This window comes from Lycium barbarum, chromosome 11, assembly GCF_019175385.1.
Source record: "Lycium barbarum isolate Lr01 chromosome 11, ASM1917538v2, whole genome shotgun sequence".
Taxonomy (NCBI): Eukaryota; Viridiplantae; Streptophyta; class Magnoliopsida; order Solanales; family Solanaceae; genus Lycium; species Lycium barbarum.
In genome coordinates, this window is record NC_083347.1 from 21344519 (window position 1) to 21416607 (window position 72089).

Below are 72089 nucleotides of genomic sequence, written 5' to 3' on the forward strand. Positions count from 1 at the left end.
AGATATCCACACTTTAATTAATGTGTCCACACCTACCTAATATAATGTCATCCTAAAACATCAAGTAATGCAATTATATTGCTTGGACAGCATCTGAACCAAAAAAAAAAAAAAAAAACTGAAAAAAATATTTGTAAAGTCATTGTAATGCGTAAATATGATATTTGTAAACTCATCTAGTGTGACACTGAGACGTGTAGTTGCAGAGCCTATACGCTATTTTATCCCATTGGATGTATTGATTATGATTTAAGCAGCTCATTTGAATAAAGCATAGATTGTTCTATGCTGATTTACAAATCATAACTTAGTACTAGTTCTTTTACTGAATCAGTAGGTAAAGAGCTTATTGACTTCAAAATCTCAACTTTTTATTTCTTTTTTAACAAAAAAAAATATCGACTTATATTGTCAAGAGACCAGAAGTTCTATAGAAGTGTGGCAAGACAAACCCCTCGCACATCATCAATAAGAATAAATATCTAATCTTATTTCTCAAACCGAACGAAAGAAGGTTAAATTAAACATTTTACACTTTTTGTGAGTATTATATAGAACCACACCAGTAGATATTAAGTTGTGTTAAGTCGTATGTGAAATCGCTTGTACGAAAGATAAAATAGCTGCTTCTTATATAAGCACAACTTTTTCTCTTTTTTGTTTATTGACTAAACATGGGGGTAATTGCACTTTTAGACCCTCAATTATTAATAAAATCTAATTTTTGTCATTGTAATATGTCACTTAACACATTTAACTTTGAAATAGACGTGCGTTTTTTGGTCTAAGTTTCAATTAATTGACACTACGCACTTTTAATCTTTTTACTCGTGAACTTTCACAAGTATATCAAATTGCCAACTATTGACCCATCGAATTACTCGTGTAGTGTTAAACAGTTAAAGGGACCAAAAAGAGAATTTGTCGATATTTCAACAACTAAAAGTGCAAAACCTTTGGTGCTTAACCCCCCGTTTGGATGGTGGTTTCCCATTAATGTATGGTTTTGTATGAAATCATGTTTGTTTCCATTATTCTTAAAATTATGTGGTATGGTGTTGTTGACCCGTGGTTCATCCCATGGTTATATAACCATGAAAAGTCCCAATTTTTGTAACCACAGATTTGGTGGTTTTTCCGTGATTACATATTTTATTTCCCCATTATACCCCACCCTCCACCATCCACCCCACCCCACCCCCACCCTACCACTCACCCCCACTCCCACTCTCCATCATCCAAGCCACCCCCACCCTACCACTCACAACCACCCATGTCACCCCACTCACCCTTCCGCCACCCACTACCCCTCACCATCACTACCCCCACCCACCCCTCCATCACCCCCACTCACTACCTACTTATTTTTTAAAGTTTCTATTTTATTCTCTACCTGAGTTTTATTAATATATATAAACTAATTTCTAATTAAGAGTTAAGGGTATTTCAGTAAACTTACAAGTTATTATACAGTACTATACAGTCAAATCAAACAATACAAATGTTATTAAACCACAACAAACGATACAGTCTGTTCAAACATCGTGTTCATTAATACAGTATAATATAATACAACACCATACTGGTACATTAATGAACACGGGAAACAACCATCCAACCAGAGGTAAAGGAACTCTGTATCCAAATAAATAAATTACAAACGTAGTTCCGGGAAACAGACTGCATTTTATAAAACAAAAGGGTCCCACTTTTATTTTCTGTGCTGCATTCATGCAAGGCATTATTATCAATATCTACACTTAGATTAGATCTCACGCGTTAATAGCAAAAGGAAGTTTGACAAATAGAGCTCTTTTGACACCATAGTGCCAGACTGCTGGCCACATCATTGCATAAAATAAAATAAGGCAAAAGCCAGAACCTATTGTTTGATCATGGATGTGTGCTAATAAAATTCCACATTCGTAAATGAAAAGAAAAAAAAAACTACATAAAAAGTGTGATGATACTTTTAATGATGTGACCATGCGGGATTGGTCCAAAACAACAATATCACACCATAATATCTTTGGACTGTTTTAGCCAACACCTACATTTCTATAATGCGATGCCTAGCAATGTGGTTTACGAGACACGAACAAGAGTAACAATTACACCACAGTCCCGATATAGTTGTAATCAATTATAAGAATCCCCTATTATTTGAAAGAAAGAAAAAAAAGGTTCTCGTTGTTTACATTTTCTTCTTGGTTCTCAAGACACATCGCCTGAAAAAACACTAGCACTACAATAATGATAATAATTTTTTTTAAAACGAAACTGAAGCTTCAAGGCAAGAAAAAGTTGGCTAAACGTTTAATTTAAGCAAGCTATAGCCCCTCAAACCTCCACTCTTCCTTCAACTTATTCTCTGTTCTTGTATTTGATTTTGGAGACGGGGCGGGAGGGCTTTCGTTTGCCTCACCTGGTTAACCATAGTTTCTAACGCCTGACAAAACTCTTGTTCCAGCTGGGGTTTTGGTCAACTGGATCCGTATTCAGTTGGTTGAAGTGAAAAGCAAGCAAGAATTTGTTCCTCCAAACCCAAATGAGTTTGATAAACCAGCTTTAATGGTCATCTCCTTTGAAGTAGTCAAAGGCATGAAACCACCATTGAATACTGGATCTGGTTCAAAAAGGTTCAGTGTCAAAGGCGCGATACCCTGCAAATAAACATCAAAATGGTGAGTAGCTCATTCATGAAAAAGAAATTTTACAGTTGCCTCATCAAGTCAAGAAAGAAGCACGAGTGGCAATAGTTAATGTATGTATCTACTGCCTTGACCTTTATCCCAAATTAACCAACACTTTTGTCATCTAAAATAAATCTTAGAGCTAAAAATCCACTAAGAAAATCACGTCCTGGCCCTCTGTGTTCTCTGACAATAAAACCTCCGAAGTCTCAAAAGTAATTCTCATGTTTGACATCCATAAAATACACCTGTTTTCTCTATTTTCCTTTTTGTATAATACTTTCATTAATTGTCTATTGGTGTCATTTTTCTTGTTAAACACTTAAAGGATGCTGAAGATGAAGCCAATAAAGAAACAGGGTAAAACTAGGAAGGAGTCAGCATATGCACAGATTTCTCCTGCCCAGCACAATAATTTCAACTCATTCCACAAATTGTTACCTTATCCACTTTGCTAAAGCTCTCTGGGTAAGGTGATCATTCAGCCTATGGCAGTAGCTCTTCTAATAAGATGCTCATGGTAATGCCTTAGCAGACTATTCACTTTATGACAACTCCTTATTACAACCTCTGATAGACAACACCAGTAAGTTGACCTTTATCCCCCCAGGAAAAACAATAGAATTGACGTAAGACACATGACCCCATTTGAATCCCGACCTTCGCATTGAAGTACTTAAATGTAGTTTGAAGTCAAATGAAGATCATAAGTCCATCAGTTTCATATTCTGTATAACACCAAAAGCAACATAATTGTCTCAATTTATCCAGCAGAAGTATAGATTTTGCACAGGCTACTAATGTAAGGTCAGATACAAAATGATCTTAATGGAATCTCAGAAACAAAATAAAATTCACCATGTAGCACGGAAGGAGATACGATTGAGTATGAAGAATTCAGAATCATCAAATGTTAAGAGACGTTTGGAAAGTCTTCTCTAATATAAATGAGACATTCTTACGTGGTGTATTGCCAAGACAGTAAAAATTGATTCAACAGCTCCAGCGGCTCCAAGGAGATGACCAATGGCACCCTGATGTGTTGGGGTGAAAAATTCAGCAAAGATCATTAAGAAAGGGAGAAAAATTATATTTCATCATGTCAATATTGCAGATAACGTGCTATAAATTGAGAAAAATAGGGTAATGCAGATAACATGCTAAGCATCCACTAATAATCAGTTAATCACAGTAATATAGAAATAATTCAACAAGGTGATAGTTCGCTGAAAGCACATGAAGAGGTTCTTTTTTTGAGACCGACACATAATAGTTCTAAACCTTTTATAATCTGATGCAGAAAAGACATGACAAGAGGTCTCCAACAGAGCAAAACTCTTCTTCAATTTTGGTTCTTAGGATACTCGGAACTTTATTGATTCTACTGTAAATTAATTAGTGATTAAACCTGGTTAGAAACCCCGATTCTGATTACCTTTGTAGAGGATATGGACAAAGCCCCCGATGTAGCATGATCAGAGAACACAGATTTTATTGCATTTGCTTCTGCTGCATCACCTGAGCAGGTATTTCAGTAACACATACAAAAATGTCAACTTTCTGTTTGCCATTGAGGGCATAAATTGAAATCATTACAGAGCACCTTCACAATTGCAAAATGATTACCAAGGGGTGTAGATGTAGCATGAGCATTAATATAATCCACTTGACTAGGATGAAGACCAGACTGCCAATGACAAGAGGGGGAAAATTAGCTTTAGGTAAAAACATCTACATATCAAAACAATATCACAATCTTAACTCTCTGCTTAGAAGGCTAGAAAGGTCTCTGCTCTAAGTTGCATAAATAATAGACGTCTCTTGCTCTACTTTCTTGAACTGTATACGAGACTCTAAGTTTCTATGTTTCAATCAGATCCAAAGTAGAGGTTTCAGGAATTGATAGGTCAAGAATGTTCGTCACAAACGATGTTAAGTTTTGTAACTCCATTACAGCTTATATCCAGGATACTGTAGCAGCTAATGGATTCATGGAGAACCATTGTAATGTAAAATTCAATTGCAAATGACTTCACCAAAAAAAAAAAAATCTTCACCAAAAATTCAATTGCAAATGAATTTGAATTCTTAAAACAAGTGAAAGATTTGTACAATATCTCAGTCCATTGGCTATTTTAACATCCTTTTTTGGCTACACAACGCTTTGCTTATGTACATATTGATGCAGGACAGAAAAGAGCATTGTTTATTCCACGCAATAGAATTTCACTAACTGTATCTTGCTTTATCATCTTTGGCTTTGTTTGGAAACTTCTAAACTCCATATACACTGGGAACAACCCTGCTCCTGTACAAAAATAAATCGACAGCTAGGAAATTATGGTAGTGGCAAGATGAATGGTTATAGTACGAAAGAGCTAAGATAGAAGAGAAAGAAAGGAAGCTATTATTCAACTTCTTGATGTAATAGTCTTCGATCATAGTAGGCAGGAAAGGTGGTTAAAACATTGTCTACCAGTACCGAGATATTGGTGGTTCATCCAAAGTTGCAAGCTTGAGGGCAGTTCAATGTAATTTATCCTGATTTTAAACACAAATTTACCTATAATTTATTTGGACCTAAAACCACAACAAAGGCAATGACAGAGGTCACAAATCACAATAAACATTACCTGTTTCAAAGCACGTGTCATAGCCAAAACTGCACCTCTTCCACCAATATGCGGTTGTGTAATGTGATTTGCATCACCTAACCAAAATGAATAGGTGATATAAAATTGCAAGCACAAGCATAATGAAGGGATGAATGAAAAGGAGATCAGCTTTACAGGTGAAAATTACCAAAACTTTACCTGATGTTCCATAGCCGCGTAGCTCTGCATATATCTTAGCTCCTCGTTTTCTTGCATGCTCCAGTTCCTTGGGACATTATACCACGTGTAAGATGAAAGAATAGTCCAAGTGATGCTAACTAGCAAAAATAGTAAGCAGAAAGACCAAAGGGGAAAATTAACTTCATAATATCTCGATTAAAGGGTCAAATTGAACAATCAAGGAGGTTTTTACATGGCTACAACATTAGGACGAGGCACCCCAATCTCGGTATGTTAAGGGGATAAGCCCCGTCCCCCTATTTACTATCTGAACGAAATACAATTTAAAAAAAAAAAAAAAACAATCTCACCTCTAATACCATGACTCCAGAACCTTCACCTATCCTGCACTCCAAGATGAGGATGAAATATGAAGGTGAATCATAATCAGTTCAGATATAAGAATATGCAACCTTCTTCAAAGTATGTAAATTACTTACACAAATCCATCACGACCACAATCAAATGGCCTGGAGGCTTCATGGGGTTTTGAATTATACTTGGTAGTCAATGCCCTTAACCTAAATCGGAAATGGCAATTGTCAAAAAGATAAATAACAGAGAGAGAGAAGGTGCTAAGGGTTCATTATCCAAGTAGGTCTAAATAGGGACAAGTGATGCCATAGACCAATTCAATATCTTAGGTGTACCTACAGAATCCAGCAATAGATAAAGCATCAATGCTGGCTTCAGTCCCACCTGCAACCATCACATCTGTATCTCCAAGCTGAATCATCCTGGCAGCATCACCAATTGAATGAGCTCCAGTGGCACAAGCTGTCACAGCAGAATGGTTTGGTCCCTAGTCATATTCACAAATAAGATAGGCATTACTCTTTAGTAGATTGTATACGTTTTAACCAAAAAAAAAAAAATTGTATACGTTGATCTAGTACCAACAAAAAGGCAAGAAAAGTAAGGAGGTTAAGTTAGTCACATAACCTCTTCCTTTAAGTTTATGCATAAGCAACAAAAGTACCTTTAATGCAGAATGTTAAAATACTAGTCAAGATGAAGTATGCATATTTCCTACGTAGTGAAATTCTTAAAAATATGTCAGACCATTTCCAATACTTTTTTCAAGTACATGCAAAAGTTTTAGAAATTGCTATATGGTGCATGCAATATAGTAAGGTCAGATGAAATAATCACACTTATTGTGATATTTTATATATCAGTCTTATTTATCATCGATTTCCTTAGTATTGTTTTAAATCTTTTAACCTTATCTGACCCCCTTTTTATGCTTCTATTGAGCCGAGGGTCTCTCGGAAACAGCCATCCTACCTTGGTAGGAGTAAGGTCTGCGTACATTATACCCTCCCCAGACCCCAAGATGTGGGATTTCACTGGGCTGTTGTTGTTGTTGTTGTTCCTTAGTATTGTTTTTACCATTGTTTTTACCACTATGAACACAATTTAGAAGTCGGATTAATTTCTTAAACTCCGTGCCAGTCTGACAGGATGTCTGTTTTTTTTTTTTCTGCTTTCTCAATTATATGGTCGGACAAAATAATCACATAACTGATGATCAACGTTTAAAGCAATAAAATGAACAACAAAGAACTAGACCAGATCCTAATAATCAAGCTTCTTTCTTTTTATTTTTCCTTTTCCTTTGTTTAATAAGTTCTGGGTTCCAAGCTCTGTGAACTTCCATTACTTCAGATTTATACAATTTTCATACATTTCTACAATGCTATTACATACCTGAAATCCATACCTCATGCTTACGTGACCAGAAGCCATGTTGATCAATATCCGTGGGATGAAAAATGGACTAAGCCTGCGTATATTCTGGCATCAGAAAGTATATTTGTCAGTAGTAATTGCACAATCTATATATTCATGGGTAATTCACAGCAATTTAGTAGCAAAGACCACTAGAAAATGACGACATCGGGAACCTTTTTTTTTCCCCCTTTTTTTGATAGGTATGGTCTCACTATGTCATTAGCACTCAGCTAGATAAAGCTATTAACCAACCTTTTCACAGATCATTCTGGACGCTTCCAATATGTCACTGATACTTCCAGTTCCAGCACCTAAGGAGACACCCTGATGTACTTTCCTCTTAGATACCCATGAAAAGCAAGAAAAATGATATTCTAACATCAGGTTAAAATAGGTAATACCGTCTGTTCCTTCTCATCCTGCTCAGTGGGAATCCAATTAGCATCTTTAAGAGCTTCATCAGCAGCACATAATGCATATCCTATAAATCTTGCAATTGATCTATGCTCCTGCCAAAGGTAGATATCACAAGGCAATTATGGGACCAACATGAGCTATCATGCAAAAGCAGCATTACTGGAAAATTTGTCACTCACAATAAAATCCAGAATCTTTTTCCCTTTCTCCCCATGAAGAGAGAAAAGGGGTAGAGAGATAACGAGATTAAAGCACCAACAATTTCATTTTAACACAACCACCTCAGCAAGACAGCAACCCCTTTTAACCTGTATATCATTATCTAGTTTTAAAGGAAAACTACTGATTGACAACATGAAGTAATATATCATTAATCTTAGTATTCTGCACTTTATTTTTATGTTCCCCACAACAGAAAATTTTAAACTCAAAGGATTTATTTTCCATCAACAACCATTGGTATTTGCTAATCTGCCAATTAACAAACAAAAACTAATGACCATTCTTGATTCTTTATGTAAACCATGCATCATCAAACTATATAACGTACCACATATTGCATCCATTTCTACTAATGGTACTAAAATGTTCTATCCTATGATTTAAGTGAATGTAGCCTTTTCCTAAGTCTTTTATATCATGACATAAAAGTAAATTCAAAATCACTTGTAATATGTTCCATTGAAAATCTTAAGAGACCATTTAAAGGACACATAACATAGAAAGAATGGCTGCCACATATTTTAATTTTGTTTCATGTGCTTGTCTTCTGAGCTGAAGATGCTCCAAAAAAGACAATATTTTATTTGCTTTTCTGAAAAGGTCTTTCCTTTTTCCTTTTATCTGAAAAAAGGTGGATCTAAAACATGTCCTGCATCACATTTAGTTGTAAAAAAGTTGCAAAATTAAATGTTAAACAATTTTAGTACCACTGCAGTGTTTTCTTGGGTAAAGGCAGTGGATTAGCAATCTAACGCAGCCATGCTAATGATATTGATAGCAGAGATTGCTAGGAGTAAGGGCGGGCCGGTGGAGGGGTTAGAAAAAGCGGCATTTTACATTTTCAGTTGAAGACGTCATTCCAGAACATTTCTACACATACAACAAAGATTAATATAGTGATTGAAAGTTGGGTGGTACCTTAGAGTTTAGCCACAACTGCTCATCGAATTCTCCTGAATTAGAACCACAGGGCACGATTGCAGCAACTTTGGATGTCAATTGATTAAATGTATACAACTTAACTTCTGGGTCAAAATTATCCATTTTCAAATCATCAGGAGATATAGCTCTTACACCACATTCCCCTTCTATTAGCCTCTTCCATGTGGTTTTCACTCCACATCCAAGGGGAGTCACCATCCCTAAACCTGAAACAAATTTACCAACCAAAACACTCATGATCTATAACACCAGTTATCCTAAATTTCTAGTACAGCATGCACCTGTTGAACCATAAGTCTGCGCAGAATCATCACACTTGTTTCAGGATTCACAAATTTTGCACAATCAGACTAAAAATGTAAAATGGCAATCTAAAATCTAAACCATGTGAACTAGAGATGATATTACTATGAGGATATCCAAGGTTAATAGGTTATGCTATCTAAACACAGCATGCTTATTCTTCCACTCGGCCGTTCTAATCTTAGTACTTAACACGTTTCACACCCATGTATAAATCCAATTAATAGTAACAAAAAACATTTTTTCCTAAACCACATAGCAATTCTAAGGTTACAAAGTTTTTAACTTAATTATATGCACTGACTGCATAAAGGATTTTTACTTGATCAATGTAATTTAACTGCTTATAATAGGTTTTTACTTTGTTTTCTAGGTTACTAAACTAGACTTACTAAAAACAGTTACTTGCAGGTCAGCTTAGCATGAAGGTCTTAAAAAAAACCACACACTCCATTGTAAAAGACAGCCAAAGATTCAAAAAAACCAATTTTGTTCATTTGGATTCACTGAAAATTAAGCCCGTTTCACAGTTAAAACGGAACGAAAAGGAGAACAAAAAAAAAAAAAAAAAAAAAACAGCTTTCTTTTTTTCCTTCAGGACCAGAATACATTAACCCAAGTACTAGACATAACAATTCAAACCATATAGTCCCTCCATTTCAATTTGTTTGTCTTTCTTTCCTTGTTTGGCAACTCTTTAATACCAACTTTCCAAACGGCAACAAGATTAAAGAGCATTCTGGTACATTCTTAATTAACATGTACTACAAGATTCAAAAGTCTTGGGTAATTTCTTAAACTCCGTGCCAGCCAATTCTTAACGAGACAAACAAATTGAAAGTGAATGACTAGGGAGTACATGTCTATCAATTCCCAGAATTCAAGCAGATGATATCATGGGCACTATCTTGTCAATCTCAACTTAGGTTAAGCTTAATTGACAAAATAGATAAAGTTTTGCTTTAATTGAATTACCAGTAACAACAACCCTTCGAAGAGGGCGAGTAGGTGGAGGGTCAAAGGAAGTGCATGAGCTGAAGTGAAGGCGGGTACAAATGAATCCTACCCATTTTCTTCCCCTCATTGCTTGCTGATACACAATATACTCCCTTCAAATTTTTTAATTTGTCAAGGTGATTAAAAGGAGTGTCTTTGGCTTCTGTACCCCAAAAGTTTCATTATACCCATTAAACTGTTTCCACATTATTTGATTGTGCACAAAATTAAGAAAAAAATAAGATTTTTGAATCTTATGATCTAGAATAGGTGAAAGAAATTTTTGTAGTTAGAAATTTTGTAGTTAGAAATTATTTTGTTAAGGATAAAATAAAAATTTTAGAGTTAAATTGTTGATAAATATAAATAGCTGTTATTTTTTTTTTAACTTACTAAAAAGGAAAAAAGTGTGGTATAAATAAAGACGCAGGGAATAGTAGTTAGGCAGCCCCAACAATGAAAGTTAGGGCCTTAGGGGTGGCTAACTTACATTTGCCACTCTGGCTCAGTGATTAATGGAGTGAGTTGAGAATCACCAAATTTTGGGTTCAAATTTCACCAAAGACGAGAATACTAGGTCTGACCAGGATATCAAAGTTATCAAGAAAAATAATATAAGGCAAAAATAGGAGTTTTGTGTTTAAAATGTATAGACGGTGAGTAAATGACAAAAATGGTTCCTTATGTTTGAGGAAATAAGTTCTTTTAAGTATGCATTAAATAGTTTTGGTCCTTTGAATTTGCCATATAAGTATGTCATATGTATATCATTGTATGTCAAGTGCATATCTTATAGACTCTAAAACACAGACAACCCCGCAAACTTGCGACCATTTAGAAGCTGGAACTACGACTTGTTCCAAGTGAGCACCTGAACATATAATAAAGTGTTTCTATTAGACACTTTCGATTCAAATTAAAAACTTTTGTGCGTAATCTCAAATATAATGCTCATTTCATAGCTAAGTTAACCATTTAAAATATGTCATCTCCTTCACTATACACATTATCCTCAATTTGAACATGCTTGAAGTTTTACAGCTTATTGCCACTGATTCGTACAATTAAAGGAGTTGACTTATTTTAAGTGCTTAACTTATCTACATAATGGGCATTTGAGAACACGCACAGAATAAAATTCAAAATTCGAACCGAAAATGTCTAATATGAACAATTTATCGTGTGTTCTCCGCTCAATTGGAACAAGCAATAGTTCGAGTGTCTAAATGAAATTTATTTCAAGTTTGAAAGGTTGTTGATGTATTAACGTTATCCTTTATATATGCATACGTGACATGCCCATGATATACATATTATATACAAGTGACATACATGCATGAAACTATTTTTCTTCAACCTTGAAATTCAAAATGAAATTTGATCCAAAATCGCCAAATCATTCAAAACTTGAGATATAAGCTTCTCACATATTCACAAGATTTTGGAGCAACATCCTTTCAAAAATGATTCCGATTTTGCAATTCAAGTTTCAACTTTGAAAGTTCATCAATGACGGTTAGCTCTGATTTTTCACATTCTGTACTTGAAAAATCTAAGAGAAGATAAGAACAAATGGGAAGATTTTTAAAATCCTAATATTGTGGGGTTGGTGGATGTTGAATATATTACGTGAAGATTTTGTTACTATGTTTTGAAAGTGGAATAGTATCATACTATTTTTAATTAGGAATCTAATTACATACATCTATGTAAATCTGGTAACGAGAAATTTACTAACAGGCCACCTATAATAGGCCTAAACCAAATATTGGGCCACTTGTAATAGGCCCAACCCAGCAATCCAACACGTCAATTACACTGAAGTTACGCACAAAAACAAAGTTACACTGAAGTTCTGGAGTCAAGAAAACGTAAATATTCTCTCTTTTTCAGTTGGGCTAATAAGGAAAACGATAGTTCGACTTTGAGACTCGCTGATTGGTTTATTGTTTGACAAAATGGATAATGATTAATTTCATTGATAACTTACACGTAAAGATTGTGAAACTATATAGGAGGCTTGTGCTTTTTGCAATAGCCGCATATCCTATTCAAAACCGTGGGGAAAAAAATTTAAAGAATTTGCATGCAGCCGTGTATAATTGAACTATTTGGATCATATATGACAAAGCTAATTAATCCTTACGCTTATTAACGAAAAGGAAATTGCTTTTCCTATAGGAAAAATAACCTAATAATACTACTTAAGACTCTATATTACAAAACATAAGAATATTTTTCCTTATTTACAGAACATAATAACTTAATTACAAAACATACCAGATCTGAAAAAAATTAAAACCCACCCTTCCCTTCCCCTTCTCATTGTTCTCTTCTTCCTCCGGAACAGAGCTGTCCCACCCTCCCTTCCCCTTCTCCCGATCTCTTTCCTCTAACAACATAGCCGCCCCACCATTCCCTTCCCCAATCTGACTCATTTATCACTTCTCTTCCTCCTTCCATCACACTAATTGAGCATTGCAACACCCACTTGCAGGAGTCAGATCCGGCTTTTGGAAGTGGGTTTAATGGGTGAATTCAGGAACGACGAGAGGGATAATGAATTCTATGGCCACCACCATCCATTAGATTTTCTGGCATGTGTGTTGTTAATAATTGATGCTACGATTTGGTTATGTCTCTTAGCATCAAAATACTGATTTGGAAAAAATACTTTCTTGCTACTTTCGTACCTTCCCAGCTATGGGGAAGGCATCCATCTTTTTGTAAAATTATGGTAATTCGAGAATGTGCGTAGATCTGAAGACGGTAATGGTTGATTATGACGAATTCTCTTACCAAACATCGATTGACTCCACCTTGCTTGTTGCCGTATTATATGAAAGTTGTATAGAATGTTGTTTCAATTGTATTAATTTCATTCGAATTTCAAAGTGAGATTCTAATTTGTATGAAAGTTGTATACCATGTTGTTATAGTTGTATTAAATTTCCAAAAACTTATCCTAAACTTTTACATATTTCATACTGTTTTTATACAGTTTTCATACACGTAAAATGTGAGAAACCTAAGCCTTGAGCGAGATAAACACATGTCATACATAAAATTTTGAGCGGATTTTTTAAGCCTTGAGCGAGATATACATATTTCATACAACTTTCATACACAAAATTTTGAGCGAAATTTTTAAGCTTGAGAAACTTTTCGTATATATTTTGTAAGAAATCTATTGTTATGTTTTGTAAACTGTAAAGTATCGTCATATTTTGTAAATATACCCTATTCTTATGTATATATATATATATATATATATATATATATATATATATATATATATATATATATATATATATATATATGTTATTCCCCCTTTCCTATATTGTTTGGTCTTGAAAGACACAAAATATAATTAAGTAAAAACATTTCATAACCATTTAAAATTTTAAATATGACAATTACACGATTTCATATCGCGTCACTTATGGATAAGTTTCTTCGGTTCGACTGTCAAAGTCGTATATACTATAAAAGGAAAAAAAGAAAAAAAAAACATTGCACGTGCATGCTTGCGCACGGAAAAAGAATCCAAATTGTGTGAGATAAATGAAAAACATAATTTAAACAAATAAAAGAGTAACAATTTAAACATTAAAATTTTGTGTCCGTATAGGATTGGGTGTGGATTTGACATTTTCATTTGTTTTTTACGAGATCCTCTGAAACTTTTAAAAAGTCTTCTTCTTGTTACATAATTTGACAAACCACTCTCCAGTTCACATAGTAATTTCAACAATGTAAGCAACGATGAATCAAAGAACTTTTAGTTTTTTTGTGCATAATTATGTTCTTGGTACAATATTATAGAGTCTGACTTTATTGCTCGTGGTTTCTTGTACGCTTTCTTCTTGTTTACTTCAATTATTGGATCCATGCCGAATATGAATCATGCATCTCATTACTTTCATGGATTTTGCATTTTATTTTCCATAGTCTAGCACATTAGTTTACTATGATCCACGTTTAGGATTTTTCATAAATAAACGCTATGTATTTTTATTTAAACTGTACAAACAAAACAAAACCAACGTAATTTCATAAGTGAGTTTTGAAAAGGGTGGTATGTACGCAGTGCTTTCCTAAGCAACATCTAGAACTTCTATGAAGAGAAAGTAAAACTAACCTCCTGCCATGTATAAAATATTAAATTATGTATCCTACTCATATGGGTAGAACTAGATAAATGTATGTTGATTGTTGAGCCCTACATGGTGTGGAAGGTATAATCTGGTCTTTTCTAACCATTTGGATAACTTTTACTCCATGAGTTAACTTTTAGGTTAAATTTAAGGTCCATTTTCAGTTCTTATTATTAGAGTTAGACTTATTTCAATTCTTGATTTATCCGATATTGGATCCACCCATATTATATTGTCCAAGCTTTAGATATCCAGTCCTGAGTGTGAGGGGAGTATCAAGTCTCACATTGGTGTGGTGTGAGGTGGGGGGGGGGGGGGGGGTTGTAATTTGATCTTTTTATATGGTCTCGACAATCCTCACCATATGAGCTAACTTTTGGCGTTGGTTTATGCCAAAAGTCAATCATCTTATCAAAGCTAAACTTATCTCAATTCTAGATTTATGCAATGTTGGACCCTCATATTATATTGTCCATGCTCAGATATCCACTCACGTGAGAGGGGTGTTGTGGGAGGTGTAATTTGGTCTTTTCATATGTTTTTTTGAAAGTTCATCAATGACAGTTAGCTCTAATTTTTCACATTCTGTACTTGAAAAATCTAAGAGAAGATAAGAACAAATGGGAAGATTTTTAAGATCCTAATATTGTGGGGTTGGTGGATGTTGAATATATTACGTGAAGATTTTGTTACTATGTTTTGAAAGTGGAATAGTATCATACTAACAGGCCACCTATAATAGGCCTAAACCAAATATTGGGCCACTTGTAATAGGCCCAACCCAGCAATCCAACACGTCAATTACACTGAAGTTCTGGAGTCAAGAAAACGTAAATATTCTCTCTTTTTCAGTTGGGCTAATAAGGAAAACGATAGTTCGACTTTGAGACTCGCTGATTGGTTTATTGTTTGACAAAATGGATAATGATTAATTTCATTGATAACTTACACGTAAAGATTGTGAAACTATATAGGAGGCTTGTGCTTTTTGCAATAGCCGCATATCCTATTCAAAACCGTGGGGAAAAAAATTTAAAGAAGAATCTGCATGCAGCCGTGTATAATTGAACTATTTGGATCAGATATGACAAAGCTAATTAATCCTTACGCTTATTAACGAAAAGGAAATTGTCTTTCCTATGTTGATTGGTCTTGAAAGACACAAAATATAATTAAGTAAAAACATTCCATAACCATTTAAAATTTTAAATATGACAATTACACGATTTCATATCGCGTCACTTATGGATAAGTTTCTTTGGTTCTACTCTCAAAGTCGTATATACTATAAAAGGAAAAAAGAAAACAAAACATTGCACGTGCATGCTTGCGTACGGAAAAAGAATCCAAATTGTGTGAGATAAATGAAAAACTTAATTTAAACAAATAACAGAGTAACAATTTAAACATTAAAATTGTGTGTTCGTATAGGATTGGGTGTGGATTTGACCTTTTCATTTGTTTTTTACGAGATCCTCTGAAACTCTTAAAAAGTCTTCTTCTTGTTACATAATTTGACAAACCACTCTCCAGTTCACATAGTAATTTCAACAATGTAAGCAACGACGAATCAAAGAACTTTTAGTTTTATTGTGCATAATTATGTTCTTGGTACAATATTATAGAGTCTATGACTTTATTGCTCGTGGTTTCTTGTACGCTTTCTTCTTGTTTACTTCAATTATTGGATCCATGCTGGATGAATCATGCATCTCATTACTTTCATGGATTTTGCATTTTATTTTCCATAGTCTAGCACATTAGTTTACTATGATCCAAAAGTCAATCATCTTATCAAAGCCAAACTTATCTCAATTCTAGATTTATGCAATGTTGGACCCTCATATTATATTGGTCATGCTCAGATATCCAGTCGCGTGAGAGGGGTGTTGTGGGAGGTGTAATTTGGTCTTTTCATATGTTTTTTTTGGCAATGTCCATCATATGAACTAGCTTTTGGGGTTGAGTTAAATTCAAAGTTCATTTCTTAACGTAGAATACTAATTCAGATAAATTAGACGCCAATAAAAGGATAAAAAATATTGTATCAAAAGTAGGATCAAGATTTTAGCCTGCCCATTTCCGATAAATTAGACATATAAATTTGGATGAAGCTACATTCTTGAGGGAGGAGACGTTGTAAGAGCAAAATTTCAGAAATTATTATGCCAAAACAACATGTGCATCATAAGATCACAACTACGGCAATTGTGTTCTAATATATCCAACAGTACACTAATAAATGCGTGAATTGATTTTGGAGAAATATGTGTATTATATATCGCTTCAGTATTTTCAATTTTGATTCTATGATGGATATGCATGAATTAATATTGTTGATGATAATTGTATTGGGCATCTTTTGGAATCCAATTATTTAAGAAATTTGTGGAACAGGATTCAAATTCCATTCAGCTGTCAACATTAAGTTTCTTCTGCTACCTTTTTTTTTTTTTTTGGCAATGAGAATCACATAGAGAGAGGGGGACCACTGTCAATGCAATAGGCAATTGGGATTTTGGAGAATAAGTCACTCAAACAAATAACAATAAAACAACGTAATGTATTATTTTCATGTGTGTATATATACTTTAATAAGGCATTTGGGAAACGGCAATGTGCTAATAGCATCGCTATCAAATTCTTTTTTCAGAGAAGTTAGGAGATAAAGCCATCCTTAGTATATACTATGCATCATTGATCGATTAAATAGCTCTATAATTGACCAATTATTGGTGTCTTATTATGTTCATGACAACACTTCTGAGTTGAAAGGAATTAACAACTACTATATGTAGTTGCATGCCTTGTTTGAGATACAGAGTTGGCTAAAATATCATCCAACTACAAAGGTAAAATTCAATTACGAGAGTCATACAATTTGAAATAGTAGGATTACGTGTTTGAATCTCAGTTGTAGTCCTATGCCTATCTACCGTAACACTATTAAATCAAATGACAGAGAAATTATTGAGAAAAATATGACTTTTTCCGGATGAAATGAAAATTAAATTTATGCATATTATAGGAGAAAGATTTCCTATTCCGATCCCCATACGCCGTTAATTACTGTAGTTGTCACTTCGTTATTCTCCAGTATTAACCACTTCTATGTTAAAGATCATTTGGTTTACATCGACATGTTTATACTGAAGCCTATCGTGACCTTGAGTATAGTAACACATGAGTTCTATACTCCACAAGAAAAAAGAAGTAACGTATAATAAGAAGCTTAAACTTAATTTTGTTTGATTCCCTTCTGGAAATTGTAACTTTATAAAGGTATATGATTCGATCTCTCTCCTTTGAAGCAACCTTTTTTTAGCTGGAAAAAAGTTGAGAAATATGATAGGAGTATGTTGTCATTGCCACAAGAAAAAGAAGTATAACATATATATGATGGATATATATTAGTCGGAGTTGTTGGTAAGAAATGTTTTATCTTCAAAGCAGGATTTTTTTTCTTACGAATTCAAATTAATCAATCAAGACCTAAAGCAGGTGTCAGACACAGGTGAAACGAAAGAAAAGTTGGATATTAGCGGGATAGGGAGGTGGCTTCTTAGGAATGTGCAAATTAAAGAGAAGGATTTTGAAGAGGATGATGAATAAAGGATTGTAAGAGGAAAATTCTGAATTTTTAAAGATAATAAATTAATAATAGCTAAAAGAGCCAAAGAGGTAACGTCTTAATCTAATGGTGAGTATCCTAATGGGGACACGACATTCTTTTCAAACAAACCAAATTTGCCCCTACAATTCTATGAGAAGCCTACATTTGGCGAATGATGCTAAGGCTATCGGAACCTTTTTGTTTGTTCAATCTTACTAGCTAGTGTTTGGGCACGTCATGTCAAGTCGTGTGCATAGGCTGCACCAAATGAACAGAAACTTTTTAAGAACCACATAAATAAGTATAATATGTGTCTCATCATGAATTTTAAAATAAAATCTAAAGAACAAATTACAAATTCCTAAAAATGACAAATGCTGAATTGTTGATCAGATTTAGAGCCTGATTGGATGGGCTTATGCCTATAAGCTGCAAACAGCTATAAGCTAAAAAAAATAAGTTGGAGCAGTCTAATTTTTTTTTTTTTGTTGCTTATAAGCTGTTTTAGATAAGCTAAGTCAAATGGGCCCAATTATTTTTTTGAGCTTATTAAAAAGCACAACATGACTTTAAGTTGGCCAGTTAAACACTCAAAAAAGCTAAAAACAGCTTGTAAGCAACTTATAAGCCAATCCAAACGGGCTCTTAGCGAAACCACTAAAGGCAGAAATCATTCTTAGTTTTATTACTATGTTGTTCCAATAGATAATCACGTAGCTTCCAACAATGGTGCAAAATTTAAGCGAAACTTTACTCCTTTAAAATATTTGCGGACCAATAATAATTTACTACGTATTCTTATGGAATTGACAACCCATCAATTTTACGGCATTATGCATGTATAGTAATATAAAAGGTTAATTTCGAACTGTAATTGTTTGTGGATACATGAGTAAAGTCCTCTGGAAGTTTCAATGTGAACATTAACATCACAAAAACATTTGTAATTTACAATATTTTGTACAACAAGTGCTTAAGAGACAATTGGGTATAACTTTATCATTTATTGAAAGATAAATTTATTTATTTTGGTAAAAGCAGTACTAAAAGAATAATGAGAGACAATTGGGTATAACTTTATCATTTATTGAAAGATAAATTTGTTTATTTTGGTAAAAGCAGTACTAAAAGAATAATGAGAGACAATTGGGTATAACTTTATCATCAGTACTAAAAGAATAGTGTTTAAGTAACGCTTACGTAAAATGATTCGTCCTTTGTTTGAGCATTCTGGTTATTCAACATTTCACTTTTAAAGTAGTATAAATAGATTTACTTAATTGACCATGATTTTCTCGTAATTGCCGTCACTTTTTTTAACAGCTTTTAGTTTTACTTTAGCCGGGGTCTATCCGAAACAACCTCTATCTCCAAAGTTAGAAGTAAGGTCTGCGTACACTCTATCTTCCTCAGACCCACTTGTGGGATAACACTGAGATGTTGTTGTTGTAGATTTACTTAATTGATCGGCTTGTAATTAAATGAAACTTTAAAAGATATTAAACCAAAGTTTTTAAATGGTAAGGAGTCAACTAATTACTTGCGAAGCGGTGAATTAAACCAAGCGATAAGTGGCCTAGTAGTGGAGTGGAGTCTATTAAATCTTTCTTTACGCAAAAAGGAGTTTAATTTAAAATTACAGAAAATACAAAGATCCCATAGTAAAAGAAATGGTGGGACAAAAAGGAGAAAAGATAGAGAGGAGTGAATATTCGAATCTTCAAAAGGGGAAAAAAAAAAAAGATATAAAGGGGGAACAGAAAGGCACTTTTTTAATTGGCTAAGGGCCTAAGGCTTTTGTCGCGTGAATGTACGGACATGAAATAAGCCGTGGCGAATTGGCCTTGTATTCCTAACGATCTACAATGCAAACTATGCAAAAGCATATTCCTTGGAATGTTCTCTTTTCCATTATGTTGTGGACTACATAAATCATAATTGCTATTTTTATAAGGTCCCATTTTATAATATCTCCTTTTTGCTGTCTGTCATTATGCATTGGACTCTACTTAATTAATTCAAGAATCATGCAGCTTTGTTTTTGGTTCATCTGTAACTGTTGTCTCTGTGGATCACTAGTGTTGTTTTGCTCAAAAAGAATAATGCATCACTCCAGCCGTTTTAATTTGTTTGGTATAGTTTGGTTAGATGAAATTAAAAAATTGTAATCTTAAATATGCCTAAATATTGGTGTTACTATATAACTTTTGAAATTTTTGAATCTTAAACATATTATAATATTTGTGTGCCAATAAAAAATTCTCAGTAGGAATAAACATTATTTTTCTGTCTTCTATTTGTGGAGGAAGAAAAGCACCGCCAAGCCAATTAAAAAAAATAAAATCAAAAATCAAAACCTACATGCGGTAGACTAAGAGACTTGTGTGCCTTGCGAGAGATTATCTGGGGTCTCAGTATCAAGGTTGTGGCAATAAGAAATTCCAGTAAATAAAAGAAACGCAATAGTAGTCGTGAAGTCAGTTGTTTATTACAAAACAAGTCTTCCGCCGTAGTTGTCCTCTCTTCCGGATCCTCGCTTTTACGAGCCACATTAACAGAGGCGGATCCAGGATTTAAATTCTTGGGGTTCAACCTTTTAAATTTTTTAGCATTGAATCATTATATTTCTAAAGTTATGGATTCATATCTACTATTTATTGTAAATTTAGTAAATTTTTACATATAAATTTGTACACCGCATCGAAAGTTTGGGATTCAATTGAACCCCAAATTATAATGCTCCATCCGCTTCTGCACATTAAGCACTAGTCTCCTTGGGAGTTCTCTCCTTAACCACACCTTCCTCGGCTTTGTTGCCGAGCACTGGTCCTGAGCAATCTTTTCCTATTCATCAGTGTTCAAATTTGGTATTTGTGCCTTTTCTTATCGGGGTCCTCTAAGACCACAAAATGGTTCCAATTGACAATGTCTAGTTGGGTCATTCCACTTGCATACTAGTGTCGAATACATTTTTACTGTTGCCTCCATATATTGGTACCTCACTCAAAATAAAAATAAAAATTAAAAAATAATTATTTTTAAATATAAGAATACATTTTTTATGTTCTAAATTAATTAAAATATAATATTAAACAAATTGGAACGATGGGAGTATCAAATAGCATCAGTATATACCGGAGAGCTAGGTTCTGCAGTAATATACTAATACGTAATCGTAGTCTCTCTAAAATGTCTAAAGGCAACCGTAAAAGGAACTACAAACTTATATATTACAGCCTTCTATATGTTGCTACCATAATTGGACAATGGATTGTTTTGCTCTCTGCAGACTGCAGTATGCTCAATCAGTTATATATTTGATGCATAAATAATTCATTTTAAATATTTATTTTTTGCGACAACACGAAATGGAAACTTCAAGCCCTAATTTGAAACGAAAGGAACAATATTTCTGTTCCCTTTCTTGCCTTTTCTGAAAAAGTTTATATTTTATAAGGTTGGAAAAGAAGCGGAATAAAAATTTATCGTAAAAGAGCAATTATTGTTGATAGTAATTAGTGAATCTATTGTCATGTCCCATTTGAAACTTCATTTCCTCTTACAGTCACGATTATGACAGTCAACAAGTTGCATATATTAAAATATATGTAAAGCAAATAGAGTTTTTGATAATAAAATATTTAAAGTTTTAGTTATTATCTTTTTAAGTTTCAAAGCTTAAAGCATTAGAAGACGCAATTAGTGGAAGAATACTCAAGACCAGCTAGTCTAATTCTAACACCTAAAATCAATTTGATAAAGATTATCATTCAAAAGATGATTTAATGGTTGTAGTTTGTTTTGGTGTCAAAAAATGGATTTTTTCTTAAGAAAAAGCATTGATTAAAAGGCATGTGATTAGCAGCACAATGATACAAAGGATTTTGTAACTAGTCTTTTTGATTTGAGTCTTTCTACTCCTGATACCCTTCCTGGAAAGTGGTCAGGGGGGCTAGGATGCTCTTTAATTAGGGTGTAATTTGCTTTGTTTGTTGGTATAGTAATTAACTAATTATTCACATTAGTTACCAAAAAAATAAAAGGCGTGTGACGAGAATATGAGCTAGTGGTAAAGTTTCTAACGCAAAAAGGAAAAAATTCCTTTTGGTCGACCATATTATCTGACTTTTAAATTGTTATATACTCCTTAAAAAGATAATCATAAACGAATTTTTCCAAATTATATTTTGTCTCTCTTAAAACATCTCACTATTAACTCTTCAGTAATAAAATTGCTACTATTTGTACCAAAGGACACAATGATCGACCACATGTTCGGACATTATTCTGTTGAAGTTAAAAATTACGAATATTGAAAGTTGAAATTGTTTTCTAGATATGATTGTTTTTGGAAAGAAAAAAAAATTGAAGTTTTGTTAGTAATTTCACTTGAAATATTTCTAAAGTCAAACTTTCTATTTTTAATTCTTTATTTCAAGTTGAAATTAAAAATGATGAATACACTAATTATAATGAATATTGATTTGCAAATAATATTTTGAAAGACTTTTTACCACCATCAATAAAAAATTCCCATTAGGAATAAACATTATTTTTCTGTCTTCTATCTGTAGAGGAAGAAAAGCACCGCCAAGCCAATAAAAAAAAAATCAAAACCTACATGAGGTAGACTATGGGTCTTGTGTGCCTTGCGATAGATTATCTGGGTCTCTGTATCAGGGCTGTAGGAACAAGAAACTCCAGTAAATAAAAGAAACGCAATAGGATTCGTGAAGTCATTTGTTCATCACAAAACAAGTCATTCATTGTAGTTCTCCTTTCTTCTAGATCCTTGCTTCAACGAGCCAAATTAAGCACTAGTCTCCTCAGGAGTTCTCTCCTTAACCACACCTTCCTCGGCTTTGTTGCCGAGCACTAGTCCTGAGCAATCTTTTCCTATTCATCAGTGTTCAAATTTGGTATTTAATTTGTGCCTCTTTTTATCAGGGTCCTCTAAGATCACAAAATGGCACGAATTGACTATGTATAGTTGGGTCATTCCACTTGCAAACTAGTGTCGAATACATTTTCACTGTTGCCGCTATATATTGGTACCTCACTCAAAATAAAAATAAAAAGTAATTATTTTTAAATATAAGAATATATTTTTTCGTTCTAAATTAATAAAAATATGATATTAAACAAATTGGAACGATGGGAGTATCAAATAGCATTAGTATATACCGGAGAGCTAGGTTCTGCAGTAATATACTAATACGTAATCTTAATCTCTCTAAAATGTCTAAAGACAACCGTAAAAAGAACTACAAACTTATATATGTTGCTACCATAATTGGACAATGGATTGTTTTGCTCTCTGCAGACTGCAGTATGCTCAATCAGTTATATATTTGATGCATATATAATTCATTTTAAATATTTATTTTTTGCGACAACACGAAATGGAAACTTCAAGCCCTAATTTGAAACGAAAGGAACAATATTTCTGTTCCCTTTCTTGCCTTTTCTGAAAAAGTATATATTTTATAAGGTTGGAAAAGAAGCGGAATAAAAATTTATCGTAAAAGAGCAATTATTGTTGATAGTAATTAGTGAATCTATTGTCATGTCCCATTTGAAACTTCATTTCCTCTTACAGTCACGATTATGACAGTCAACAAGTTGCATATATTAAAATATATGTAAAGCAAATAGAGGTTTTGATAATAAAATATTTAAAGTTTTAGTTATTATCTTTTTAAGTTTCAAAGCTTAAAGCATTAGAAGACGCAATTAGTGGAAGAATACTCAAGACCAGCTAGTCTAATTCTAACATCTAAAATCAATTTGATAAAGATTATCATTCAAAAGATGATTTAATGGTTGTAATTTGTTTTGGTGTCAAAAAATGGATTTTTTCTTAAGGAAAAGCATTGATTAAAAGGCATGTGATTAGCAGCACAATGATACAAAGGATTTTGTAACTAGTCTTTTGAGTAAATTCCTCAGATGGTCATTGAACTTGTAGAAAAGTCCTATTAAAGTAACTTTTGAATTTTTTTGGACAATAAGGTCATCAAACTATGCTCATATTTCCAAAAAGGTAAAACATTCTATTTTTGGACATGAGACCCCTTGACTTATTTTTAAATTATATAACCCAATTGAATAGTTTTATTTTATTTTCAAAATGTGAAAAATGTTAATTCAAACAAAATTTTTAGAATATTGCAAAATTGGGTCTAAAGTAGAAAATAAAAGGATATAGTTGAATGATCATAGAATTAAGCACGACGCTTAATTATAGATTTTTTAATTGATTATAAATAATTTTTCCTGATATATAAAATTTTAGATTATCAAGAAAAATATTTACTATTTTTATTTTCTAGGAGATGAACTTGTAATATTTTGATTTTATTTAACTACTACAAATAAATGGATTACAATTAATATAAATACTTTATATTTTTAGAAAGCATATATACAACTAATTGTAAAAATGTTCTCATTTTTACGAAGTAGTTATCCAACACGATTTTTTCTTTGAGAAAATTTATCCAAATATTATACATGCATCATGCATCTATATAATATCTCATGTGTTTCAATTATGTCCAAGCACTTTCATTCAGTAAAATATTTAACTTCCTGCTTTGAGCAATAGAAAAATATTAAAATAGTTCAAAAGAAGTTGATATAACAAAGAAAATCTGATAGCACACTTAAAGTTTGAATTGTGATATTGTTTTATTCTTATAATAACTTGAAATAATACTTTGATTTTTTATTATTAAAACATGAAATATTATTTGAACAAGAATTTCAAAGTACCGAAAAATTGTACCTAGATAATGAATTTTGTAATTTAAAAATGGGTTAAGGGGATTATGTCCAAAAATGGTTTGTTTTACTTTATTAGAAACTAGGGAATAGTTTAATGACCTTATTGACCAAAAAATATCAAAAGTTACTTTAATAGGATTTTTTTACAAGTTCAATGACCATTTGAGAAATTGACTCCTAGTCTTTTTGATTTGAGGTACCCTTCCAAGAAAGTGGTGGGGGGGGGTAGGATGCTCTTTAATTAGGGTGTAATTTGCTTTGTTTGTTGGTAGAGCAATTAAATAATTATTCACAATAGTTACCAAAAAAATAAAAGGTGTGTGTCTATAGGCCCCATTTGGACATGGTTTGAAATCATGGTTTGAAACCTGGTTTCTAATCATGTTTGGACATACAATTTGGATATTTTAAGTTGTATTTTCTCTTATAGACATAAAAACCCCACAAATTGTGAAAACTATCAAAACATTCTTAATTCTTATACAATCTTACCAAATGAGCAAATCATAGTCTATAACAAAATTAGTACACTACTAGAAGGCTTTTCTAAAAATGCAATATCAATTAATCAAACTTTACTTCAATAAAATCAAAAATTTAACATGAATAATAATGTATAGTATTTAATATAATCTTCCCACATAAATTAAAGGTTGATAGACATAAATAAAGGTTGGTGGAAGTTAATGAGATTGGTAAATGATTGATGAGGGTAATTGTTAAAAATATTTACCAACTTATGGGTCTTTTTTTTACAAAATATTAACTTATGGGTTAAATTTTGTATTTAAAAAAATTGAAACCATGGTTTCAAATCCCAAACCATGCTTTTTGAATGATTTGATTTCAAATCAGATTTCAAACCATGATTGAAAATTGATGACCAAACGCTGATTTGAAAGTATGGCTTGAAAATTGATGGCTAAACGCCTACTATGAGCTGGTGGTAAAGTTTCTTACGCAAAAAGGAAACAATTCCTTTTGGTCCACCATATTATCTGACTTTTAAATTGTTATATACTCCTTTAAAAGATACTGGATCTTAATCATAAACGAATTTTTCCAAATTATATTTTGTCTCTCTTAAAACATCTCACTATTAACTCTTCAGTAATAAAATTGCTAATATTTGTACCAAAGGACACAATGATTGACCACATGTTCGGACATTATTCTGTTGAAGTTAAAAATTATGAATATTGAAAGTTGAAATTGTGTCTAGATATGATTGTTTTTTGAAGGAAATTTTTTGTGAAGTTTTGTTAGTAATTTCACTTGAAATATTTCTATAGTCAAACTTTCTATTTTTAATTCTTTATTTCAAGTTGAAATTTTAAATGATGAATAGACTAATTATAAAATGAATATTGATTTGCAAATAATATTTTAAAGACTTTTTACCACCCTCAATCTAATTTAATCTATTATAACAAATTACATATAATTTATTTTAGATTACAAATTAATGTCTTTAAATATATTCACAAGCAAGGAGTGCATTTTAAGTGATCTATTGCACAAATAATAAATAATTTTTGCACAATTAATACATAAAACTCTACCCCGGCCGTCTGTCTCAATTTATGTAGTGCTTTTCATTTTCGAGATTCAAACCATGTACTGTTTGAGCCAAGGGTTTATTGAATGTGGTGCGCTTGTATTATAAAAATCCTATATATCTGCCTATGAGGTTGCGTACACAGCACCCTCTCCATACCTCACTCTTAAAACTATGTCACTGTTGTTGTCGTTAAAAATGTGATATCAATTGAAGTATGAACTGAGGTAGGTCAGGTAGAAGGTAGGGTGAGGAATGCCGGTGGACAGGCAACAGTGAGCACAGGCACAGGCACAGGCACAAGAACATTAGTCGTTTTGTCTGCAACTTGAGAAGAGAGGAGGACCTACGAGTCCGGAACCAAAATGCCCCAAAAAAATTATGTGGAACCAAAATACCCTAACAAAAAAACAAGTGACAAAAGTATCTTTAGCGCAGTAATTTACTGCACTAAAGCAGTTCACGGAGATGGAGCCGTTAACTGCTTTAGCGCAGTATTTTACTGCGTTATAGAAGCAATTAATTTTTTTTTATAACGCAATAAAATACTGCGTTATAGAAACAATACCAAAAAAAAAAAAATTGGCCAACTTTATTTTTTGCAACACTTAGTGTTTTTTTTCATACTTTGACCAATGATACTGTGTGTCAAGACTCCGAAACGTCAATATTTTATATAGAACCTGATATTTTTTTCTGCGTACAATAATGTAGACTCAATACATCAAGGATACGTAAACGTTCGGATCGTCATTTTAGGGGTTGAAAGGTATTCGAAGTAAGTTTTATTTGTAAACTTTAGGTTTAAGTGTTCTATATACATAGACGTTCATTTTTGTTTGAAGACTCGTTGTCATTAGCTTAAGGTTTTTTATTTTTGGGGTTTAGATTTATTGAAAATAAAGTTGTTACCAAAAGGTTTTTAACTGCTTTAGCGCAATATTTTACTGCGCTAAAGAATTTTTTTTGTTTTTTTGTTTGTATAGCGCAGTAAAATAGCGAGCACTAAAAAAGAAAAAAAAATTGGCAAACTTTTTTTTTTGCAACACTTAGTGTGTTTTTGCGTACTTTGACCAACGATTAGTCGTGTGTCAAGACTCCGAAACGTCAATATTTTATATTGAACCTGATATTTTTTTCTGCATACAATAATGTAGGCTCAATACATCAAGGATAAGTATACGTTCGGATCGTCATTTTAGGGGTTGAAAAGGTTCCCGAAGTAAGTTTTGTTTGAAAAAACTTAGTGTTTGACTGTAAGGTTATTTTAGTCAACTTTATATGTCGAGAAAATTAGTCAGCTTTATTTTCAAAAATTGAAACCGCAGAAGTGAAATTGACATTCACAGCTACATTACCCTTGGATTTTTACGTTGAAATCTATTGCGTATCATCATCTTATAAGTAAATAAAACTGAAAATTTCATGTCAATTTGGGGGAAAATTGAAATTGAATGGGATAAAAGGTTTTTTTTTTTAAGAATCGGCTTGGCCAAACCGCCTTGTGGCTGTTTGTCCGCATAGATCTCGAAAAAATACGCAAGTTAAAAAAAAACGCGAAAAACGGACGTCCGAGCACAAAGTTATGACCATCTAAAGTTTGACCACTTTACAACTAGTTTTTCTCCTTATATTTTTTAGAATTATATTTATATTCAAAATAAAGTTATGTCTTGATTAAAAAATAACACGCTTAAATCAAAATCTTAAAAAATAAAACACTTAAACCTTAAACAAAACTTATTTCGGGTACCTTTTTAACCCCTAAAACGATGATCCGAACGTTTACGTATCCTTGATGTATTGGGCCTACATTATAGTACGCAGAAAAAAATATTAGGTTCTATATAAAATATTGACGTTTCGGAGTCTTAACACATGACTAATCATTAGTCAAAGTATGAAAAAAACACTAAGTGCTGCAAAGAAAAGATTTATTAAAATAAGATGTTGCGATCTTTTTATGGAAAAAAACACTAAGTGTTCCTTAAGTGTGTTATTTTTTAAAGCGTAACTTTATTTCAAATATGTTGTAAAAAGAAATCGCGTAAATCGGACGTCCGAGCGCAAAAAACCGCATATATTCGAAATAAAGTTACGCTTTAAAAAATAACACACTTAAATCTAAACCCTAAAAATAAAAAACTTTAAGCTAATGACAATAAGTCTTCAAACAAAAATGGACGTCTATGTATATAGAACACTTAAACCTAAAGTTTACAAAGAAAACTTACTACGAGCACCTTTTCAACCCCTAAAATGACTATCCGAACGTTTACGTATCCTTAGGGGTCGTTTGGTTTAAGGTATAAGGTGGGTTATCCCAGCACTAATTTTTATACCATGTTTGGTATAAGGTATAAATTAGTGCTGGGATAAATTTATACCTTGTACCAAACATGGTATAAAAATTAATGCTGGGATAACCCACCTTATACCTTCTTAACCCACTTATACTGGGATTATTTTATACCATCTTTTAGATGGTATAAAATAATCCCAATAGATGGGATAAATTAGTCCCGGGATTATAATCCCGGGACTAATGAGTCCTTAAACCAAACGACCCCTTAATGTATTGAGCCTACATTATTGTACGCAGAAAAAAAATATAAGGTTCTATATAAAATATTGACGTTTCGGAGTCTTGACACACGACTAATCATTGGTCAAAGTATGAAAAAAAACACTAAGTGTTGCAAAAAATAAAGTTGACCAATTTTATTTTATTTTGGTACTGTGATTTTTTTTTTTAACTGCTTCTATAACGCAGTAAAATACTGCGCTAAAGCAGTTAACTGCTCCATCTTCGTGAACTGCTTTAGTGCAGCAAATTACTAAACTAAAGATACTTTTGTTATTTTTTTTTGTTTATTGAGATATTTTGGTTCCACTTGATTTTTTTGAGGCATTTTGGTTCCGGACTCGAGGACCTACGCCTGCCTCCCGTCTCCATCGCTAAACGGCGTTAATGTGCGCACCTCGCCATGCATGAATCACATCATTCCTATTACTGCTTTTATTTATTCATTCAATGTTGACCGTTAGTTTTTTATAATAATAGAACTCTAGGTACTTTCACTGTTCGTTTATTGTTTATATAGTAAATAAATAAGTGTGTACTTATAATTCATCATTCTACCTTCGCATCACATTGAGCGGTTGTTATTACACAAAAAACCGTCCACTTCTTAGTTTTACTTTTTTTTTATAAAGAACCAAATTCTCCTAATATTATCAAATACTATAGTTTAAAATTATCTTTCATTAATAACTGGGCTCGAATATATTTTCGTCGTATATTTTCGTCATTATAAAATTGATTCAAATATATTCTTATTTATTAAAGGCTGAAGCTTTCAAATACATAGGTCTTTTTTTACAAAGAAAGAATGTCAAGTATATTCCTGAACTTTGAAGAAGGGAGCATTAGCAACATATGTCTAGAATTTCTAATGACTAGATCTCTATTCTCCAAGCTCAAATTAATCGCACTCAAACCTCAAATTATCTCAAGTAAAATTAAATTAAACAACGATCAATTGCACCACCAAATTGGATTTCGATTTATGTTAGAACTAATTCGTAAACACTACTCTATCACCAATCTTTCTCAGATTGCTATTATAGCTCCACACCTCCTAATACTAAATAAACCTAGTTACTCATCACCTCTTCTATATAATTGGCAACAATATTGTGACGGTAACAAAATAGGGATCCGGTGTGAGTTATCCGGTGTGAGTTAAGGTGATCATGCGGTGTTTTTCATCAATTTATGATGAATATTAATATATGATGATAGATGGTAACAGAGAAAAATAAAATCTGCATAATTTCGTAAAATTCAGAGATAAATTTAGACAATTTCAAATAATTCAAAAATAAGCTTGACCACTTTCCTTTGTAAAACCAACGGCTCATGGGTTGCAATGTTTTTTCCCACTAATTTGCCTTTTTAGTTGCTTAATTTTTGCGGTTCGGTAAACTAAGTTGTTTGCTTATATGCAACATTTTCATGATGTGTAAGAGCATATTTAAATCAATCTTGTAGAGATTAGATATATGTAACCGCAATATTAATGAAAGACAAATTTAAACTATATATTTCACAAAGTTAAATGACAAAATTTGAACCTTTTCCTTTTTTATCTTTTATCTTACATAAAAAAAGTTAGTTGTTACTCTAGTTTTCTTTTTTCAAACATCTCTTTCCGCAAAAGTATTATTTTACGGCAATTTTTTTTGGCTGATCAAACGTAAATTGTAAATTAAGACAATCTTGTGAATAACAGATTATAATTTAAATTGCATCATTATTACTTCCTCCGGTTCACTTTACTTGTCACATTTTTTATTGAGAAATTATGTGTTTTGACTTTCATACCCTTATTTATTATCTTTAATAATTGAATGTTAATCTCTCTCCAATAAATATTTTCTCCTTAATCTCTCTTCACTTAGGTTTTCTTTGATAATTTGTCGATCTTTGTACTTCCAAGAATAATTATTACAAAGAGCAAAATAAGAATAATGTACTTAATTAATCTTAGTTTTATAAAATGATAACTATTTTGGATCATTTTTTACTCGAAAGGACGACAAGTAAAGTAGTCCGGAGTGAGTAGAGTTTCAAATGGAAATAAAGGGAATGCAATAACCAACGAAACAGAACGTTTAAGAAAAGCATGAAGCAGGTTAGGGGAAGTTATCTTACATGTTTAATCAGGCTGTCAAAAATTACTTATTTTGATTTTTTGTTTGTTAAAATAAAATTTTAGAAAAGTATTTTTGAATGTCAATTTATGAAACTTTACCAAGGTTCAGTCGGCAGTTAGTAGTAATTAATCTACAAAATAATTTAAATATTATTATGAAAGATTTTAATTTAGCTTTTATTTTTCTTTAATTAAAATAAAAATTTAAAATACATATTAAAGATTTTTAATCGACACTCCTGTGAAATATAGTAAAAACAGAAAAAAATAATAGTTGGTGTATGGGATACTTTTTTTTTTTTTTTTTGACATGATGGCTTCAACATATTAAAATAGACCATTTTTTATTAATCTTTTTTCTTAGTTAATATCACAGATACTCCATGTATACATAACAAAATATAGCTCGACATGTGACACAATGGGAATGGAACACGTGGCGGTTAAAAGTGAAACGTTGCTTAGTCATTTCGTTTGATCAGAATTCTAATTCCCGGATAAGCCCGGAACAAACCTTTCGAGGAAGTGGTCTCGGGTCATTAATGGGAGATTAACGTTGTATGACCGGTTCGGTTTCGAAGTAGACGTTATAATTTAGAATTAAAGCATCATTTATTGTATATTATTATCCATTATTAGGCTAGATTTACAATTCAAAGCTGGTGATTATCAACTAGAAAAGAAGCTCAATAGCTCATTGTATGGATCATCCAAATGCACTTTTTTACACTAAATTATACAATCCAGTTCTTACAATTTGCATAGTTTTACTATTCTTTTGTTTCGGATCACCATTTATTTATAAAAGGCCTAGGCGTACAAGTGCTCCACCGAAGGAAAACTTATCAAAGAATTTTCTCCGAGGATCGTACCAGCTCAGGATCAATTATACCATTTCTATTTTATATTGGCTTATTAATCTTGTTTTCTTACTTGTTATTAGTTATTTAAGCACTATTCATAACAAATCAATTCACGTATCCTTTAAACCATAAACAAATTTAGCTATACTCTTTTTAGGGTAAGCAGTTTGGCACCCCCCGTGGTGCTAAGGATTATAGTGATATTGTTTTGTTGCTCTAATTACTTTAATTATCACTTTTTAATCTCTGTTACCAGGTAGTTTTTGACAATGACAAACACTGGAAATCAAGCTGATGGAGTATTGAACAATATTAATGCAAAAGAAAGAGATCCGGCAACAAGAGAAGTCAGGGCGAGGGATCATCAAGCCCGGATTTCCCCTCGTGGATCCAAACATACGGGAAATGATTTAATTCTCAACGATGAACACAAAGAAGAAGTGGTGGCTGCAAATTCAGGGTTAGCAAAGATCCTGGACCTGCTGGAAAAGCAGCAAAAAGCTATTGCTGATTTGCAAACAGGAAGGAATAATACTGGAACAAACCTACCCAATGCGAATGCGGAGCATTGAGAAAGCAGCAATGATACCCAAGGTGACAAAACGACGCCGGACATTAGGCAATACCTGGAGGCCCTTTCCAATCGGCTAGAAAAGAATGAGAAAGAATTAAACAGTCGATTGGATCGGAACAAAAAAGGGTTTAAGGCATTCAATTTCCGGATAGACTAGATTCCAGGAGCCCCGCTAATACTGAAGGGATTGGATTTAAAGAGATATGTGCAGTTTTCATTCCCGCCAAGCGTAGCGCCTAAGTTAATCCCGGAGTGGTTCAAAATGCGTAATCTGCCCAAATATGATGGGACCACAGATCCTCAGGATCATGTGGCATCATACACATGTGCCGTTAAAGGAAATGATATGCAGCCGGACGAGATTGAATCCGTTTTACTCAAGAGTTTGGCGGAACATTGTCCAAAGGGGCAATGACTTAGTACCCTACGCTACCGGAGCATTCGATTCATTTTTTTGAAATGCTTGAAGATGCCATTATCAAAGCACTTGCTGGAGCAAAGAAGGTGCCAGCAAGAAAAAAAGATATATTCAAGATTGCCCAAGGCGATGCTGAGTTGCTTCATGAATTCATTATAAGGTTCCAAAGGGAACGTATGCTATTGTCGGCTGTCCCGGATGAATGGGCAGCGGAGGCATTTTCTAAGGGGGTTAAACCCTAGAAGTTCAAGTGCCTCGTTAAAATTGAAAGAAAACCTATTGGAATTTCCTGCTACAAATTGGTCTGATGTTCATGACAAGTATGAATCAAAAATCCTAATGGAGGATGATCAGTTCGGGTTACCGGCTGGATCAACTGGCCGGAGTCGGAACCATAACAGGTTATGAAGAAATGCTGCTTATGGTTCTGGATTGGGAAAAGAAAGATATCAGCCTCATGGTAGATAAGAGAGGCCACATTCGGGGACGGAAAGAAGTCGTGGTAACTAGTTCAAGAGAGCGATATTCGACAAAAACGGCTTAGATGATGACAAATTTATATCAAAGGCCGTCTCAGTCAACAGTGTTGAAAACCCAAGTTTGTCGGATTATTGTTTCAACGTTGATGCGGCTTGGCTGGTTGCGGCTTTTGAAAAAATTGAGGATACCAGGTGGCCTGAGCCCATATGAACGAATCCCAGTAAAACAAATCCAAATTTGATTTGTGATTTCCACGGGCACCGAACTACTGATTGTTGGCACCATAGAGATGAGGTCACACAATTGTTGAAGAACGGACATTTGAGGGAATTTTTTAGTAATAGAGCCAGGGATGGTTATAGAAAGAGCAAGGGATCAAGCAGACATTTTGATCAGGGCGAGCCTAGTCAGGTGATCAACATGATAATGGGAGGAACCAAGATCGCAGGAACTCTTTTCATCACGAAAAGGATGAAGTTCTCAATAACACGAGAGAAGAGATCGTGAAACTTTGTCCCAGAAGAAGTGATCGTATTCACTGATGAAGATGCAGATGGCGTTACTATTCCACATAATGACGCCTTGGTAATCTCATTGTGGATTGTCGGGTTAAACGAATTTTGATTGATTCGGGTAGTTCAGCAAACATCATCCGGTGGAAAGTGGTGGACCAATTGTCGATGCAGGACGGACTGACAGCATCTTCTAAAGTGCTTAATGGGTTCAACATGGCAAGTGAGACGGTAAAAAGGGAAATTATATTACCAATCAATGCGGGAGAAATGCTCAAACACACCAAATTCTATGTTATTAACGGTGATATGAGTTACAATGCGATCTTTGGAAGGCCTTGGATACACAATATGTAGGCAGTGACTTCAACATTGCATTTGCTTGTCAAATTCCCTACACGGGATGGAATCGGAAAAATTCAAGGTGAGCAATCAGTAGCAAAAGAAATGGGCGCTATTGAATCACTTGAGAAACAAAAACTAGAGTGGAAGTCACTGAGCCGAACGTTGAAGATCCTGAAGAAGTGGAAAATTATGGAGTACCGAGATCGTTCGTAGTACCAGATGAATCGGACGCCACAAAATCCACCAAAGAGGAACTGGAGCAAGTTGTTCTTTTTTATCAGCAGCCAGAAAGGAAGGTATACAGGGGCACCGAGTTATCTCCGGAGCTCAGACTTGATTTTATTAAATTTCTTAAAGATAATATCGATTGTTTTGCTTGGTCCTATTTAGACATGATAGGGATTTCGCCGAAGTAACGACCCACAAACTAAGCTTGGACCCGAGGTTTTCTCCGGTAAAGCAGAAGAGGAGGCCCATAGCTGACTACAAGAACAAGTTTGTTTAAGAAGAGGTAACAAAATTATTGAATATAGGATCTATCAGTGTAATAACTTATCCTAATTGGTTAGCCAATGTAGTGGCACAATGGGAATGTAACACGTGGTGGTTGAAAGTGAAACGTTTCTTAGTCATTTCGTTTGATCGGAATAAGAATTCTCGGATAAGCCCAGAGCTAACCTTCTGAGGAAGTTGTCTCGGGTCATTAATGGGAGATTAACGTTGTATGACTGGTTCAGATTCGAAGTAGACGTTATAATTTAGAATTAAGGCAGCATTTATTGTTTATTATTACCCATTATTAGGCTAGAATTTACAGCTCAAAACTGGTGATTATCAACTATAAAAGGAGCTCAGTAGCTCATTGTATGGATCATCGAAATACACTTTCTTGCACTCAATTATACAATCCAGTTGTCACACCCCGATCCTACTAGGGTGTGATGGGCACCCGACCCCATATTCGGAGCCGAGCGAACCCGCTGACTCTTATTACACATATAAACTTGTGAATCAATTAAGAAACAAATACACAGCAAGCTCTTCAATTTTTTTTTCTTATAAGTAAAGTCTATCATCATGTGGGACCCGTTACATGAAACATAATAACATATCGACTGGAGAAGCCGTCTACAAAGCTGACACTCTATACCCACGACTCTGTCTGCAAAGTCTCTAACCTCGAACATAGCGTCATAGTACATATACTCTGACTTGGCAACACTCCAGGACAAATGGAGCCTACCAACTCCGCTGGAACATCTTCTATGCTAACTTCGCATCCTTTGGGTGTACCTGCGCAGCATGAACGCAACCCCCGAAGAAGAGGGGTCAGTACGAGTAATGTACTGAGTATGTAAGGCATAAATAGTAACATAGTAAGAAATATGAGTATGAATAATAACTGCATGGAAACGTAGAACATATCATAGGATAAAAGAGTGACCTGTACATATGAGTGCCGCTGAGGGCGAGTACCATGCATGCTTGTCTTTCCTTTTGTAAAAATATTTCTTTTTCATAGACATAGAAAATAGAACTTATATCATATCATGTCTTATCATATCGTATCGTATCGTATCGTATCATATCATATCATATCGTGTCATGTCATAGCATATCATGTCATATCATGTTGTGTCATATCATAGCATATCATGTCATATCATAGCACCGAACAATGTCGGCTCGCCCACATAGCGCCGAAATACGTCGGCTCGCCCATATATCCCGCGTCCGGGATGATAAGCCAGCTGACCAGGTGGCAATGAAACATGTTTCCCTTCCCATTCCCCCATGTATCCCTTCCCCCTATCCCAGGTTCATATACATATCTTATATATATATATATATATATATATATATATATAAGATATATCCATCGAAAGGAAATCATATATCCATCGGAGTGACGTAAGGTCGATGACCTCCGATTGACATTATGGAATAATCGTGATCGCTTTGTTTCACCTTGAAGGGATGAGTATTTTAAGGTGAGACTATCAACGGAAAATAGTATTAAAAGTAAACATAGAACGAAATCATGAGCATCATAGACGTTAATTCATAGGCCTTGAAATCCTTAGAAAATAGTGTCATAGCTAAGAAATAGAAATAAGGTTCAAGAACTAGTTTATCGCCCTCATGTTCACATTGAATCCTTAGTTTAAAAATCTTAGTCATGGAATCATTCTGGTCGTATTTGTCATAGGCATATTCTCTTTTCTAACATCGTCGTTATCATTATCGTCATAGAAATATTCTCGTTAGAGTAATTATAGTACTTGTCATTTGGTAACGGAATCAGGATCAAAGGTTTCCTTTGGATTCAACCTCAAGTAAGTCAAATAGAACTATAAGGAAAAATCCGGGAGCAACGGGCCCACCTCGGGCCAAATGAGGTAGCGTATACGATTTGCATATGTTACATGTCATGGCGTTACTTGTGAGGGTTTTAGGGTAGTCGGGTCCTATTTGTGCAAGTTCTAGATGTTTAGGCAATTTTTCAACATTTCATACAATATTTAATTCAATTCTACTGAATGAAAAAGGGGAAACTTTGGGTGCGGATTCCGGAGAATAGAATTGTCCCCGAGGCTTGTATCCAACTTATTACGTCTAAGACATGCCATAGAAGGAAGGGTGAAGCCTTACATACCTTTTCCGCTTCATACACGTCTCCAAAATCAAGTTTCAAGTTCGCCAAATCTACAATTTGGTCACAATTACCAAATGTTAATTGTAAGGCTTTAAGATTTCAATCTTAACCAATACTTGTCTACAAAAATTTGGGCAGCATCTCCCCTATAAATACACCATCCCCAAAATTCAACTTAGCCAATTTTTTTATCAACAACAATCCGGGAATTCAACCCGGCCAAACTATCAACACAATGACAACAACCATGACTACAAAACACAATATAACACAACTAGTCTTCTTTCCAACATAATGCAATAGCTTTCATTCCAACTTCACATTTCCAAACCAATCTCAATGTTTTTACATCCATTACTAATCAAGATCATTACAATATAATTCGGAAGCATTTCATATCATTTCTACAAAATATTCACAAGATATACAAAATATACAAACTTTCCACCAAAACCATAATCCATCCAAAACTTCTAATCTTCAATCTACATATTCATAACATATTTCCATCTTCCAATTTCATCAACCATAATCATAATTTGCACCTTAACAATTTCATTTTCATAATTACATAAATCTACCATAAAATCACAAAACTTCTCATAACCACTTAACAACCAATCTTTCATGCCAATATGGACTATTATCCTTCCAAATTCACCAACTAACATAATAATTCACATTTAAAACTCCACTTCCATAATTACATAAAAACTTCAATAAAATCACATAATTTCCTATAACTATTTCCAATAATTTTCCATGCCAACTTGAACCATTTTCTTCCATTTCCAATATAAGGTCCACCACAACTACAACTAGAATACAACATAAAATTCAACTCATCTTATTCATACAACCTTACATACACATGCACACATGCAAACCCACTTTGTAGACTTCCATATTTCCATAAATTCTACTTATTTCTACATACTACAACATAAACCAACCTTCATAACATAATAAAAAGGAATTAATTCTTACCTTTTTCTACAATCTTCTTCACTTGACCAAGTTGTCAACTTGAAGAAACAAGTGCTCTTTCTTCCAAAATAATTACACCAAGTTGTAAAGGACCCTTGAATTAGTAGGAATACCACAAGAAAATAATTTTTGGGAGAAGATTTCAAAGGGACAAAAATTGGAGAGCATGGCCGTATGCCATGTCTCCTTTGCTCTTCATTTTTTTTGTTTTTCTCCTCTTCTAATGTTCTTGAAACTTCTATATGTTTCAAGACAACTAAATGACCCCTTTTATTTAATTATCACATGGAAATTAATTAGAATCCATGGGCTTGGGCCATTGTATGGCCGGCCACCCCTCTTTTGGGCCTAATTTTTTTCTTCATTGTTTTTTTGGGCCAACCCGGTTGGTCCCGAGTTGAGCCTAGCCCACTGACCTTTCGACCTTAAAACGTCCATATCTCCTTGTACCGACGTCACCTGGGAACCCACGACCTATGGTTGGAAAGCTAATTCAATTATCTACAACTTCTATTGCTTGGTATTTTTCCAAATTCCAAACTTATAATACCGTTTTTGCCCCTAGAAGTCAGATCACCCGAAAACGTTTTCTTAAAAATATTCGTTTGGAGGGCTTCCACTTTGATTTGGCCCAAGGGTCCTTCTTGAGTTGTGTTTAACTTCACATATGTGATTCATATGACTTGTCACGTGTTCCAAAAAAAAATCTTGACGTGTGGGCCCCACCCCATCTTACAAATAATCTGACGTTCAAAATACGGGATGTAACACCAGTTCTTACAATTTGCATAGTGTTACTATTCTTTTGTTCGGGATCAACATTTATTTATAAAAGGCAAAGGCATACAAGTGCTCCACCGGAAGAAAACTTATAAAGAATTTTCTCCGAGGATCATACCAGCCCAGGCTCAATTATACCATTTCTATTTTAATATTGGCTTATTAATCTTGTTTTCTTAGTTAAGCACTATTCATAACAAATCAATTCATGTATCCTTTAAACCACAAATAAATTTAACTGTACTCTTTTTAGGGTAAACACTCCACATTTTATTTTGTCACACTAACCTTCCTTGCGGTTTACAATATTATTTTCACCTCCCTTATTTTAATTTCTTTTGATTGTTCTATTTTTTTTTTAAACACAGTTGTTCTAGTAATCTCAAATTTCTTTCTAATATTATACTTTATAAATTAATTAAAAGCACTAGGATCCAACCAGCAACTATTTTTTGAATTCAACCATTATAGGTTTGAACTCCAAGCATCACTATTTCTTCTTTCCGCTTCACACGGTATTCAACAAATCAATACCTCTTGTAATATTATGGAGACCAAGCAAGTTGATCTCTTTTTGTCGGGGAGGAAAAACAATGAAGAAGCAATTACAATCACATATGAATCGAGAAGGCTACACTTAGGAAGGATATGAAAGACGTAATTATCATCGAAGCTTGTCTAGATGGAAGTTCTAATACCAAGTTTGACTAGTCATTAAGAGATTGTCGATAAAAAATATCCATTTTATACTGGTGAAAAGTACATGAAAGAGATACTTTCTCGTTAATGCGCATAAGTAGAAAGTGGAGTAGAAATTTTGGTTTACCGTACACATTTTTCATGACCAAAAAAAAAAAAAAGTAGAAACGTAGAACTTCCAAATATTAAATATATCAAAATATTGTAGCCTTTATATATGAAGAATCAATACTCGCCTTGACTGCTTTTCTTTCTTCTGGTCTACATTCCGACATAGCTGGAATACTGAGCAATTTTCACAATGACATGATGTTTCCTTTTTTCTATTTGGGCTCATTGCACCAAACAAAAAAAGGAGAAAAAGAGAGGAAGAAAATTAAAGCAGCAGTTGTTATAGCCAATGCTAAGAAAAGAATCTGTGGTCTTCTATTGGAAAAGTCATTTCTCTGCACCAATAATTGAGATATGTGATTCTTATGATCAATTGGCGAATCTAATATATATAGATAACATTCGAAATATTTTATTTTATACCTCACACAATTGAAACTAATTTTGTGAGACTTGATTTTTTTTTTTTTTGGACATTTGATATTTATTGGATTGATCGGATATTTATCGGGAACCTCATTAGTATCTCCTTTGAGGATGATGTCCAGTGTTTTATCATATTAAAGAAGTTCAGCAAATATAGATATTCGTCAAAATTTGTGCTCCTACTCCTCCTACTTCTTCTCTTGCTTCCTCTATTTCCCCCTTTTTTTTTATGTGCTACATAAAATTGAAGACTCGTTATCTATTAATTAGTGGTTGATTTATTTGAAAACACTTGAAAAACGTTATTATTGAATTTTTGAGTTTGATTGTTGAAGAAGACATGGTCTATTGAGTTTTTAAGGTTTGAGTGAACCTAACAATTGAAAATTACTGAGATTTATATTAAAAATATCAAATTTAGAGCTAATGGGTAAATTTGGATCAATTTTGAAGTTAAAACATTTTGGTGAAGTTTCTCAAATATTTCTGATAACCGGGAGGAATTGTTTACACTTTGTCCAAAATTACGATAATTTTTTTTTACTAAATCCTTGTGATTGCAAGGACTTCTGGGAACTCATCTTTCAGAAACTCATGGTACATAATTTCTGAACAATTTATTTCAAAATTATAACAAATTTTGTACTAAAATCCTGGCGATTCACTCGACTCTATGGCAAACAGGCCGATACATCAAAACTCCTAGCAATATGCCACGAGTTGTGGCAAGGCAAGTTTTTTGGTGATTAGTCAATAACTGAACTCCAATTTTAGCGCGAAGACTGTTTTCACATAATTTTTTAAAACGAGATCAAAAGCTAAATATCAGTGTATATGCACAAATCTCCCAATTTGTATATCATATAGTCCATTTAAGGAAGAAATGCTTGCATACGAAATATTTCCATTCTCAAAGCTCGAATCTACTTTGTCTAATTTAGAATGAAGAGATTTCTGTCTCGTTATATTGCAGTATTATCGTGTCTAATTACTATATCCTTTTTCTCGTGGCTTGGTCATCACTTATCACCCGTTTAAGAAGCAAAGCCAAACTTATACGCATCTTTTCTTGCCGCCACTCAATTTTCTATCTTTGCCCTTCGACTTTATGATAGATTCTTATTATAAGGTTTATTGTAGAATCCTAATGAAAAATTTCAAAATGTTTAATATTTCAAAAAGTAATTGAGCAATAGTTAAGATTGTTATTCTTACAATATTTTTTGAAGAGCAATGCCAAAATTTTACGGTTACAAAACTCTTTTATTTTTAATTTTTTATGCTACTTTAATTACTTAGAAATATTTATTTAAAAATACTAAACACCAATAATTTGTTATTCCAATTCTTTGTTGAAATTAGGTTAAACACTAATTATTGAAGTTCAAGACCAACTTTGAATATTTACATCAACACATGCACTCGTACCACTGGATGTCAGCATTTTGTTTAAAACGATTTGGCACGTTCTAACGTAACATTTGTCCATTTTCTTTATGTCCGCACACATTGATCGTCGTGCTTTTGAAGAATTTAAATCTGCATCATTAATTGATGATATGCTTTTGCTAAGGTTTATTGGAGACAACATCTCCGTCTTCCAAGATAGGGGTAAGATCTACGCACACATTATCCTGTTCAAACCCACTTATGAGATTATACTGGATATGTAGTTGTTTGTTGTTGCATGTGCGTATTTGAAATCTCTGTGACTAATTAAAGTAGCGTAAAATCAAAAGGTGGGAAGTGCAAATATTCTTGATTTTGGGGTTATCATTGAAGCCATACCCACAATATATAATTTTTTACAAATTTATCCACTTAAGATCATTTTAAGGTACGCGATTGAAGTTTCACAATTTCGCATCTGAAGTTACAAATTTTTGATAGTGGAACTTTAAAATAATCGGGTCGTAAACTTTAAACAATCGAATATGAAGTTCTTCTGTCGCAGTGCAAATTTTAGAGAATTATGACGTCGCTATGTACAATCAATTAAGAAAGTCGAGTCACAAACTTTAAACAATTGAATTTTTTCATGTTCGGTTGGTCAAAAATTCCGGAAAAATATTTTTTTCCTAAAAAAACAAGTTCATTGAAATATGACAAAATAACTTTTCTAGTAAAAATAGGAAAAACAAGTATCATAAATATTCCCTCAATCCAATTTTTACTTGTCCTGTATACTAAAAATAATGTCCATTTTTATTTGTCCAGTTTGGAAAACCAAGAGAAAATTTACCATTTCATACCTATTTTACCCCTATTATTAATTATTGATTTGGAAACTTCAAAGAATTGTTAGTGGATGTACAACTTTTAAAGCATGTTTGATTGATTTCAACCATTAGATGACTTAGTAATAATTAGGGGTGACATAGTAAAATTGTCATTCTATTTATGGTTCCTCAAGGGATGTGTCAAGTCTAGGCCTGTGCACGAATCGGTTCGGTTTGGTTTTGACCATCATCGAGTTGAAATTTCGAATTTCTAAAATTCTCAACCAAACTCGATCCATTCTAGGTTCAATTCAATTCGTTTTTTATTATTTCAGTTCAGTTACTCAAATCGATTTGTTCGGTTTGTTCGAAAATTAAACAAGCAACTATTTTTATTTCAGTTTTAGAGTAAAGGTAACCAAAAGTAATGAGATCCTTAATTTACAGCCTTATAACTAAGACATTAACTAAAAAAAAATCATAAACTTGCAAGCATAATAGCATATAAATAGAAAAATAAGAGCTTGACAACTTGTGCAAGCATACAAATCCACCAACAACACATTACATATACCAAATTAATAATCCAGCATCTTGCAACTTGCTAGCAGACAAGCATAATAACTCAGTTTGCATCCTAAAAAAAAAAAAAAAAAAACACACACACTCTAATTTGTACAGGCTAAGATCAAAGAACAAACAAAGTCACGGATGGAGGCAATGCCAAAAGGCAAAGATGGTTCATGAGAAGAATACTGAAAAGACGAAAGCCCAAAAGGAAAGCCAGCTTGAGGCCAAGAAGAAGGCCATGAATATCCAGTGCAAGGTGTGCATGCAGATATTCATTTACACCACTTCTGAAGTTAAATAAATATTGATTCACTATTAAGTATTAAGCGTATGTATAGTTAGACTATTAGAGTATCAATCATATTAGTCATTAGGGGCATATAAATTCGGTTTGTTCGGGTCGATTTAGTTGATAATTGAAGCCAAATGTATCCGAACCGTTAAACCGTAATATTTTACAATTGCATTTGTAAATTGAAATCGAATTGTATTATCCAAATTGAATTATCCGAATTGTTTCGAATCGGTTCGGAAATTCGGGTTGAACCGATTTGTGCACAAGCCTAGTCAAGTCAATACATGAGAAGTAAAAAATGAACGCGGGAGTAGCATTCTTCACTGATTGTCTCCTCTCAACTTACTCCGATCCGATACCGCTATCTCCACCACACCTTTGTAGTGCAGTTTGAATAGATTATTTTCAAATACTTTTGACATAATATTTTCTGCTTACTTACTAATTACGTAGCACCAGAAAATAATAAGAAAACTACTTACTTTTCATAAAAACATACTACATGAAAAAATATTTTCCTTATATTGTTTTAAAAATGAAACAAATTCAATTATATTGGTCTAAAGAATGAGCATATTAATCTGACTCTTAAAGAGACAGTTTAGAAAATTTTCAAATTCTTTTTTTCGCTCAAACGAATCTTAAATCCAATTTAGCATCACAAAAATTATTTAAATTACCTAAGTACCAGTACAATCATATCTCTATATAACATCATTGTTGGTTCGAAGTTGTTATAGGCTTATAGCAAATGTTTGTTATACATCTATGACAATATTTGACATTTAAATAATATTTAATTATTATAGGCAAAGAAGATGCATAAATCTATTTTTTTTAATCTTAATGCTATATAAACTAACAAAATTATAAAGAAGGGAAATCTTTTAATGATGGAATTGTATATTCATATTATATTATTTGTCATAAAGTGTATTAAATTATTAAAATATCTGGTCTATTTTTCTTGTCTTATAATTAGTAATTTTAGATATTATATTTCTATAAAGATGGTTAATTATTATATTATCAAAAAAAGAAGATAGTTGTTATAATGCGGAGAGGGGTAATTTTACAAAAAACGTACTATTATAAAGATGAATGTTACTGTTATAGGTAAAAAATCGTTGTAGAGGTAAATATAATATGAAGAATCGGTTCTCAAAAAACTTGACTGTTATAATGAATTGTTATTATATAAGGATATTGTTATAGACAAGTCTGGCTGTATAAGAAAAATAACATTTTAATAAACTACTTTTGACTTTTGAGTAAAGGCCATGTGCATAAAGTTTTCACATGCATGCCAAGATAAAATAAGAGGCCTATAGATCGCTGATAAATATTTATTCAAATCATGTAAATGTATTATAATTGAGTAAATTAATAAATTAATTTTTTTAATTAATTAATAATAATTAAGTGTTAAAAGTTTATGTGGAAATACTTATAACACATATTATATTACTACTACTATTAGCTTGTGTTAAACATCGGTATTTTCTGAGAGATGATTGTGATCCCTTCATTATTAATTAAAATTTAAATTAAAGAATCTTTCAATAAAAAGCTCTTACTTCTTTTTGAAAATAAATCAAATCAATTGAATTATTATTAGATGATTAATGTTTTTTGTTTCCAAAAAGCATGACAATTATCGAGCGTCGACATTGGAGTGGCGCATTTTAGCAACCCCTACCCTGATAACTGTTCCCTGTCGAAAAAGTCATAGTAAACTTTACGCCTATAAATTTCCAAGTTCCTAAACGAGAAAGTTCCCCCCTGTGGTATCAGAATCTCTATTTCCACTCAATTCAAAAACCCCTTATTCAACTCTCTCTCTCTCTCTCTTCTCAGCTATGAAACAAGACACAACCGTTGCTTCAGCAGCTGACACGTGTAAAACAATCATCGAAGTCGCGGTAATTGAACGGCAACAACACCCGCTTATTCAGCCAAGAGATGTCAAGCTTTCTCCTGTCCCCACTGCCGACGATTTTGACTTTAAAAACTTCAGTTGCGGTGATGAAGATGGGGAAGAGCAAGACTTTTTCATTCCTCCTCTCAATTTTGCTATGGTGGATAATGGCATTTTCCGGTCCGGCTTCCCTGACGTAGATAACTTCCCTTTTCTTCAAACTCTTGCCCTTCGTTCCATCATGTAAGTTCATTATTACTCCATCCATTGGTTCACTTTTACTTGTCACGCTTACTTGGAGTCAATTTGATGAATTCTCCAATCTATTTTAAAATTAGATGTTCAAAAACTATACCAAAAATATAACTACAAGGACCGTTTGCCCATGAAATTTTTTCACTTTTGTTTTTTTTTCATTTTATTTGAAAATCAGGTGGAATCATATTTGGAATTTGGACCCCAATTTTTTTTTTTTTTTTTTAAAACTTTCGTACATTCAAACCACTGAATATTCTTTGCAAAAATTATAACCAAACACAATTTCAATTTCAAAAATTCTGAAAAAAGTGAAAAATATTTGGTATCTATGGCCAAATGCCTACCAAGTTGCAATTCTTCTTATGAAGAGAAAAAGTCTTCAAATGTTGGTCTTTGACCATAGAAAAACAAAACCGTGACAAGTAAAAGTAAACGCAGTGAGTATCGGACGAGACGGATCTTTGTTTATTTGATGTAGAGTAAGAATAGAATTGAAGAATTAGGGTTTTTTGTTGTTGACAGATACCTGTGTCCAGAGCCATATCCAGAAGCAAATATGGAGTTTCTCAAGGCAAATGATATTCGCTTGTTTCAGTTCGGAATTAAAAACTGTAAAGTACGTTTCTCATTTTTCTCTAATGCTTTTGCTGATATATGTTTGCTTCTCTGTTAATTCGGTTCTTGTTTGGTCATTTATGCATAAAATCTTAAGTGAAATAATCACATTTAATGTGATCAGCTTATATCTTAAGTTTAATATTGGTAAAACCGTGAATTAAGATGATCAAGGTTAAAAGAGAGAGAGAAAGAGATGTACTACACTAAAATAATTGAAGGCATGCTTAGTGGGCCGTAGAAGATTTAGGAAAAAATCAGTTAATTTTGGCATTTATAGGAGTACAGTACATTGAAAAGAGAACCATGAAACAGTTTTTCGAACATAAAATTGCGCTACGCCTGGACAATGCATATGTATATCTCATATCTGTTTCCATGTACAACAGTAAAATGATGCTCATTTGTTTGTGTGTCTACACTCCAGCTTGATCCCACATAATGTTACATCATTGTTTAAGATTTAGTTAAAAATTATTCATTTTTTGTCTGCATCCATATGATCTTCTGGGAACAGCCATCCTACCTTGGTAGGAGTAAGGTCTGCGTACATTATACCCTCCCCAGACCCCAAGATGTGGGATTTCACTGGGCTGTTGTTGTTGTTGTTGTTGTATCCATATGATCTTCTGCTTAAGTCATGTGGAAGGATGGAATTAACTGACCATATCAATTTTCGGTTTTAAGAAAAATAATAATTAAGGGTTTGGATTGTGATGAGTGAGGATGGAAAGTTGCATCAATTGTTTAATGCAGTTTTTATAATTCCACAAGATGATAGATTTTTGGCAGTTGCTGATCTTGAAGGCCAAGGTCCACAGAGGGTTTAGAAATTTATTATACTACTTTCCAGTGATACAAAATTATGATCTGCAGAGAACCACAAATATTACTTTAGAGAAAAGAATCAGTATATATGTTTGGCTAGGTTTTTTTTTTTTTTTTTTAAAATTGTTCTTTTGATTTGCGTGAATCTAATGTCTAAAAATAAAAAAAATGGTCTTTTCAGTCATTTCTTTGTTTAATTCAACACCTAGTTCGCCTCTCCTAGTTATGCACTAGAGTCTTCAGAAGAAACTGGCTTGAAGATCTGTATGCTGAATTAACCTTCACGATTCTATGTCCTACTCATACACCTCAATACTTATGTGTTTTGTAACACCTGAATCTGTATAAAAGACATAAGATATGTACTAATTGAAATATCAAATTATTGTATTCTCATCTCTGCCTCATAAGACCTTAGATCAAGTCTTTTCCTGTAGCTAAAAGTCCTCTTTTTTTTTTTTAAAAAAAATTTTTTAGGTAGCAATCTGTAGGAGCAGTTTTTTGAGAAGATCGAGTCATGTATAAACTTGAATTATGCTTAAGTAGTAAGCTCGTAGCGTGGAAGAATTAATATCGAATCATTGTCCCTATACTCTACTGCATTTTAGACGTTCAGTTACCTGCATGTCGCTTGAGCATAGAGCACATGAATTTGAATATTTTAGATGCAACAATACTTTAGAACTGGTTGTGAGTTGTGATCCAGGTTTCATTGGATCCAAACTTTCTTTTAGCTATTTCAATTAGAACTAACTAAACAGGATAGTGCCTCTTCTTTCTGTGAAAAGAAAGAGTGCGTCAATGGAAAAGTTAAGTGTAGAAACACAAGGCACGGCGATAATCACTTATAAGTTAAAATTTAGTTGAAGATTTCATTTCATTCATTTAACTATTTGGTAAAGTTTCCGTTTTTTCTTTTGGATCTCAAGCAAAGATCAAATAAATGTGTTGCCTGATCGCTGTCTTTCTATCTTAACATCTAGCTGCTGAAGTTAGCTGATTTTTTCCTAGTTCGTCTTTTTGATTTCTCTATGATTAACCAGGCAGTTGCTATGTGTGGTAGGTTGTTGGATTCAGTTCACTCTTGTCCCACCTTAACTGTCATTTGTCTGTCTCAGTTATTGGGTGACAGACTACTCTTGTAGATTCCAAAATAAAATTACACTTTAAAAAAGAACCTTATTCTCTTTCTTTTAGCTTGTTTTATTAGCTCATCCATATCCATAAGGGTTCTTGGAGATAGGCTTGACCCAAACTTTATTGCTGGCTGGAGATTTAACGAGGCAATCATGCAAAGAAAAACTAGTTCTACCTTATTGCAGAAAGTTTCAGCTAACGATATTGACATGGTCCATCAATCCATCCTGGGATTAAACAAAATAATTGGTACTTTTGAATTTGCTTGTTTAAAAAAAAAAAAAAAAAAGGAAAAAAAAATAGATGGAACGAAAAGAAAAATAACTTAGAAAAACTCAAGTCATCTCGGTCCTTTCCCTGGTTCATTGCATATTTGAGATACTGTAGAAAATTTTCAGCATGGTGTCATTGAACTTTACGGATGCTAAATAATTGATCACATTCGTTCCTCGACCCGAGTATTTCGTTTTGTTCTTTCAGAAAAACTAATTACTGGCAATTGATTTGATTTTTACAATTATGCTTTCAGGAACCTTTTGTAACTATTCCAGAAGAGAAAATTCGTGAAGCATTGGGGGTTCTAATAGGTATGCTCTTGCAAAAGATAATATCTGTTTAAAAACTTTTAGTCAAATTGAGTTAATATTGCTATCTTCTCATGTTAATGTCTTTAACCTGCTGCGCACAGATGTTAGAAATCACCCGGTGTTGATCCACTGCAAACGTGGGAAGGTGTGTAGTTTTTATTTTTCATGTTGTAGCCTCAAATTCCAAAGTAAAGAGTACCTTATTTAAAGTATACTTTTGTTTTCTGTCCATTTTCCAGCACCGAACTGGTTGCCTTGTTGGATGCTTGAGAAAATTGCAGAAGTGGTGCCTAACTTCTGTGTTCGACGAGTACCAGCGTTTTGCTGCTGCCAAAGCAAGAGTGTCAGATCAGAGGTTTATGGAGCTTTTTGATCCATCCAGCTTCAAACAACAGTCGTTGTCGTTTTCGTGTTCAAAGAGGTAATAATCGTTACACGTGAACAGGACTTCTTTTCTTTGCTGTGTTGCCTTCCAAAATTGGCAGAGGTGATGACTTATTGAAGTAAATTTCATTGATGAAGGAAATTGTCAAATTTTTTCCATTACAAGATTAGTTTCTCCTTCTTGAAGAGCTCTTAGCTTCCTTCTTGAACCGTAATGTGTTTAGCATAGATATGCTTAGATTTCTTTTAAATTCCATCACCTGGTAAAGAAGCATTTAGTCAAATGCTGAAGTGTTACTATTTGTCATAAATACCAGGGGTAGAGCTCGTTCTCTCCGTCCGGTTCTTCATGCCAACTATGGTTAAACCAAGGCAGCTACTAGAAAGCAAATTGTGCCCGTGATGCTACCTGGTTTCTGGTTCTCTGACAAATATCTGTTTGTAACTTATTAGTATGTTATAGTATCTCTACTGTAGAAGAATCTTTAATCAGTTGTAAGCTTGTAACTAGGAAGGTCCACAAGCAACAAATTCTCAATGATGCTGTTGGTTTAGAATAAAGGAGTCTATTGTAGCTTTTGCATCTTGCAACACATTCCTGTATTTGATTTAAATGCAATGGCCTGTTTAATTCTTAGCACGGTATAATTTTTGCCATTTTCTACCTTCGTTATAAATTTGTGACAAATTAAGGTGCTATGACGAAATGCAAATATTGTTAAGTTGTAAAGGAACGCCGGATTATATTTTGATGAAAGTTTTGCTTGATCCGTTTATCCTATTAAAATGCTATTTGGAGTTTGGAGACTTGTATATATTGTGGAGTCCCCTTTTGTAGGGAGCCATAGAACTCCCCATAGTAGTCCCTTTTACGTGCAACTATCTTCTTGTTCGTAAATGTAAGATTTATCATCTTTAATCCTGAGAGGAAAAATTAGATAAGATTGGTTGCAACTGCTGTGCCATTAGTATTGTGTAATTGTAAAATCTTACTGGTTACAATAGTGAATTGATCACTCCATTTTGTCAGAATTTGCTTATTGCAGGGGTAACTTCAAGGAATTTTGGAACTAAGTAGGAGGTTAATTCATTTTTGAAAATAAAATGTATATATATTTTACTACTATATATATAAGGGAGAATTCATGAGTTTTATAGTCCTCACAACTTTGTGGTTTTCATTTTTGCCCCTATTTTGGCCTTTATTTATATAGTTATATGTATGTATTTTGGTAAATTTTAGAAAGTTTGATGGTAATTATATCCTAAAAAGGCAATAAGTAGGAGGTTAATTCATTTTTGAAAATAAAATGTATATATGTTTTACTACTATATATAAGGGAGAATCCATGAGTTTTATAGTCCTCACAACTTCGTGGTTTTCATTTTTGCCCCTATTTGGCTTTTATTTATATAGTTATATGTATTTTGGTAAATTTTAGAAAATTTGATGGCAATTATATCCTAAAAAGGCAATAAAGATATAGGACACTTGGCAACTATCAAGAATTTTTTTCAAAAGTTAAGAGCACACATATTACTCTACTCCATAGCACATATTTTTTTTTTAATTTTTTTTTGCCCCATCTCTTTAAAATCGACATTTTCACATGGACCATTTGTTTTTTATTTTTTAAAGTTGCAGCAATGCTTTAAAAACAATTCAATTTTTTGCATGGATTTCCCTTCAGAGGCATTGGTCTTTAATTTTTTTTCCCTTTGCTTAAAAAAATAATCAAAAATACCCTGAAATTCTGGGTTCTAACCCCAACTTAGTTAAAAAAAAAAACATCGCAAAGGCAAGGCTTCATGAAAATTTTGTCTTAAGGTAGAAGTCTGCCTTGCGAAATTTTGCAAGGCAGAATATTTTTTTACTCTGCTGGAATTCTATAAAAGTTAGGCAATTATGTCAGGCAATTTTGCTAGGCCTAATTTTGCCAGACAATTATGTCTTGTGATTTTTTTTGACTAAGTTGGGTTCGAACCCGGAACCTCGGGGTATTTTAGGCAAAGAGAAAACATTAAAGACCAGCAATTTGAGGGGCAAAAATTAAAGATCACCCCCGAATAAGGGAAATCATGCAAATTGCCCAAAAGGTTTCAGGCCTTTTCATTGGATACGTATCTTTTTTTAAGGAGGAAATGGGAGAGGGGATTACAACGTGAGATTCGAACCCTCACCAACAAGGTGAAAGTTCAGATAGTCAACCAACTGAGCTACTAAATTTCGACATTGTATACTTATCAAATTGGCAATATGCGATGACTTTTTGTGTACCTCTCCTTAAAAAAAATTATATCAAGAGATAGTATTATATATATATATATATATATCAGTCCCTCCTTGTACCCACTTCTTCACGAATTGTACCCGCATTAAATTCTTGTAACATGAACTATATAATTTGTACACTTTATCCAACTATTTTTCCCATGTAGACATGTGTTATAGTGCTTAATATTTATTCTCTTCTCATGTATAGACGTATGCACTTTTCTATATATAATAAGTGCCATGGAGGGGCGAACACAACAGTCCCTCCTTGTACCCACTGCTTCACGAATTGTACCCGCATTAAATTCTTGTACCATGAACTATATAATTTGTACACTTTATCCAACTATTTTTATATCACACGTAGACATGTGTCATAGTACTTAATATTTATTCCCTTCTCATGTATAGACGTATGCACTTTAAATTTAATTCTCCGATACATTTATTTCCTCCGTGCACTTTTATTTGTTCACTTTTGACTTTTCGTGTTCTAGCTGAATATTTATTCTCTTCTCATGTATAGACATATGCAGTTCAATTTTAATTCTCATACACGAATTTATTTCCTCCATGCACTTTAATTTGTTCACTTTTAACTTTTCACATTCTTTGAGAATTAATAAATCCACGTGGATATATGTCATAGTACTGAATATTTATTCTCTTCTCATGTATACATGTGTGCACTTTTATTTTAATTCTCCAGCACATATTTATTTTCTCCGTGCACTTTTACTTGTTCATTTTGACTTTTCACGTTATTTAAGAATTAATAAATGAAGTACTCCTTCCGTCCCATATATACTTGGCCACATTACTATACTTGACTTTTCATGTTCTTTAAGAATTAATAAAAATAAAGTGCCCCCTTTGTTCATATTAACGTAGACATGTGTCATAGTACTTAATATTTAATTCCCTTCTCATGTATAAACGTATGCACTTTAAATTTAATTCTCCGACACATTTATTTCTTTCGTGCACTTTTACTTGTTCACTTTTGATTTTCGTGTTCTAGCTAAATATTTATTCTCTTCTCATGTATAGACATATGCAATTCAATTTTAATTCTCCTACACAAATTTATTTCCTCCGTGCACTTTCATTGTTCATTTTTGACTTTTTACTTTCTTTGAGAATTAATAAATCTCACGTGGATATATGTCATAGTACTGAATATTTATTCTCTTCTCATGTATACACGTGTGCACTTCTATTTTAATTCTCCGATAAATATTTATTTCCTCTGTGCACTTTTACTTGTTCATTTTTGACTTTTCACGTTATTTAAGAATTAATAAATGAAGTACTCCTTCCGTCCCATATTATTTGACCACATTACTATACTTGACTTTTTACGTTTTTTAAGAATTAATAAAAATGAAGTACTCCCTTCGTCCATATTACTTGACCATATTACTAAAAATATATGTCTATTTTTCTATTCTATAATTATCTTCTTTTCTATTTCTATTGTCCCCGTTTTCCTTGTTTGTCAATACTTTAAACGTGAAGATAGGACGAACAATAGCAATGCAAATTTGTACCAAAAGTCATTTTAATGCTCCTACACATAACTTGTTCACTTTTGACTTTTCACGTTCTTTGAAATTTAATAAATCAAGTATATATTTTATCATAATATCTATATTTATTAGTATATAGTCTCACTAGCCTCAGAAAATGATTTGAAAATGAATAATTAACATGAAGGGTAAAATAAGAAGAAGAATGTTTTTTTCCTTGATATGTTAACATCGACAAGTAAAAGTAAAGGGAGGGAGTAACATTTATCCCCGTTTTCCTTCATTGTCAATACTTTATTTATTTACTCTCCTTTGCAGTCTCTGATTATTGTTTCTTTACATTTATAAAATGTATTACTTTATATTTGCATTTCAGAATTAAAATTTGGTGATTAATGATATAACATATATCTTTCTAATTTTAATTTTTTTGTAACAATTAATATAAAAAATTATAATATATTTTTTAATTAATTTAATAAAAATATTTTAATCCACTATATACAACAAAATGATTTTTATGTTTGGATATGAATAGTTACTTAGTTGAAATGGATATCAACCTGTCGGTATACATATAAAATATTAAAGAATTTAAAAGAAAAAATTTAGAATCAATATATTAATTTTCCCTCACATTCTGACTAATTTTCTTTTGCATCAATGAATAACTTTCTTTGTCATGATAATGATAAAAAAGTCCGACTCTTTCCATTTCAAAGACTTTTAATTACAACTAAAGTGATGGTATATAAAATATATTTTGTATATATAATAACAATTAGAATGTTTTTAAAAGTTATTTTCAAAATACAAACCTTAAAAACTGATTAATTAAAGTGAATAGACATGTTCGGCCCGTGCATCGCACGGGCATGTATTGCTAGTACAAATTATATATGTGTTGTATATATGTACTGATATACTCCAATATATTTGCACCCTCAGCAAAAGACTAACTATCTCTATGACTTAAACTATTTTAAGAAATAACTCAAAATGTATTTATTGCATTTTTTTAGGCTACTATTTATTGTTCAACAAATGTGTCATATCTTTGCTCAATTTTAATCTAATCAATTTTTTTAAATGTTAATAATTTGATGAAGTTACCATGTTTTTTTATTAGTATTTATAACGTATCATTTTATACACTTTCTTAATCCAAGTTATAAAGTATATAAATTGATATATTTGCCTCCATTTCGGTTTGAAAAGTTATCAAAGTGCAAATTCCACGTAAAGGTGTAGCAGTTCGGAAAATAAAAAATTAGAATCGTCGTTTTCTTATTTATATACTCCTTATATATTTAAATATATCCTCATTTAGATAAATTAGTTTTTATATACTATCAAGAAACCATATAAAATTGATAATATTTAATTAAGGATAATTTAGTGAAAAGATTTCTTAATTTCTAGGTCTGAGTGATTTATTAGAATTTTTTTTCAACTAAAACATTTACTAGGTCTTACTTTACATTTAAACATGTCCTACGTCATGTGTTCCTCTCCACATGCTTCTCCCTATTAAACATCCAATATTTTACTTCTTTAGTGATATTCTATGTGCCTACAAATAAAGTAAAAATTATTGAATGACATTTTTTTATTGCTGAAAATGAAGGTAGCGTTATGAATCAAGATTAGATAATCTTTAACATCTCTTGTTTGATTAACCAAAAATCAATCTTTTAAGCCTGAAACATGTAAATAACTAAATTGATTCTTAAGGTTCATTTTATGAATTTAGTTTATGGATTGAATTTCGTCTAAAACTAAGGTTAAAAAACACATTTGACTAGCATACAGTCTTGACACATAAAATAATGAGTGAAAAATCAATAAATATCAAAAGAAATCTATTTCTATCTATAAATAAAAATCGCATGCTCACAAATTCATAAAAATACAAAAATAATTTCCAATTTATGATCTTCGACAAGTTGTAATTATCATACTTTATCATGTGAGTTTATAGAATATCGAATCACTTGCGCCCTTTGGTATTTGCTAATTTTCCTACCAAACTTATTTCCTCATAGATATTCTTTTTAAAAAGACTATCCAATTATATGACGAATAAACTTTAATAATTATGAAAATTTATAAACAAAATATGAATTACCTGTAATTACATTAAATTAATTATGTACCAAAAAAGTGACACAAATTATACTTATTTGATAAAACTTACGCATTATTTTTGTATTTTGAGTTTGGGCCCGAGTTTAGCACGAGCCTCCGACAACTAGTGATAACTATAAGACGAAAGAAAGGGATAAGCGGCAGCGGTTATCATTTAAAAGTCTCTGGAAGTTAACTTTCTTTGACTTTCAGAAAACGAATTGCGTCAAGCATCTGGGTTAGGCAAATTAGTCAAATGTGAGATTTTATAGTCAGTCTCAACTTATTTGTGATGCTTCCTTTATATTGATTTCATCGTTAGTCGAACATATAGCAATTAAATGTAACAACCAATAGCTCAACCTATATTATTGATGTCCCAAAAACACTACAGATTTATTACCGAAAATGATATTTTCCCCCTTCTTATAAATAAAGCATGTAACAGATCTTACAAAGGTTATCCCCATCTCCCCCCACCCCGTTCCAAAAAGAAAAAGAATGAAAAAAACAAAAAAGAAACAACAAAACTGTTATTGATTATGGGCTTCTCATCCATTCTGTCCTATGACGAATATACTTGTTGAATTATAGGCTTTGATAAGAACATAAAATTTTGTTGCACCTTTATATTCTTATGTTTTCTCACATTTCACTTGAACGTCGAATTGAATTTTGATCACGCCCCGTTTAAACTATTTCTATTCGATTAAAAAATCCAACTCAAAATAATAAAATTGGATATGTTTCAATTGAAGTGACTATATAAGTGTATATATACCTATTAAAATAAGCTTTAAGAAAATATTGTTAAAGGATGAAAAGAGAAAATTAAACTCCCAAGGTAGGGTAAGATTTGCGTACACTCTATTCTCTCCAGACCCCACTTGCGGGATTACACTGGGCATGTTGTTGTTGTTGTAACGTAAAGAGAGAATCAAAAGTGTCTTTCTTTTCTTTCCTTATTGAAGTTGAAGATGGAATAAGATAAGTTGAGAACAAAATCCTTCGAAATTAGTTTGCCCCTAAGTTTGATCTTGCATCAACTTAATGAGTTAATTCCCTGAATGGTTATTCATGTTTTGCAAATTGCCTCCTAATATCACTTTTGTATCTTTTAGGACTATAAAGTCACCAAACTATCACTATTTTCTTCAAAATATACTAAACACCACATAAGCCTCATTCTCCCAATTGACATGCCATGTCTCATTAAACGCTATTTTTTTTAATGATAAACTTATTCAACTCATCAAACCCATTTAATCCTACCCAATCCATGTCTTATACTATCATTATAGACCCGATTAAAAAGAGATTCAAGATGCGTAACCTTTTAGCCTGCATTCCTCAATTGAGCCGAAGTCTAGAATCAAACTGGAAATATACATACTTAACAATCTATTAGGAGGAGTATTAAAGAAAATAAATTGTTAAGTATGGATCATCCAATAGCCTCTTTTTCTTTTTTCTTTTTTTCTCACTAATCTGTCAAATATATACTGTACCAATAAATTGAAGAGATCTTGATACCTGCTCCCCCTTCATAGCACTTCAAGTGTGGTATCTTGATTGATATTGTCAAGTGTCCTTCGTTATTTATCGTTGATTCTTGTTGTACCCTAATCTTGCAGCTTATTTCATTTTATTTCAGCTTTTTTTAACTGAAACATTTTTAATGAAAATATTTGCTACTAGAGAGAGCATATACATATACATATACCGCTGATTGAGATTTTATGTGCGATATAATTTATACTAGTTATGCAATGAAAAATAGATTTGATTGACTATTATTATGGTCATACAGCTTTGAGCAGTTAAGTTTGCTTTGGCTTACTCATTATTAGGGTGAATAGGCACTGGACCTTAATTATTTTATGACACATAAATGAGACTTATGTACAAATATACTCGCTGCTATGAACAAGTTGAATAGGGTTTGCGCCCCCACCGCCCGCCCTAAACATTTCAAAGATGTATAATTATTTCTAATACTCCTCCTCCGAAGCCAAAAAAAAATTACTCCTAATAAATTGTTGAAGTACGGAAATTTTCAGTTTGATTCTGGACCTCGACTCGATTAAGAAATGCAGGCTAAAAAGTTATGCATCTTGGATCTCATTTTAATCGGGTCTAGAATAGAGGAGTATGTTGTTTTTTGTTGGGTGACCTTATAGTCTTAAATGATACTTAAGTGATACTAGGAGGTAATTTCCAAAACATGGGAGACCATTTACGGAATTAACTCTCAGCTCAACTTCTTTTGCTTTTCTTGCTCTTGAAGCACTGTGCAGCAGATGTTTAATATACTGCCCCATAGACTATCACTATCTCAATTCAAAATTAATCTTGTTTGAAAATCTTTGCTTTGAAGTGCAGTTGACTCATCTTATTGGTGAAGTTCACATTCTTATTTCTTACTACAGTATTTATTTTTGCACTATGTGATACCCCGTCAACTTCCATGTTCAACTATAAACATGAGAACTCTCTGACCAGTATAATTTAAATAGTGTGGGTCAAGATTAAAGGCTTCGCTTTTTGATCATTAAAAATAGTTGATGACAAAGAAAGCTTTTATCCTTTTCTTGCATGAAAAGTAAGCCGAAATGATGCTGTTACATCATACATGACCTATTTTAATCATCACTACATACACAGTCTATTGCAAATTTCCACAGTAATTTTCAACTATTTTTCCTTCTCTGGCTAATCATAATAGATTATTATTCCTTTTTATTCCTTACGTAATTCTTTTTTAATTTCTCCGTTCCCCCTCTTCATGGTCTGATCTGATAAAAATTCGCATAATCTACTTGTCCAACAGCAATTATAAGTTTATTCATAGTGAATTTCTCAACACTGAATTAAGTATCCTCGAAAGTTTACTTATGAAGGTAAGACAAAGTAATTTCATGAAAAGGAACAGGATACTGCCAATCATTTGTATAAGAATCTCACTTAAACGTAGCTTTATTTTATCAGATTATTTTTAGAAACAAACTTTAGGACCCTTTCTAATATAAGAAGCACAGACAGATACCCTCTCTTGTATGATTCGACAACACTAAAGAAGTAGTAATGTGTTTAGCTACTTTTGTAAAACATCAAGAACAGAATTATTTCCTTTTCAAATTCCATATCCCTCCTCTTGAATTTTGAATTTAAGCACTTGCAACTGGATCAACCTTCACATCAGCTTCCATGGCCTTCATGGCTTCAAACCTTGGCTCTTTGGCCTGAAACTTGAGTCCGGCATATAACTTCATGTAATCATCAAACATGAACCTCGGATAAACTTGTTTGCTTTCCTCTGCTTCTTTTTCCACCAAAGCTGGTGCTGGATAAATCATTGCATCGTTTCCTGGGTTATAAAATGAAGCTAGTGACATTCTAGTCCCGTCTGTTTGGGCAATCACTCTATGCATAACACTCCTGTATTTCCCATTGGTGATCACCTGATTTTACATTTCATAATTAAATATCCTTTTAGTACTTCTAAGTTATGTTGAAAAAACGCTTAATGAGAAACTTTAGGATCTTGTACCTCAAGTTGGTCCCCTAGGTTAACCACAATAGAGTGGCGCATGGGAGGAACATCGATCCATTGGTCGTCTTTGAGGAGTTGGAGGCCGCTCACTTTGTCGTCTTGAAGAAGAAGTATGATGCCACCAGCGTCTGTGTGAGCGCGGAGTCCCTTTATCAAATCGGGCTTGGGGCATGGTGGATAGTTGCTTACCTTGGTTCCAAAGTTGGGACCTTTTGTCCCATAAAAAGCTTTTTTCAGGTAGCCTTTTTCAAGACCAAGGTTTTCACATAGCAAGTCCAGTAATTCCTCAGCCAACTTCTCCAGTCTTTTAGCAAAATCTCTCATGACCTCTCTGCATCATTTACTATAAACTTAAAACTTTGAACTAAGAAACTACTAGTATCTATCTTAATCTGTATAGAATGGATTACCTGTATTCGTCATCAAGATCGGGTACTTGAGAGATGTTAGAAGCAGGAAGATGGCGCAAGAAGAAAGTGCTTTCCCAATCCAAATCAGTAACCTCTGCTTGCACTGCTTCAAGACCCTTGCTGGCCACCAATTCTTTGAACCTCTGTTCCATGCACTTCTTGTAATGTCCCTTTGTCAGTTTCTCTACAGTGTCCATAACTTCATGTGGAATCCCATGGTTCACCAACTGCACCAAAGACATAAACAAACAAAATGTCAATATGCATGATTTCTAAGCTTAAAATTACTACTCCCTCCGATTTTATGTGTCTTAGTTTGACTGTGTATGATATTTAAGAAAATACAAAAGATTTTTGAATCTTGTGATCTTAAATTAAATATGTGTATAATGTCAAATGTTATTTAGATCTCATAGTTTTTGTTAGCGGGTTTAAACATGTCATGCCGCCATGTATAATGTTGGAATTAAAAGTTACTATACATAGAAAGTGACAGTGACGTTCGTTTTTAAACAATCTACAATAGAAAATAAGACATAAATTGAAATTGATGGAGTAGTATGTTTATGCAAACTGTAATTACCTCAAAGAAGCCCCAGTTCTCACATGCATCTTTAATCATTTCCATGGTGTTGGATCTCTCAGAACCATTGAGCTTTTCCAAGTGAATAATTGGGAAGTTCTCCATCTTTCTTGGTAGAATATGTGTTTTTGAGTGTGTTAAATATATAGAATATGTGTGAATACAAAAGACTAAGGAGATGAATTAATGCTAAATAAATGTTATGATGGAAAAGTGTGAGTCTTGAAAGGGTATTTATAAGGGAAGAAACATCAAGAAAGTAGGAGATGATTAAAAGACTGTACTGGGGTTTATTTCTTGGTCCTAAAATGCATACATTATTCCAAGTCACACAATGGCCCCACTAAGTCCAAGTCCACCTTACGTGAAATCTGGTCATAGTTACTTCTTGAACCTTCTTACCCACAAGTGGGATTTTAATTTTGAGGTATAAAGACAAATGGAAAATGACCCATTCATGGTGGCTAAAAATGATTTTCCTTGCATCTTGGACGGTATATAATACTCCACTGCTCTGTTCGAAGCGGCTGCTCCAGTGAAAACTTTAATGTCATTGTCTCATGTGTTATTAAAAATTAAGTGGTTCTGTTCGACAAGTATAGTACTATCTGCAGGGAAGTTGCCTCATACTTGAAAGTTTCTAAGGGCTGCAGATCACATTGCAGTCCAGCGGCAAGATTTAAACCTCATGGGATTCTGAACTTTTTAAATTACTGGTTCTAAATTAATCATTAATACATATTCAATGAAATTTCTAGGAGATAGCCAGGGCCTTGGTGGCACTATTGACTGGAGTAGTTTTATCTTGTTAAGCAAATTGTAGTGCAAATTATAGGTTCACTTTTAAAAAGTATGTTACTAGTGCAAGACTTCATGTCTTCTAGATTTTTCCTGAGTCGATGGAACAATGATAATATTAGGCGATTTCTTCTCATTGTTCTAATTCTTGATGAATAAAGTTGTAGTATTTGTGTTCGTAAATGGTGAGAGATAATAAGCACCTGATGAAATAGTTGAGGTGAGAGCTGGATACCATCGTCGTTTAAAAAAAAATATCTTTTAGTTCTCTTGTGTCTTAATACATTTATTGAAGTCATTTTCTTTAAGGGCGGCCATGTGATCTTTGGCAATGCATTTGAGATTTAAAAATTTGAACGATGATCTTGAGGTAATTAGGCACTGCAATCACGAGCTTTAAATATATTCTTAAGCCAAATCTAATCCTCTTAACTATCTTTGACTAGGACTTTTGAACTTTCGACATATCATATTTTTTTGATACTTTTGCTATGTCATTCCATTTAATTGTTAATCAACAACTTTACCTAATTAACTAATTGTTGAATTTCATCTAACTAATCTCCAAGTAATAATATCTAAGCTGATGAAACATGCACGCTTGAGCAAATCAACAAGTATATCAAGACACTTATTTTTACAACAATATTATTTTAATAACAATAATAATAATAATAATAATAATAATAATAATAATAATAATAATAATAATTATTATTATTATTATTATTATTGTGATGGTTTAAAAGGAGGGCCTTCTTTAGGAGTTGTATATTTTTGTAGTTATTGCCGATCAAGGTCCTTGAGATCCAATAACTTTTTATAATGCTAAAACATCATGATACTTGGGGAGTCATAAACGTAATCATTTTAGTCATGACTTCAATATTGCTCTTCGTCTAGAACATTATCATAAAAATAAAGTAAATAGTAATAGTACGAAGCTTATTCCTTGGAATTTCCTTTAAGAGGAAAAATAAATTTCAAGTGGTTAGTATCTAATGTCTATATTTATCAAATCCATTGCACGTGAAAATACGAAAGAGCCACCTTTGGACCTCATGCCTAAGGTTTTTTGTCCGCCTTGGTACTAATTAAATAGCAAATCAATGGATACAAAAGATTTTGAACTTTTTAAAAATTAGGGATCACTTTGAACAAGCGGGTTAAATATGCTAATGGCCTATTCAAAGTTAAAATTTGAGCAATAACTTTGTGTTTTCTTTTCTTTCTATTATGTTTTTCAAAATAAAATTCTTAAGGAGGTTTTAGATGAAAAACGGTAAAGAAATATTTTGTAACTGTTCAAAGGCCGGGATAGTATGGAAACTTGTTGGAAGAATATCTCTAGGAAGGTAGTTAGCACTTAGCAAATAGCAGAGGTACAGTGGAAAATATAACGTGCAATAGCTAAAAATAACAACAAGTGTTGTAGCGGGATTGAAATGATTCCCCCACTGTTAACCATAATTTTTGAGTTTGAATGCCGAAAAAGAAAAAAAAATTCCAATTGGGAGTTCTTTCCTTTTTGATGGACCTTACATGATATGATACTATGTGGAAATTTTAATAAAATGGGTTTTTCATAGATTACTACGTATACCGGTATACTTAAGAATCTGATCACCTCCTGGTAACAAAATTAATAGGTTAGTTTTGAAATGCATGTATTTCGACATGAAATAGTATATCAGTTATGCAATTTTCTCACTGTTTAGATAATATTTTTAATTAATACGTCTAGTCAAAGTTTTTTCGTTCTCCGTAGTTAACAGTGACCTAGGGCCGGCGAAGTCACGGAGTTACGTATAGGTTCATACGAACCTTGTAGCTTTATATTAGATCCTTAGTACTAAGAAATCTATGAAAAATGTATAAATATTTAATTGCAAACTAAATAACTAAAACGAGCTACATATTCTATGTCAAGTCCAAAACTTATAAACTTCAAATCCTGTTCCACTTTTGTTTTAACACAAAGTAGGAGAACTCCATTTGAGCAGCAGCGAAGCATCTTTATGATACCATTGAAATTTGGATTTGTACATTCAGTTCGAATTGTGGCCTTTTGGCCATTTGAGTTGTCTCTTTTTATAATTTCATGTTTACATTTAAGTTATGACTATATGTTAAAATGTGATTTCTTTCTTTCTTTATTTAGACTAGAGATGTGGAAGAAAGTAATTGGATAGCGAATCACATGCAATGGCCAAAAATTATTTAGTGAAGGAATCGTGTGGCTGACTTAATTCAACTAAAACCAGTCGCAAACTTATCTGTATGCATGCATTGCCAAAAATTCCAAGACATGCTTGGATGCCCCCATGTGTATTTGTGCAGTGCCTTTCAAGTTTGAAGTTATATATATATATATATATATATGGCCCTATATATATTCCATCTGTTTTTAGGGTTAATGCATGTGCATTGTCCCACGAAACTTCATTTTTTTTAAAGTTTAATCCATTCAGTGCTTGTTAATTTGCTGCTTCTGATATTAGTGTGTTTAAGTTTTACGTATGCGCCGACGGTATAATTAAAAAGATCTACACAATTATAAGATTTATTTATAAGATAATTACAAGTAATTTTTTTGGTAAATATTAAATAGTAACCTAATAGTAAAAGTGTAAAAGAATCTTCATATTGTGAATGCTTTTAACTAAAATCTTTTACTGATATTTATATTTTGGATCAGTAGGTAAGACTAAGAGAGCGGGAGAATTAGGTTTCATAATTGTTATTTCAAAGAATAGTAGAAAAAAAATGTTTGTAACAGTGTTTAAAGTACAATACTATAAGTTTGATGACGAAGATCAAACATTAGTGGTTAGATTTAATTTATAAAGGTATAATAAGTTAATAACTGGCTCTGTCTTTTGTCACGTAAAAGATGAAAACTATGAGTTTTATGTTGGTTTCATATTGCTTTAGTGGTTTTACATGTTTATTACTTCTTTGAAAAGAAAAGTAGCTCTTTATTTTGTCACAAACAATATGAGAAGCACTGAATTTTGTTGGTTTCATATTGCTTTAGTGGTCTTACATGCTTATTATTTACTTGAAAAATACACTTACCTTTTCCAGGCAACACAATTCCATATCATGCAATGGAAAATACATTAATTCTACTCGAAAAAAAAAAATACAAAATCCCAAAATCACAATTCTTCAACATATAAACACACGAGTTAAGTTTATACAGCGGTCAACACAGGAAAACGAGTTTTATGTTGGTTTCATGTTGCTTTAGTGGTTTTACATGTTTATTACTTCTTTGAAAAGAGAAGTAGCTCTTTATTTTGTCACGTACAATATGAGAAGCACTGAGTTTTGTTGGTTTCATATTGCTTTAGTGGCCTTACATATTATATCTTTGAAAAAATATACTTACCTTCTCCAGGCAACACAATTCCATAGCAATGGAAAGTACATTCTACTCGAAAAAACAAAATTCAAAATCACAATTCGTCAACATATAAACAGACGAGTTAAGTTATATACACGGGTCAATACAAGAATTTTGTACACCATCTGAGTCACATTACTAGTTGACCAGAGACGGATGCAGTCTCATAACATCAGATTCATCTAAACTCAGTATGTTTCACGCAGAGTAAAATTTTATATCTAAAAATTCACTAAAATTATACACCCTCTGTTCTAATTTGTTTGACACTTTTCGCATTTTGAAAGTCAAACTTCTTAATTTTGACCGTGTGTTTGAACATCAAATCTTTAAATTTTTTGAAATAAAATTTACATATTTGGAAATTATGTAAAAAGTACTATAAGTCACCATAATTAAAAATTTATAATATTTAAAAGATTTATGTAAAAATTACAGTCAAAGAACAACTCGTTTGACTCTTAAAAAGCAAAAAGTGTCAAACAAATTAGGACGGAGGGAGTAATAAATAGTAGGTTCGAACCCATAATGTTAAAAATATAATAGGTTCAATACTAAAAAAATTAAAGGTTAAACCCATAAAATTTAAATTCTATCTCCGCACCACCCTGTTGTAGCAGGTAATTTGTCTCTATATTAGCATTCTGACCTGCTATATGTGTAGCACATGTCACTAATAGAAAAAGAAGTTTTTCCCAACGACATTCAGAGGAAAATTTGTGCTATAAACATGACTTTCCTACCACATTCCCACTGAATAATCTCACTAGGAAAACATATGGTGCGAAACAGGTATCCATTGAAACGCTAAGAAACTTCCTAAATTTTTCATGTGAAAACTCTACTATTTTGATTTTTCCCACCGACATTCAATGGAAAATAGCCATTGGAAAATTTTCAGTGGGAAACAATGGGAAAATAGTTATTTTTTAGTAGCGTGTGCTTACGCCATGATCAGTGAAATAATAAAGAGTTTAACTAATATGGCTTGCTTACGGTGAGTATATTTTTTATTCACTAGCCGGTAATCTTAATTTTTAAGATTTCAAATTTTACTTTTATGAAAGATCGCCCATAGATATATTTTGATGACTTATAATATAAGAAGATATTTATACTGTTAGTGTATATAAATTAAATTCATAAATAAAATTTGACAGACCTTTATGATTGGCACATATTTGCACTGTGCAAAAAAAAATATCTCTACTATTCTCTCCATCATCATCGTTTAATTAATTGAAAAAAACGTTAATGAAAAGCAATAGAATTTAGGCACTTTCCTAATCTGTACAAGGAATGAATCATGCACTACTCTATATTTCTTTTACGTCACCATGCAAATTAAACATTGATAATGACCTCAATTTGGTTTACGCTCACAACTTTTCCTTTCACTTTTGGTTACAGAATATGCTTCACGATGCTCTATGATCTTGGTCAAACGGGTCTTTAATTTGTATGAATCTCCTAAAATTCATGTAACACATGATAAACATGATGAGAAATGAATATTAGATTAGATAATTCAGATCATAATTGTCATATACTGAAATCTTATACACAATACTTTTTATTTTTAATTAATCACTTGAAATTATCTTTTGGCCTATAGCTAGGTCTTTGGAGTAATCATTTTTAATACCTAGAGCTAAAACTAGGAATACATTAATTAGTTCAAACAAAACTGCAATTATTTTTACTAGGATAATTATGTAGTTTTAATATAGGCAAAGTATTGAATAGACAATGATGTTCGGCCTAAAATGCATATATTTAGCTATTAGTTGTCTCACATTTTAATACTTTTAATCGTCATTTGAGTACTATTATATTGCTTTGTGTGTAATATTGTATTGTTATTTTGTAGGAATAAAACGGTATGAAGATTAAGAAATTTGAACCAAAATTAAATGCAAAGTGTTGAAATTGAGAACAAAATAAATAACAAACAAGCAGTTGAATGGAGGGATTACAATAATTTAATATTGAATATATACAAGGATTGGTGGAATAAAGAAATGAAAAGAGCACGAGAATTGAAAAGGAAGAGAACAACAGTGCACGGTGAAGGGTAAAAGAAACAATGGGAATCACACCTGGCAGCCGCCGACCGAAGCAAAAAATTGAGATTGGAGATTGTGGCTTGTGACCAGTGTGCGTTGCACTGTTGACGCGAAGAAAACAACCTCTAAATCCTTTTCTGATTGGTCCCACGTTGCACCCGCGATGCAAGTGTGACGCGAGCCCGCTAATTTTTTCAATCCGAGTTGGATTTGGTTCTTAAAAGTCTAACGTTTTTTGATACTTTATAAATACATATCCTACACGGTTGTGACATAACTTTTGACCGAGATGTTGAGATTAATAGAGTTAGTTAATCAATTATGAGTAGCTAGTTGGCATTGTAACCATTTTAAATTAGTTCGTTGACTGGTCAAAGTAGTTAGAGTCAAGGTAGTTATTTTCCAAATCAAAGTCTATAAGTAGAATTAGCTTCTCATTTCCTTGTAACCGACTTTCAGATATTTTCTTCATTCTAATGGAAGTATATTTTGCTCTCTCGGTTGCCATTGATCCACACAACATGGCTTTGGTAAATTGCTCGTTTATTCCTCAATTTCAATCACAAATTCAACGTGCTTTCATTGCAAACTAGTTTATCGAGAAACTATTTGCAGTTTCGAAGAGGCTGTTGATTTTTTTCTTAGTTTTTTTTTTCTTTCGTGTTTTCTCTGTACAATTCTCACAATTTGCGTGTTTGAGTGTCAGATTTAGGGCAATATATTTGTTCTCCAACTTCGAGTGTTAATCGGTTTAATTCAGCTTGATTTCTAAGCATTTTTTGATCAATTTCAATGGCGATTAATGGAGTTCGTGTTGAAAGTTCTGGGGATTCTACTGGTGGAGCAACCAATGTCGGTGCGATTGTTGTAGATCGCAATCATCCACTCTTCCTCCAATCCTGTGATACACCAGGTAGTTCTATAGTTGCTATACAACTAACTGGTTCCGATAACTATGCCTCTTCGAGTAGATACATGAGTATTGGATTGCTTGGTAAAGGTAAATTAGGATTTATTGATGGAAAATGCCCTAAGAATAGCTTTGACTCATCTTTGCATGATCTATGAGAGAAGTGTAATGCTATAATACTGTCATGGATCTTAGTTTATGTTAGCAAAGACTTACTGAGTGGTATTTTGTATGCTAGTAGTGCTCAAAAGGTATGGGAAGATCTTAAGGATAGGTTTGATAAGATGGATGGATCTAGGATTTTCTACTTACATAAGGAAATAGCAACCTTATCACAAGGCACAATGTCAGTATCTATCTACTTCTCTAGAATGAAGGAGCTATGTGAGGAATTTGACTCACTTATGCCTTGTCCTGGTTGTGGATGTGCTGAATCTAAAGCCTATACTGCTCATTTTGAGACTCAGAGACTTACGCAGTTTCTCATGGGCTTAAATGAGTCCTACAATCAAGTTAGAAGCACTATTATGATGATGGACCCTAAGCCTAATGTCAACAAAGTTTATTCTCTAGTTATTTCTGAAGAGTGTCAAAGAATTCTAGGAAATGTGAACATTGTTTCTGGTAGCAATTCTGGTGCTGAATTGTAAGATGGGATGTCACTGTACAGTAATTGTAATGGTACTATGTATCATAGTAGCAGCAGCAGGGAAGGCAATGATATACATGTCTACAAAGGCAATAAGGGAAGCTTTTCCAGTCAGTCTAGTATGATAAGCACAGGCTAAGCCTTCTTTAGTGGAGGTAATAGTAGTGGTTATGGAAGATGCTTATCAAGTTCTTCAGGTCAAGGACAAGGTTTCAGATCTAAAAAGAACTGGCAAACTCTATTTTGTGACTATTGCAATTTCAAAGGACATACAAGGGAGACCTGTTACAAGCTGCATGGATATCCTGCTGACTTCAAGGGTAAGAGAAGAACTAATGGTGGTCATACAACTGCTAACTATGCAGGCAGTGTGTTCAATGTAGGCTATGATGGAGATCAGTCTGGCTATCAATCTAGCTCAGCAACTGAAGTGCATGTTCCATCTCAATCTGGACATTTCACTCAAGAGCAGTATTTGCAGATTCTTCAACTACTTGGGAAGGCAAATAGAAATGATAATGAGTCCAGTACCAGTAGAGCTAGCAACAGTGTGAGCACTATCTCAGGTATTGCCCTTAACTCTAATCACACTGATAGAGATAAGTGGATAATAGACTCTGGTGCTACCAAACATATGGTAAGTAAGCTGTATTTGTTAACATCTGCAAGAGCCTTAAATGAAGCAAAAAGCTCAGTACATTTGCCTACAGGAGAATTAGCTAAAGTCAGTCATATAAGAACTTCACAGGTGTTTTAGGGTTGCAAAATCTGTGATGTTCTTCATATACCAGAGTTTAAGTATAATCTTCTTCAGTAGCCAAACTCACCAAAGAACTGTGTTGCTGTGCATTGTTCTACCTTGATTTCTGTTTATTTTAGGACCTCTTCAATAGGAGAATGAGGGGGATTGGAAGACTTGAGGGTGAACTATATGTGCTGAATGTTGCCCGTCCTGTGAAGTCTCAAGGTCCTCAACTAAATGCTTCTCAAATAAATGCTAATGCTGCTAATGTTAGCAAGTTTGTGGAAAAGTCTTTCAATACAGATTGCTTAAACTCTAGAACAAATTTGTCCTTATGGCATCAAAGATTAGGACATGTCTATGTTAGTACTTTGAAGAAGTTGAGTTGCTTCAAGAATGTAAAAGACTCTCATATGTCTGAACACTGTAGCATCTATCCATTGGCTAAGCAATTAAGACTTTCTTTCCCATTAAGTACTACTTCTACTACTGCATGTTTTGATATTGTGCATGGAGATATATGGGGCCCATACAAAGTACCTACACATGATGGCAAAAGGTATTTTCTGACCCTAGTTGATGATTTTTCGAGGTATACTTAGATTTTCTTGTTAAATTCAAAGAGTGAAGTAGTAGTAAGTCCTCAGATACTTTCTCATTATGGTTCAGAATGTGTTTAAGACTTGCATTAAAATTTTAAGAACAGACAATGGATGTGAATTTCTTAATTCTCAGGTCACAGAGTTATTACAATCACTAGGTGTGATTCATCAAAGTTCATGTGTTTATACACCACAGCAAAATGGTGTAGTAGAAAGAAAACACATAACCATATTGGAAACTGCTAGGTCCCTAAGATTTCAGTCTAATTATCCCCTAAAATTTTGGGGTGAATGTGTACTCACAAGTGTTTATCTGATTAATAGAGTTCCATCTACAGTGGTGCAAGGTCATACTCCCCTCTTCAAGTTATATCATACAACTCCTAGTCTAGATCATCTCAAAGTATTTGGATGTCTAGCCTATGCAACTCAGGTTAGGAAAACTGATAAATTTGCTTCTAGAGCTATACCTGCTATTTTCTTGGGCTATTCTTCTACTCAGAGAGGCTATAAGCTCTTTCACTTGCATGACAAACTATTCTTTGTAAGTAGGGATATATTATTCAAGGAAGATGTCTTTCCTTGCAAACAAACTCCTACTCCTATTACATTATTCCCTATTTTTCAGTTCACAGATGATAGTTTTGTAATCCACAAATCATTACTCCTTTTGTGACTAATAACCAAGCTACTCAAAGTACTATCCAAAACAACATCAATTCATCCTCAGATCACACGTCTCCATCACCTAGTTCAACTACAGTTCCTGATCCTGTAATAGCTGTATCTCATTATGAAGGAATGCAAACCACTATGCCACTTAGAATATCTGAAAGACAGATTAAACCACCTTTGTGGATGAATGGTTATGTCACTAAAACTAAACATACTTCCTGTACTCATCCTATGTCTAACCATGTCTCATATACTTACTTGTCTAAGTCCTATGTCGCTGTTCTAAATACATACTCCTCCATACCTGAACCTAAAACCTTTGCTGAAGCTGTATTAGACAAGACGTGGATAGATGCTATGCAACTTGAAATTGCAGCTCTTGAGGAAAACAACACATGGTCCATAGTTGATCTACCTCCTGGAAAACATCCAATTGGTTGTAAATGGGTGTTTAGAGTTAAGTATCTAGCCTCTGGTGCTGTTGAGAGATATAAGGCCAGGCTTGTGGCAAAGGGATTTAATCAACAAGAGGGACTAGACTATTCAGAAACATTCTCCCCTGTGTCCAAGATGGTCACAGTGAGATCAGTATTGGTTGTTGCTGCTGCTAAATCCTGGTCCATTTTTCAAATGGATGTACACAATGCATTTCTCCAGGGTGATCTAGTTGAAGATGTGTATATGGTTATTCCTCAGGGATTCTGTAAACAACATGACACTAGCAAAGTTTGTATACTTCACAAATCAGTCTATGGGCTAAAACAAGCCCCTAAGCAGTGGAATCTCAAGTTAACTGAGGCACTAGTTGATCTTGGCTTCTTGCAAAGTCATTATGACTACTCTTTGTTCACCAAAAGAGAGTATAATGAGTTAGTAGTAGTGTTAATATATGTTGATGAACTATTGATGACTGGCAGTAATGACACACTTATTCTCAAAACCAGAAATGACCTTAAGATGAAGTTCAAAATGAAAGATCTAGGGGAGCTCAAGTTTTTTCTAGGCATTGAATTTGCTAGGACTACGGAGGGGATTGTGATGAATCAGCGCAAGTATGCCTTGGAACTCATATCAGAATTGGGATTAGGAGGTAGTAAACCTGCTTGCTCACCTCTAGATGCTAATTAGAGGCTAACCCCTATAGAGTTTGATAAGGCTGTTAATGATCTTGACAAATATGATAGTGACAAGCCTTTGACTGATATCAACAAATACCATGCTCCAAAAGTATCACACATGGAGGCTGCTCTATGGGTGGTGAGATACATTAAATGTTCTCCAGGACTAGGCTTGTTCATGCCATCACAAAGCAACCATTTGCTTACTACTTATTCTGATTCAGATTGGGGAACATGTCCTCAAACCAGAAGATCTGTAACTGGATACTTGGTGAAATTTGGAGATGCTCTAGTCTCTTGGAAGTCAAAGAAACAAAATGCTATGGCTAGAAGCTCAGCTGAGGCAGAATTTAGAAGTATGGCATCAACTGTGGCTGAGGTAACATGGCTCATTGGTGTCGAGAAAGAGCTTGGTGTTGAGATTAAGCAGCCAGTGATCACACATTGTGATAGTGGATTGCTGCCAATCCCATTTTTCATGAAAGAACAAAGCATTTTGATATAGATTGCTATTTTGTAAGAGAGAAGCTAGTTCAAAGGATGATCAAGACTTGCCATATTCCAACAACTGAGCAGCAAGCTGATCTACTGACCAAGAGCCTGTGCAGAATTCAACACAAATACTTAGTATCCAAGCTTGGGTTGAAAGATATTTTCAGACCACCGGATCCTTCCAACCATAAGCTTGAGGAGGGGTGTTGAGATTAATAGAGTTAGTTCATCAATTATGAGTAACTTAGTTGGCATTGTAACCATTTTAAATTAGTTAGTTGACTGGTCAAAGTAGTTAGAGTCAAGGTGGTTATTTTCCTAGTTAAAGTCTATAAGTAGAATTAGCTTGTCATTTCCTTGTAACCGACTTTAAGATATTTTCTTCATTCTAATGGAAGTACAGTTTGCTCTCTATCTGGGTTGCCATTGATCCACACAACACGAGAGATACTTGGAGCTGCCGTGGAGGCCGGAGTTACAAGGTTCTACCTTCTTTTCTCCGTAATACTCGTTTTTACATTTTTATTAGGATGATTTGTTATTTTTCCTCCATGTCTATGTGGAGCTAAACTCTTTAGTTCTAGGGTTTTGACTCAAACATGAAAGTTAACGTTTGATTATCGTTTGTATCTATTGATTTTTCATCTTTAGGTTATTTATTTATTCTTGATCTTAATTGTTTGGTTATTTGACGAAATAGTTGAGCGCTATATGTGGCGTGTGAATTGAACTAGGGATAGGAAATTTGCATGCGTAATAATAATAAATAGAGCTTGTTCGATTAATCGTTTCGCTAATGTGGATAGGAATATACCCTTTAGCCTTGCTTAGTTGAATACGGAAAAGTAAATGCGTTTTTGTTACCTCTGACAACCATAGGGATATAGGCATTATAATAGCATCTACAGGCTTGTGAGGAACTCAGAAGATACTCATAAAGTTATAATTAACCTGTCAACTAGTAACCCATAGGTAGAACGATTTGAAGACTCAACTGAATTGTTAGTGGTCATAGCCCTAGATCTATCTCTTCTCCGATAAAAATATGCTCTTTCTTGGTTGAAGTTCATTATTTATTTTATTTTATTTTTAGTTAGTTTATAATTATATTTTGAGATTTTACTTCTTGTGTAGATAATTAGTATCGTTTAATTTAGTAAATAGTTAATCATAAGTCCCTGTGGGTACGATATCTAGACTTTGAATCCTATATTACTTGTACGATCACGTATACTTGCGTGTGCGTTTGGGAGCAACAAGTTTTTGGCGCCGTTGCCAGAGACTTAGAAATTAATTGTTTATCTAGATTAGACTTTTCTTTTGTCTATTCAAGTTTTTTTTTTGTTTTTTGTTTAATATTCTGGTATTCTTCTTGACATGGCATCTTGGAGCGAAAATTTATCGAATGTTAGGTATTCATGTTTAAATGATTTTTGTGAACTTTGTGGGGGACCCCACTTATGAGAAAATTATTCTAAAATTTAGATCATACGGGATATGTTGTGTGACCCTTCTA

At 33.1% G+C, this 72089-nt stretch overlaps 3 protein-coding genes and 1 long non-coding RNA gene across 5 annotated transcripts; 1 reads left to right on the top strand and 3 right to left on the bottom strand.

Moving 5' to 3' along the window:
- Positions 1 to 2035: 2035 nt before the first annotated feature.
- Positions 2036 to 10308, bottom strand: LOC132617306 (3-oxoacyl-[acyl-carrier-protein] synthase, mitochondrial). Its single transcript, XM_060332279.1, has 14 exons — positions 10121 to 10308; positions 8819 to 9048; positions 7663 to 7770; positions 7514 to 7585; positions 7238 to 7324; positions 6178 to 6329; positions 5968 to 6048; positions 5839 to 5872; positions 5507 to 5573; positions 5327 to 5403; positions 4320 to 4380; positions 4129 to 4211; positions 3656 to 3727; positions 2036 to 2663 (listed from the first exon to the last, which is right to left on the bottom strand). The coding sequence occupies exons 1-14, from the start codon at positions 10227 to 10229 to the stop codon at positions 2499 to 2501; spliced, it is 1398 nt and encodes a 465-aa protein (XP_060188262.1). The 5' UTR covers positions 10230 to 10308; the 3' UTR covers positions 2036 to 2498.
- A 24774-nt stretch (positions 10309 to 35082) lies between these two features.
- Positions 35083 to 38014, bottom strand: LOC132619120 (uncharacterized). Its single transcript, XR_009574517.1, has 3 exons — positions 37809 to 38014; positions 36822 to 36871; positions 35083 to 35458 (listed from the first exon to the last, which is right to left on the bottom strand). It is a non-coding gene; the product is annotated as an uncharacterized LOC132619120 (long non-coding RNA).
- A 6652-nt stretch (positions 38015 to 44666) lies between these two features.
- LOC132617629 (probable tyrosine-protein phosphatase DSP4) lies at positions 44667 to 49272 on the top strand. 2 transcript variants are annotated; one of them, XM_060332676.1, is made up of 6 exons: positions 44667 to 45069; positions 45607 to 45700; positions 48194 to 48251; positions 48353 to 48396; positions 48491 to 48672; positions 48953 to 49272. In XM_060332676.1, the coding sequence occupies exons 1-6, from the start codon at positions 44768 to 44770 to the stop codon at positions 48999 to 49001; spliced, it is 729 nt and encodes a 242-aa protein (XP_060188659.1). In that variant the 5' UTR covers positions 44667 to 44767; the 3' UTR covers positions 49002 to 49272. The 2 variants fall into 2 exon arrangements, with proteins under 2 accessions (XP_060188659.1, XP_060188660.1); XM_060332677.1 differs by having other exon boundaries at positions 48491 to 49272.
- An 8208-nt stretch (positions 49273 to 57480) lies between these two features.
- LOC132618922 (1-aminocyclopropane-1-carboxylate oxidase 1-like) lies at positions 57481 to 59322 on the bottom strand. Its single transcript, XM_060333914.1, has 4 exons — positions 59113 to 59322; positions 58530 to 58756; positions 58117 to 58450; positions 57481 to 58027 (listed from the first exon to the last, which is right to left on the bottom strand). The coding sequence occupies exons 1-4, from the start codon at positions 59215 to 59217 to the stop codon at positions 57734 to 57736; spliced, it is 960 nt and encodes a 319-aa protein (XP_060189897.1). The 5' UTR covers positions 59218 to 59322; the 3' UTR covers positions 57481 to 57733.
- Positions 59323 to 72089: the final 12767 nt, after the last annotated feature.

What these genes read in the sequence shown, in the direction of transcription:
- LOC132617629 (XM_060332676.1), top strand. Translation starts at nt 44,768, where the DNA reads ATGAAACAAGACACAACCGTTGCTTCAGCAGCTGACACGTGTAAAACA. An exon ending in TCCACTGCAAACGTGGGAAG is followed by an intron (nt 48,397 to 48,490) that starts GTGTGTAGTTTT and finishes TCCATTTTCCAG; the next exon opens with CACCGAACTGGTTGCCTTGT. An exon ending in TCGTTTTCGTGTTCAAAGAG is followed by an intron (nt 48,673 to 48,952) that starts GTAATAATCGTT and finishes CATAAATACCAG; the next exon opens with GGGTAGAGCTCGTTCTCTCC.
- LOC132617306 (XM_060332279.1), bottom strand. Translation starts at nt 10,229, where the DNA reads ATGAGGGGAAGAAAATGGGTAGGATTCATTTGTACCCGCCTTCACTTC. An exon ending in TGACACGTGCTTTGAAACAG is followed by an intron (nt 4,381 to 5,326) that starts GTAATGTTTATT and finishes TGTCATTGGCAG; the next exon opens with TCTGGTCTTCATCCTAGTCA. An exon ending in TGTCCATATCCTCTACAAAG is followed by an intron (nt 3,728 to 4,128) that starts GTAATCAGAATC and finishes CCAACACATCAG; the next exon opens with GGTGCCATTGGTCATCTCCT.
- LOC132618922 (XM_060333914.1), bottom strand. Translation starts at nt 59,217, where the DNA reads ATGGAGAACTTCCCAATTATTCACTTGGAAAAGCTCAATGGTTCTGAG. An exon ending in AGAACTGGGGCTTCTTTGAG is followed by an intron (nt 58,757 to 59,112) that starts GTAATTACAGTT and finishes TCTTTGGTGCAG; the next exon opens with TTGGTGAACCATGGGATTCC. An exon ending in ACCTAGGGGACCAACTTGAG is followed by an intron (nt 58,028 to 58,116) that starts GTACAAGATCCT and finishes ATGTAAAATCAG; the next exon opens with GTGATCACCAATGGGAAATA.